The sequence below is a fragment of the Pelodiscus sinensis genome, chromosome 26, assembly GCF_052426305.1.
Source record: "Pelodiscus sinensis isolate ZL-2025 chromosome 26, ASM5242630v1, whole genome shotgun sequence".
NCBI classification, from domain to species: Eukaryota; Metazoa; Chordata; order Testudines; family Trionychidae; genus Pelodiscus; species Pelodiscus sinensis.
In genome coordinates, this window is record NC_143077.1 from 9,250,748 (window position 1) to 9,302,952 (window position 52,205).

Here is a 52,205-nt window from a genome sequence, read left to right on the forward strand (position 1 = left end):
CCTAGTGCATCACCCCCTGCACTGCATCCAACTTGTAAGCACCACAAAGGGACAGTCCTGGAACAAGAGACCCCACCAGCCCTTGCAGGAAGATGGAGGAGGGGTTATCAGGTGGGCTAGTCCTGCTCGCCCCTGCTCCTTGGGAGGCTGAGCGGTGTCACCGTTCTTCCCCACTGGCTACTCAGCATACGGCCTTGCCATGCTATGGCCACCCCACAGAAGACTCTGGACCACGCGACACCAGTTCTACATTATGAAATTTTATTGCTGACATGCAGGAAGAGTTTTCGATGTAGTACAAAAATATGTCTTTATACAAACTTTTTTTTTTCATTTTTTACAATAGGCTCCTTGTCTACAGCATGTCATATGTCTAATCCACTGAAACCAACCCAGCAGCTCTCAGACCCTCCCCGTGCACTGCCACCTTTTTCCAGTTTCTTTACTATCCACATGTGACCATTCACTGGTGATTAGCCATTTGCAGGAATACTCAGTATTATACAACTTCGCAGAGTCCCCAGAATATTGCTTTAACTTTGGGAAAACACACAACATGAATAGCAAGCTAGTCTGGGACAGGGTGGAGGTGGGGGTGGAGGGGATGTGTGACAATCCACACTGTGCTCCTGGGCTCCAGCCTGCTGAGAGACCTGTGGTAGGAAGGAGCTGGCAAGAATGGGACGGCAGGCGGGGTGCAATGCCCAGGACTTTCAAACCCCCTGCAGGGAGGCCTGCCCAGCAGAGGTGTGACAGGGCGGGCGGCCAATATTCTGGAGCAGCCAGGGGCAGGGGGCTCTGCCCGCCAGCTCTCATGCTGGCGGCACTGAGGGGTAGCGGTGCCAGACCCGTGCGTATCATCTCTGAACAAAATAAATAAGAGACTAGTACAACTTCAAGCTACTGGCTCATCCTGGCGAGCTTGGTGAGGCTGTTCTAGTCCCCGTTAGTGTTCCTAAGTCTAATTTCCTGCACACTGTGAATTTGCTGCAGGGCGTTTGGAGGCAGAACATAATGCCCACAGCTTACAATGGATATTCCTGCCAAGGAATTTCAGTTCAGCCCCCGAGTGCGTTACCAGGCAGAACCCACTGACAGAAGGCTGTAGATTTAAATACAACTGGGAGCAGTCTAAAGACAGCGCCAGCCTTTAGGCAAGAGACGGCAACAAGCTACAAATAAATCCTGCTACTTAGGCCACACTTGTGCTCACTAGAGTAACAGGGAGAACGAAAGAGCAGGTGCTGGTGACTGCACAGGCCTGGGCCCATCAGCAGGTCCCCTGACGCTGCTGCTACTTAGTACAAGCCCCTGTATCCAGTGAGGAGTATTTTGATTTGGCAACCCAGAGCCCAACCTGGGTCCAGCCGAATTCCCAGCCAGGGTCCAGGGACTGCTGGCATCTCACACTTGTTACTCCAGCATTTCCTAGCACCTGCCCAGACAGCTCCCCGCTATCCACGCTACTGCTTTTTATATAGCTCCACTGAAGTCGGGTGGTTTCTTTGGTTACCACAACTAGGAGAGAGAACGTTACATTAAAGCTTCTTCGCGCAAGTGCTGCGGGGCTCCAAGCTCCGGCTGGGAACAGTGTGTGGTCAGGTCTAGGGAAAAGACCGCGTTTGAAAAGAAACACAGGCTTCTGGGTTAATCAGAAGCCTGGATCGGACAGCGTGGGCCATGGGATCTCTCCCGTGAGAACAGTTCTCTGGCAAGACAGGCATCCAGTTCACAAAATGAGGCTCAGAAACGATCTATCCTGTTCTCAACCCGGCCCAACGCTTATGGAATGGCATTTGGTGGTGGAACCAGGGGACTCCCTGTCCACGTTAACTCCTAATGACCAGCCCAGAGGAGCAGCACCAGACTCGCGTGGCAAGATAAACTAAAGAGCACATACAATAGAGGCTTTCGCGAACCCCCTCCCTCTAAATCTACATAGATTATTCTGGGGAACTTTCACATTATAACTCATATATTATATCTGTACCACAATGAACGGTGAAAATGACGACTCAATTAATGCAAATTTACTGCACCTTAGATAAGCTACTAAGAAAAAAAACAGATTAAATCATATATTCTCAAAAAGCTAAAAGAATCCATGAAAGGTGAGAGGGGAGGCAAGGCCCAGATGGGCTAAATGGGGTTCTGCAAAACCTCTGAACAAGCCTGGAAAGACGTTCAGTGCTTGCAATGGACCGAAATGGTCATTCGCATCTCAGCCTGGTTTCACTGTTCAGAAAACAGGCTTCATTTCTTAGCTGCCTAAGGTGACTTGGATGGTAACATTCCTACACAGCTTATTAGAGGCCCAAAGTGCTGTTACTAAGATGCCAGAAACCAGCCAGCGTTAGACAAAATATATTCAACCCAGGTGTTGTGTTAAAATTAGAACGAAGGTTTCATGCAGATAAGGGGTGGGAGTGGGAGGTTTCAAGAAACAGTTACTTTCAAGAAACCCAGATAAAATGAAGCTTATTCAAACCATATGGAGCAAATGCTACCAGCCAACTCTCTGGACTGCACACTCAGCCACGGCACTTCTGCCAGCAAACCGATTCCCCCCTTAGCAACCTCTCTTCCCAGAGGCTTTGCTCGATCCACAGAACAGCACAGTTAAAAAGACAGAGGTAGATTAAAAAGTCATGATTAAAAGCAAACTAGTCATCCAGGCTTGGATTTAAAAAAAAAAAAAAAAAAATAAATCAGAGATTCCGGAAGATGCCAAAAGTTTGCTGCTTCCAAAACTAGCTTTTTTCAAAAGTCTTCTCCCTCCAACAGAGCGAGCACGAGTGCGTGTCCCTTAACAGAGCTTGACGGAGCTGCTACATTTTTCTCTATCACAGGGCACAGGTATTGCTGTCGAGCTGGAGTAGGCGACGTGAAAAGGCAGACTGCAAGATGGTGCATGTGCTGTTGGAGGCATGGCAAGCTATTTCCGAAGGTAGCGCTGGGCCAGGATGGCAGCATCCAAAGGGTTCATGGGCTGGGCATCATGCCCCAGGCGCCGCACGGGCGGGATGTTGCCAAACTGCCGCTTCTGCAGGAAGCTCTTCGCTTCATGCAGCGTGTTCTTCTCCTCGGCCAGGAGCAGCTGCTGTCTCATGTAGTTCTCAAACTCGTACTGGGAGCACTCTTCCGTCACCTTCGCCTGCAGACAAGACAAACCGAGTCAGAGCTGCCGGAGTGCCTGGCCCGTGGCAAAGCACACAGCCAGCTGGGGTGAACTCCCAGCTCTCGTCAGCCTCGCGCACCCAATTCCTGTCTTACATATTCCCGAGCTACCGAGAAGGAAGGAAAGAATCCACCTGTGACCGAAGCACGCCTGGCGCTAGGCAGGCCGTCTACTGATGGACACGCACAGGGCTCCCATGAAGTTACCACCAGGGAACAGTAGTAAGGGGCACTCATGGGCTGCCCCTTGGCCAACAACGATGCCCCTGCCCACTCTGACCGGGCCAAGTGTGTGCAATCCAGCCCAGATCTGCCGACACTTGATCGTGGTCAAACCAATGTCCTGGTTTGACCATTCCTCTGCCGCTCTCAGCCCAGTGAGGCGAGTGGACCAAGCAGCAGCCAGTGTCCCCCAGGCGAGGAACACAGCCCAGGTTGGCTAGTGGGGCTCTAAGGGGGGCGCTGGCACAGTGAGGTCACCGGCCATCGCTCCCCCCACAAATGTGCTGGCAACGAGAACAGGATGTTTGCCGAGGTGGTGCCGCTACCACTTCCTGGTTCTCCCCACAGCGAAGCTGCGACTCTGGGGAGCTCATTTACACAGGGAAAATTCAAGCCCAATTGTTAAACGGAAAAGCCAAGAGGCCAATCTCTCATGTACGAGCTCAGCTCGCTGGTGCTGCTGCCTGCTGCTTCCTCCACACAGCTCAGGAGGGGGAGTCAATTATTTGTTTCCAGAGCCCAGGGACACTAATAATATATAATGATGATGGCAAGTAAATGCATTTCAGGATCCATTCAAAAGCATCCGCGGATCCCGATTTGGCCGACTACCCTGAACTAGAGTCACTGCTACAGATAGAGACGGCCACCGTCTGCCCTGGGATTCTAGCCACACGCCCCTCCCTGTATTGTGGAGGGCAGGAGGTGCCCTGACAAGGGCTCAGTGAAGGGACAAGAGAGAGGGGGTGGAGGAAAAAGGCAACAGAAGGGGAAGCGCACTGAGGCCTGGGGGCAAAGGAGCTGGCTGTCAGAACAGCAACGAATTCTCAGCTGGGCATCCGGTTCTCCACCCACCACAACCAAATCCTTCCCATCTCAGCTGCAGCCTCACCTCTTGGGGAGTTTCTGGGTTAGTCACCTGGTCATCAATATCAGGCACCACTTGCAAAGGGCCACTTAGTGAGGACATGGACTGCCTGGGGTGTGGAGAACACAGTGTATTAGCAATGTATGGCACAGACACGCCAGAGGCACGGAAGACAGACCTGGTACAGCCCCCCTGCCACGCTGCGGCTCTAGTTAACTAGACGTCTCTAGAGCACCGAGACGCTACTTCACACTCTGGTTTTGCCAGTGCTCGAAACAGGATGCGTCTCTTGGCACCTTGTATAGGTAGAAATCAAAATAGCCTCTGCTCCAAAAATTGCCATGCCTGACAGCTGGCTCCCCAGGTGCCCTTCTAGCTCCAGGCTCGGGGCACACTGAGGAGCCATACGGGTAATTCGAATGAGCCATGGGGGGCAGGGGATGGAGGACTGCTGCAGCAGTGAGTTCCTGGTTAGGAGACAAAGGAGCTTCCCCCTGCTCAGTAAGCACACAGCTCTGGAGTCAGATTTATCCTTAAACAGCCTCCTTGTCCCACCCACGACTGGGGATGTAAAATCCCTTTTAAAATGTTAGCTGGTTAAACTATGTTTAATCGATTAACTAGCACGCCGCGGTGGAGTGGCCTGGCTGGGCTGGAGCAGTGCCCCACCTGCAGCATGCTGTGGACAGGAGGCTGCTCCAGCTGGGTCAGGCGCAGGTCAATGATATACCCTGGTAAGCATGCTGGTAAGGCAATGCTTACTGGTAACTGGTTACCCCTTTATGTCCCTACCCACAATTCAATGCTCTAGCATGAAACAGAAGCATCTGCCCAGTGCCCTTTTCCACCTCTCATGCTTGGTTTTACGTTAACTTCATATCACTAGTTACAACCCGTGGGCCACCAAAGTGCAATGAGGATCGGTTACCATTGACACAAGAGATGTGCACCTGACCCCCAGGGAGCACCAGCCGCCCTTTTCCCGTAGCTCAGAGCACTCACCACGATGCTATGATGGAGCTGAGGGATTCCAGTACTTCGGAGGCCGTGAGACGCTGCTGCGGATCCAACACCAGCAGTTTCCGGATCAAACACACAGTGTTTTCAGAAACCCGCCCATCTCTGGTGGAGAAAGGTACAGTCAGAACAAGACAAGGCTGTGATGGTTACATGGCCCAGGGAGTGCTAGAGGTGGGAGAAATAACCGGGGGCCGGTGTGAGGCAGGGGATGAGCGAGCAGGGCAGCACACGCAACACAAGGACTATTCTCTGATTCCCCAGAGCTCAACGTTTAGTACCGGGTTTTATTTCCTTTTATTGTATATCCATGAGTTTCCTCATTCTAGGTGGGTGCAGCCGTACTAGGGCCTTGCTCGCATTTAGAACGAGGGGCCAGAGCACAGCTCCTGCTCCCTTGTAGACCTCTGTATGCTGGGATACGTGCGTGGCGCAGCACTGCAAGCCCCCCAACACAGTTATGCATGCATCAAGCGCTGGGTGCGCCGGTGGCTGGGTCACTCACTCGGGGATGGTGTATTCGGCAGCCTTGATTTTGCGGAAGAGCTCCTGAGGTATGCTGTCATAGAAGGGAAACTGGCCGTACAGCATGGTGAAGAGCACCACGCCTAGCGCCCACATATCACTGGGTTTCCCACGATATGGCCGACCTGGGGAGAGGAAGGGACAAAGGCAGGTCACGCGATGCTGCGACCTTGGCCTCTCTCATTCACAACACCACAGCACAGGAACTGGTTCCCAACAAGTTCTTCTTTCGGTATTAGGATCCCGAGCAAGGCAGTGGCCTTTCAAAGGAGGCTCCATTAAGAGTGTGCCTAACACCACGGCTTTGCCGGATACCCAGCGGGGTGTAACGAGTCAAGCTGCTCTCTAGCTGAAGCTTCCCCTGGCTGGGGGGAAGAACTGTTTACCATAGGACCTTGAGATTATGTTCAATGTGCAAGTTCTCATGGCCAGACACCACACAGCAGTTCACAGGAGCTTGGGATGTGGCCTATCCTGCTCCCTGAAGCCGCAGGTTCAAATTCTGGTGACGTTCACGCAATCCTTCCTCTGTCTGGAAGCAGACAGGGGTACTCTGGGATTCTTCTAAAGTCCTATCGCCTCTGCAGCCACACTGAGGGATACCCTTGTCTTTTGTTCCCGACTCCACTGACCCGTGTCCCCCACCCCAGGTGCTGCAAGTGTTGAGTCAAGTACCCTTGGTTTGGGTGCCTACTGCTCCAACTCAGGTTTATACGGTACAGAGGAACATGACTGTTGGCTGTTTCCCCAGTCCCCTGTGCTTCTCACTGCAGGGATCTTTTTGCACTTGCCACCTCAGGTCAGCACCAATCTGGCTGCTATGACCATACAGCCCCGACTACGCAGCTGTACGTGACCCACCGCCATTCATGTGGCCACGCAGACTCCCTGGTTTGCCACATACGGCTCAGATGCACCCAAGTGAGCTGAGACAGCTCAGCCCTTCGGAGAGGTCTGAAGCAGATGGTTGCTGAAGTCTGGCCCAGCTCAGAGCAGCTCTCCCCCATGCCTCGGCATCCCGGGAACCCTCCACGGCAGCCCCCGTGACGCTGTGGAATACGTTAGAGGAACTGCTGCTTCAGGATCCCGGCAGCCGCGTCCTTGCCGAAGCGCAGCAGAGCTTGCACCGAGGCTGAACTTTAAGCACAGGACTGAGGGACCAACTTCCTCTGAGTCACCAGTGAGTCACCGCTACAGCACTTGGCACTGGCAGCAATTACGCTTTGCTGCGTGCAGCTCAGGAGGCACCTCGCCCTCCTCCTTGCCTGCCGCCTTCTCCCGCAGGGACATTGTCAGCCATCTCTTCCCAGGGGAGAGCTCCCTCAAGAGCCCTAAACAATGGGTGGTCAGTGATGCACCGAGCTCCCACCTGCCCGAGAATATTAGAGGAGCAGACAGAGGGAGGCTCCGTCACACTAAGAAGCATCTCTTAGAAACTAAACAATGATCTAGGTTGGAAGAAAAATCGGATGGCCTTGGGTATCACCTGCTGCCAGGTAGGGAGCACACTGCATGGTTCCCGCGCTGCATTCGTACAGCAGGTTCGAGGGTTCAACCTACGTCTCCGGGTGCGCAGACCCGGGCTTGGAAGGGTTACACACACTCTTCCCAGTCACAGGACTGGCTCAGAAGGTGCTCACACCAGAGAGGTGCACCCCAGAGTAACAGGCGGTCTGCCTTCATGCTGCAGCTATGGGCTCTCCCAATCCAAGGCTCCATCCCGCAAAGCCCTTAGCCTGGGCCTGCTGTGGGCCTCCCCTACCACCCCACCTGATGTGGTTGCCTCTGATAGAGGCAGAAGCCCGGGGGGAGGCAGTACCGCGGAGACAGTGCTGGGGGGTGGAGCTGACTTTTAAGCTGGGGGGTGGTGCTTCCCCCACTCCCCTTGCTACGGCTGATATGGGGTGGGAGGGGGAAGAGCAAGTAGTCGACTTGCTTACCTGATAAGCCTAGGCTTTTCTGGAAGTCGACTACTCACTTACATCCCTAGCCCAGGCTGAGGGAGGTTTCCTCGCAGAACCAGCAAAAGCCAAACACACAGAAGCCAAACTCCCCCAGGACAGTGGTCAAACACCAGCTTGGGCCAGGCTTGACTCTGAAGCAACATTGATCATCACAGCCCACTAAGCTCCGTTCTCTCCAGGTACAAAGAGCTCAGCTGCAGTTGCACAGACTTGGGATTCGGACTTTACACCCTGCTCTGAGCTAGGTGCCCTGAACACTTTAAAGCGGATAGTCAGTAGGAACTGGCAGTGCAGCCATTGCTTAGTCAAACAAAACCACCATCTAGTGTTGGCTATTGCGGATTCAGAGACCAGGACATTAACAGACATTGGCAGTGTCCCTTATTCAGCACCAAGTGCCATGGGATCTTTAATTTCCACCAGTGCACCTCCCCAGAGATTATGTAGAAGTGAGACAGCTGCCATCGAACAGCATGGTATGGGGCGAGTGCCACACTCCTAAAGCATCAGCACTGACTAAGCCCTGATTCTTGTACGGGATGTGCGCTCACCAACCAGCTAAGCTGCTCGGCTGCCTCGTGGGACGGAATTGAGAGCACAAGAGCGTGTCTATCCACGGAGCTCCCCAAGATTCCTGCCCAACCCCGTGTGTGGACATGCTGGTTTCACAGTAAGAGAGCACTATAATTCCTGGATTAAGTTACACTGGAACACTTTTCCTGCTCCCTTCCCCTCCCTGCTTGGAAAAGAGACTAGCTCTAATATTAGGCTGTAAGAGGATCTTCGAGGCATGTTACATCTGGGAACAAGCCTAGACATGCTTCTCTTCCAGGAACAAGAGCAGCACACAAATAAAACAAAGCTGACTCCCTGTGCATGGGCTGTGAACTCCCACTGAGGGAGGAAGGGGGATCACCTACCACTGAGGACGTCTGGGCTGATGTAGGCTGGGCTCCCACGCTGATCCTTCAGCAGATCCTCTTCACTCACGAGGTGCTTTCCAAGACAGAAGTTTGTTATGGTTATTCGGTGAGTCCTGGGGAGGGTTACAAGGCATTAGTGAGCAGGAGAGCCACGCCAGGAGCCAGTGTGAACAAGGGAATTTACACTATGGCAGAAACAGCTAGAATTCTTTGCAGGAAGCCTATAAAACACCAAGAAAAGGCCGGATTTGTGCTAGCAGCCATGGTCATAAACCCAGCCCATCACATGGGCAAGGGGTCCAGCTGCATCTCTGTGTTGGGCTTTAAAATCTTGACTTAAAAAAAATTAAAATAAAACAGCATGTCCCCTTTAAGAGTAAGTGCAGCGATAGTAACAGGGGAGTAGCTGAGCACTAAGACCCAGGGGAAGCATTGCTTCCCCTAGGTCTTTTGGCCAACAGCCATTTTGTGCCAGCAGCCTTGGGGAACCAGGTAAGCGTGGGGGCTGGGAGCTTCGGGGGGAGAGGGGAGGCCGGGCACTGAGTGTAGGGTTGCCAAGTGCCTGGCATTTTTGCCTCCTGGCCGGGGAAAAAAATTCAGAAAATACCAGACAGCTCAGGTGTCCAGTATTCTCTGAATTTTTTTTTTTAACTGGTGAAAATACCGGACTATCCGGGTGAATACAGGACACCTGGCAACCCTAATGGTTAATCAACCACTAGAGGGTTTCTTTATGGATAATGGTTCCTACATAAAGAGGATAAGGAATTTATAGGTATGCATTTTTCACATTAGAATACTCCTGTTTCAACAGGATTTCCTGATCAGATTAAAGAAATTCTTTCAGAGTGGCTCTTTATGAAATGAATTACCTCCACGTTACTTGCAACAGTCACTTGAACAGCCCAAGACTCTTAACATAAAACTCAAAGGACAGAGGCTAAAACCACTGTCTAGAAGACGACAATATTGTGCCCTCAAAAAGCATTCCTCATGTAGTGCTGGCAGGAATGGAAGACGTAAGTCAAAATTGTCCATGAAATATAAATAGTGTATCCAACAAAAGAGTCAAACAAAATCAAGTGCGGGTTGGCAGTGGCGAGTTTCCCCATTATTTTAATTTAAGGATCAAGATTTATGTTCAGGAGACTCTGATTAGATTTTATTGGAAAGAGATTAAAAGTGGAATACCAAGAGACATGCTGTGGAAGGACGGTAGACTCAAGCTCAGCATTTCGATTAAGAGATATCAGGAAATTCAGGATTGCTCGGCTTTCTTTAGGCACTGAAATATGATCTAATTTGTAAGTGAAGAACCAAGCAGCTGCACTGGCTACTTTCGGAGAGGCCTGATCTAGTCACCAGTGTTCATGCAAGGGATCCGTTTCCCAGGTGACAATGGCTGCGGTATTTTCATTATCTTAGGAACGTGATGTCTGTGGTTTGCATTTTATAAAGTGACAGGCAGCCAACAGAGAAAACACTGTGTTGCTATGACAGGCATATCTGGCAACGAAAACATTTCTGATCAGCCCAAATCATTTTGCCTCTTTCCAGCAACGACAAAAGTTAAGAAAGTTTATCCTGCACCTGTAGTCGTTAAACACAGGGAATGCAGCTCCTTGCACTGAAAACCACCAACTGATGCAGGTGAACCACAGAATTCGGTTGTTGACTTTTCTGTAGCTGTGAAGGTTAACTGATGAGCCCAGGCTTTTCGGTTAACCGTTTACATGTGTACGCTAACACATCCCACATCTGTCTATGCATGCTGGTGAGAGCAGAAGGCTGGTATCAGGGGAGTTGGGCATAAGACTTTAGATTCCCACAACTTCACTCCAGGCGCTGACCAGACACCCAGACAACCAAACAAGCTCATCTCCCTCTCGGGTGTTGCTAGCAGCCCCAGATACTGCAGGACACCACCACAGACCTACATTACAAAGGATTAGATTTGAAACCATGAGCCTAATGGTTCCTAAAAAAGGCCTTCACCCCAGAGAAGAGCAAGCAATACCAATTCAGTGGCTTTCCAGGGTCATCCTGAAATGCCCTTGCTCTCTACTATAAAGTGGATCCTAAGGGATACATCTGAATATCTTTGTGATGGGACCAGCTCTCAGTAGTTTAAATAGGCTTTTGCAGTTCTTTTCCTAGCAGAGTACGTGCTTATTACCACTTTGCCCCCACACTTCTCGCATGCTTTCCCACCCCTCCCATTTCTGTCTTTTGCTTTGTGAATTCTTCAGAAAAAGGATGGGGCCTTCCAATTTGTCCTCGCAGCAAATAGCATGGGCCAGACACTAGTATACTTGATCAATAATCAACCAACTAAAATTTATATTGAGTCAACTAATGGGAACAGGGAAAATATCTCTAGCTCAAATAAGCAAAACTTGATAGAAATGCTATTAGATTTGTAAATATATTTTCGTCAGCTACTATAGCAGTAATTTGAGGATCAAAAAGACATTTTACGTTGCTGTAGAGAGTTTGTGCTAAGAGTTTATTTAGGGTGAGGGGAGCTTAGTTACAAGAACAAGGCTGTTTTATAAAAAGGGGATAGAGAATAAGACAGAGAATATCTTATTGCCTGTATATAAAACCATGGGTACGCCCACATACTCCATACAGATGTGGTCGCCTCATCTCAAAAGAGATATATTAGTACTGGAAAAGGTTCAGAAAAGGACAACAAAAATGATTAGGGGTTTGAAACAGGTCCCATATGAAGAAAGATTAAAAAGACTAGGACTTTTCACTGAGAAAAGAGGAGACTATGATAGAGATCTATAAAATCATGACTGGTGTGGAGAAAGTGAATAAGGAAAAGTTATTTTCTTGTTCCCATAATATAAGAAGTAGGGGTCACCACATGAAAAATTAATAGGTGGCAGGTTTAAAACAAAAGGAAGTTTTTCTTCACGCACCACACAGTCAACCTGTGGGACTCCTTGCCAGTAGGGATGTTAAATATCAAGTAATTGACTAAATAAATAGTTGATGCAATTTGCATCGACTGTTCGATTAGTCGATAGGGTGCTTCCCCCTTTGAAGTGCAGCAAGATAGGGACAACAGTGTAGTAAGGAAACGCAAGATCGATCTACCAAAATGTTTTTAAACAGTCTTCACAAAGCTAAAGTCGTGCTCAATAAGTGCCCATTTCCCTGACAAAGTTTGGATACACGTGTGCATCGGAGATGCTCCCCAGCTCCTGTGCGCTCCACAACACAGACGAACTACTGTACCATATGGCGGTGCTGCCACTAGGTAACAAATGAAGAGAAGTAGAACAAAACAGCACGGCAATCTGAATCAAGTGGAAACACGCATGACCCTGGCACCTGGCCAATTTTGGTGAAAGTTGTGACTGTGATTAAGCAATTTTAACACTCTCACTAAAATCTTGAACTTTAAAGGTTACTGTGAAATTCATGTCTGCTTAGTAAAGTGGGAACTCAACTACTTAAGATAGCTTTGAACAGGGTTCAGAAGAGAGCTACATACATTCATGGAGGATAGGTCCATCAATGGCTATTAGCCAGGATGGGCAGGGATTGTGTCCTTAGTCTGTTTGTTGGAAGCTGGGAATGAGCAACAAAGAATGGATCACTTGATTCCCTGTGCTGTTAATTCCCTTGAGGCACCTGGCATTGGCCCATGTCAGAAGACAAGATACTGGGCTGGACTGACCTTTGGTCTAACCCAGTGTGGCTGTTCTTATGGCCACTTTACTTAAATATGAATTTTTAAAGCCTGAATGAACTAATCAGTCCAACACAGTATTTTAAGTAATGGAATTCAATGTTCTAGGTGGACATGCGTGGCTTCCAGGCTATGTCTAGACTGCAAGCCTCTTTCGAAAGAGGCTCTTTCGAAAGAGCGCGTCTAGACTACACGCGGAACTTTCGAAAAAGCGGTTTGCTTTTTCGAAAGAAAGCACCCAGCGAGTCTGGATGCTCTCTTTCGAGGAAGCCCTATTTACATTCAAGAACGCCTTCTTTCGAAAGAGGAACTTTCGAAAGAAGGCGTTCTTCCTCGTAGAATTAGGTTTACCGCCATCGAAAGAAAAGCCGTGTTCTTTCGATTTAATTTCGAAAGAACGCGGCTTGAGTCTGGACGCAGGTGAAGTTTTTTCGAAAAAAGGCTACTTTTTTCGAAAAAAACCCTGAGTCTGGACACAGCCCAAATGAAAAAGAGACAGAGTGGAAAGAACATGAATGTTTCTCCAAATCAATTTATATTTTGATAGGAAAAGCCTAACACTGATGCACAAAGAGAGGTCCTAGGATTTGCTGCACAATGTGTGATTCAGCTTCTCTGGGCCCAATGAGTGCACAGGAGCATGGCCAATTCTTCTTAAAGTGCAAACTTTATTTTCACTATGTTTAAAAGGGTTGAGAACCAGCTACATTTGCTTTGTAAGACAAGACTAGATTTTTGGGATAAACAAGTGAACTAAAGAAAGGCCCGCAAAACTGACTGCATGCCAGAATAAAGCCACACTCAGCATTAGATAATATAGGCAGGCCCCAACTTACGAACGGGTTACGTTCCGAACACCTGGTCATAACTCAATTTGGTTGTAAGTCAGAAATACCCTGAAATGCGCTACCTACGCTGTTCGAAAAACTTGACGCACCTGGTTCTCAACTCAAAAATATTATAATGGGGTTAATGGAAGGTTGGTCGTAAGTATGGATGGTCGTAAGTCGGTGTGTTCGTAAGTCGGGGAGTGGCTGTACTAACATGGAGTCACTAGTTACTCAGTTAAAATCCAGTTTTGAATGAGTGTCAGAAAACATGAATTCAAAAGATTCACCACTTTTTTGCGGGGGGAGGGGGGGGGGAGGGGGAAGGGGAGAGAAGAGAGAGAGAGAGGACAGAGCAGGATTTACTTGATTACTGAATCACTGGTGACCAGCTCTTACAGTTTAAGTTCAGAGAAATTATGGCTTTATTCCTTCCAGGCTGTCACAATCCCATTCCATCAGGACTAGGAGAGAACTGTAAATGGAGGTTTGCGTCAGCACCGTTTGCTATGAATGAGTCACATTTGTTATGAGCCTTTTGGCTGATGCTATGTTTTTTCCTTTTCTAGGAACTTGGTTTGCACCTCCCGCCCTTAAAGGAAAGAGCCTGTGCCAACCTCCTTGGAACATGAGAGTTCCCTTTCTGGGGACAAGGGGAGCGTACCTGGGTGTTCGGATACTTCAGCCTGGGCAGACCTGTTTTTATTTTCCAAACGCAATGACCAGATCCTGCCCTCTCAGGCATGCATACCATCCACACTAGAGTCAGTGGCGCTAGCTATGCATGCACATTAAGGGCACACAATGGCTCCGACACAGGAAATTCTGCTCTTTGACCAGAAGAGAAACTGAAAGCCTAACTTATTTCAATTATCAGATGTAATTAACTTGCAGCTCATTTCCACAAAAAAACAAGGCTCCATTCTGCCTTTACACCCAGCCAATCCCACTGTCTTTAATGAGACACCTCAGGAGCAACTAAGGACAGAATCAAGACCCAAAGTTTAAGCCAGTTGTGAAAAAAGCAGCAGCAAAATAAGCCTGAAGTTGGAAAGGGCGTCAGCAAGACAAGAGAATGGAAGCAGATCTTGTTACACAGCACCAGCAGAGAAGCACCCATCCTGAAGGGAAAGATGAGAAAGAGCAAAGAGGTGCCTGGTGCCAAATACAACTTGGGGAGTGACAGGAGGGTCAGCTTAGCTGGTCAGAACTGGATGAACACAGATTTCCAAAGGACAACTGCCTAATACAGAGGGTGGTGTTGGTCAGAAGTGTGACCATGTCAACATGGGTCAATGTATAGCATGTCTTGCTCCTATGTGTCTTGGGATCTGACTTCACTTTATTGACCACGCTTTTACTCGCATTAGCTTTGCAGAACCAACAAGGGTTCTCTTCTGCCTTGTACACCCAAACTGTCAGATAAACTCTAAGTACAGAAGCTGTATTAACTAGTGATGAGGTAAGAGTCAATAAAGGTGGATTTTCATACGGAAGTAGAATTTTGTGCAGGTTACCAAAAAGCCATCTGATCTGTCAACTGAGTAAATGTTTGCCCTAAAAGTCGGACAATGAAAATCTGCAAAGTAAAAGTAAAGCTGACTGCACGTTTTACTGCTCTTTAAAGAGATCTTGCATTAATGTGACCTGAGGCAGGGGACTGGGGCTCAGGAAGGGGTGCAGGCATTTGGGTTGTGACATAGGGCAGGAGGTTACGACCTAGGGCAGGGGACTGGGGTGGCAGGGTCTGGGAGGCAGTATAAATTGGGGGGGGAGGTGCAGAGGGTTTGGGTTACGTGGGTTACTGGCCAATGGGATTGTGCTGGGGGCAGGGACAGTGTGCGAAGCCTCTCCCTAATCCCCCAAACTCACAGCTGTTCAAAGACAAACAGGGCCCTACAGTTGCTTTTCTGAGTGGCATGCAGGGGGTGGGACAGGCAGGGAGCATGCCTGAGGGTCCCTGCTGCATGGGCCATATTTTGCCCAGCCCTGATTTAGTCTGACTGTCTTAACCTGGCCGCCTGTAATTCAAAGGTTTTACCCTGCCTTCTATAAAGCATTAAAATAACCCTTCATTGTTTGGCATTAAGGATGAGATTTTCCTTGACTTGCTCAGGAAGCCCCAGAATTAGTAGGACAGGAAGATTACCCATTTGAATTTAGCGGTCAGTTAAGCTTTGCTCAAATTGTGGCGCGTAGTAGGAATTAACATTCGGAGCTAAAAACTGATCTGCCATAATACCGCCACGTGTATTAATAGCCTCAAATGGTAACAGCTAAGAGTGGAAACTTCAGGTTCAAATCCATCTAGAATTAGGGCATGAAATTCAATCTGGACTAATGTTTACAAAGTCAATTTTTGTTCCCCAGCCTCTCACAATCCATACTCCAAAGGCACCACCATCAAGATGTAATTGATGGACACAGGGGCCTGCCATGAAATAATGCGACCTGATCAGAGAGATTAAGTTGCTGTGGATTGGTTACTCTGCTGTCTGAATGCATGGCTCTAGGTTGACAGGGGGCTGTGGGAGAAGGAAGCAGGGAAACTAGCTACAAATAATCAACCTCCTAGTAAGGGTGAAGGGGCAGTTACAGGACAATGGGCCTAGGAGACACAGCTCTTTCTGTCAACGCTGGGAATCTAAGAGCCTTGGTGAGGTCAATGCCAAGTGCTGGTAGGAATAGAGACAGGTGCTGTGAGAGCATCAGTGCTCTCGAAGGGCCCTTCCCAGCCTCCAGGGAAGGTGAAGCTCTGAGGCAGACAGGCAGGCATGCCTGGCAACTGTTTCCTGTTTTCAGAGGTTCTCTCCTACAGGCCTTTGTTCACTGGAAACACGGCTTTGCTTTAAGAAGGCTGTTGGACCTCTGCTCCCCGAGGGGGCAGACCTGCAGGCACTGGATCTGCTGAGGTCATCACAGGTGATCAGAGGACTGCGGTCCAAAGAGCTGGGTGGGAGTGAAAGAACATGGAGATTCCATGCAGAGAAGGAACAGCCCGAGACCCGAGAGGGGGTGCACTTGGAGTCCAGGAGAGGGCAAAACTGTGGTTTGCCTATCACAGTCACTGTCCAGGCTTGGACAGAACCTGGAGGCAAAGCAGCTTTGGCAGCAACTGCCACAAGCAAGATCTGGCCACAGGAGAAATGCTTCGTTCTTGCATGGAGACCTTCATCCACACATCTCAAAGCATATGACAAACATTAAATCTCAACACTGCCAATTGCCGTCATCCACGCTATATAGGTGGGTAAACTGAGGCACCTCTCAGTCGCAGAGCTGAGACTTGCACCCAGTGCCTGGCCTCTAGATCACAGGGTAACAGCATGGGGTGGGCAGTGGAAGTACAGTGGGGGAAAGATTGGTTAGGCTTTGAACACTTTTGCAGGACTTCAAACAGAATTTTGGAAGTAGGGGCAGGGGACAAAAGAAAAGATTAAAACTGTTTCTTTCCTCTCCCCATCTCTGGAATAGCAGCTCTGTGTACATGGGTGTCGGGTGTAATAGGCCAGGGGAGACTCTGCCTCCCCAGGTGCTGCCACTGCCACCGAGCTGCAGGTTGCTCGGGTGAAGGCTTTGCTTTATTATGCTCCATGCCAGTTCCAAGGCAGCTAGAGGCACGTGCTATTCAGCTTCCTAGGTACCTCAGTAATCTCCCAGCCCCCCAGAGAGACTACTGAGGAAGCCAGGAAGCGGAGTAGCAGATACCACCTCTGCAGCTGTCCCAGGACCTGCACGGGGCATAGAAAAAGCTCTGGTCCTTCTCCAGGAGGAGATGCTGTCAGACTGCAGCTTTTCCCTGGTGGCTTGGGGTCAGGGGAGGGAAGGCTGCAGCTCTTCTGGGGCTCCTTTGGTTCGGGGGGCGGGGGGGGAAGGGAGGGACTCAGGGCTCCTCTGGGCAGCAGGGTTCATTGCTTCAGCTGCAGGGGAGAGGAGAGAGAAGCAAGGGGTCTCAGGGATCCAGCTGCATGGACTGTGGGCAGAAGGGGCAGCTCTCTCCAACATAGATGGCGGGTACAGCCCCCCTTTTTGGTGTCAACTTAGAACTGCACAGCTAACCCATGAAGAAACAAACTCCTTAAGGAAGCACCACGAAACAGATGCAGAAAAGAGCCCTCAGAAAACTTACCTTTTGTTTAGCACCATGTTTCCTAACTTCAAGTCTCTGTGCACAATGTTTTTCTGTAAGACAGATTCCATGTTACATTCAGATATCACCACAAGCCTTCCTAGCTCAGTTCTGGCCCTAGCCCCCAGAACGCACAAAGCACTAATTCTATTTTTGAGATTTCCTCATCCTCATATTAGAGATAAATACCATGCTCCTTAGTCTGTCACCATGACATCCAATCCAAGGGCTATTCCTGCACACAGGCAGCACACGGAACGTGATGCCTACAACGCAGAGATATAGCTGGATCCGTCTACATTCAAAATGGCAATGTGAGTGTCTGCAAACACTGCTGAAATCCAGTTTGATTCTTTCTAGTTGTTTCAGGGCCTAAAGCTGTGAAGAAGATTGTACAAAGCCTCATGTACAGAGCCATCCCATCCATAGGACCGATTTGGGACAGCTGTGTCACGCTTTAGGGGACCGCCTCAACTGTCCTATGGAAACCCAGGGAATCATGGAGGCCTGGCACAGGGCAGCAGTTGAGGTTGGCTCCCCCCTCCCTGCACTCACCACAGCAGCGGGATCTGGAGCAGCAGGGCTCCAGATCTGCTCTGCCCTCTTGCAGACTGCTGGGCCCCTCTTCTCCAGGGTGGTGGGAAGCAGCGTGCCATGGCACTCTGCTTCCTGCTGTGGCAGTGAAGTGGAGCACAGCCGACTGGGAGAGGGCAGCGCGACGGAGCAGAGGGTGTTGCGGTGAGCATGGAGGAAGGCAGGGCGGTGACCCTATGCCACCCTGTGCAATCCCCCAACTTGCGTTGCTTGAGGGAGGGGGTAAGGAGGCAGAGCATGGGTGCAGCAGAGGCAGGGCCAGGCCTGCAGCTGGGGGGTTGCCCTGCGCCCTTCTAGGTAGGGCCTTGGTTATCTGTCAGATGTCTAATGAGCTTGGTGACACACCCAATGAAATTCAAAGTGCTAGTGTGGCACTGAGGGCGAATCCCCCACCCTTGTACTACCCCATTTGTGCCATTCTTATTACCAGGCCTCAAAACTATAGTATCAGAATCCTGCTACTTTAGCTCTGCTGCATGGCACATCCGACTGCAGCTGCTGGGTCAGAGCCGCAGGCTGCCAGCCCTGACCATGCCCCTTTAGTCTGAGAAATGTGTGTGTTTATTAGCTCACTGGCAAGGCTCTGCTAAGGGAGGCCGGATGCTGCTTTTTATAGCATCACTAGTCACAAACCTCACTGGAATCTATTTTTAATAGCACAGCAATTTCCAGTTCATTGATCTCAAACTAGCAGCACCGGGTTTTTATATCTGAATCCATTTTTATCTTACTCATGATTGATATTTCTTCCACAGGAAATGCTTTGGAGCGGTTTCTGAATTTGATTAGCCTCAACCGAACACAGAGTTGTGTGTAGAGTAGGGTTGTGAATGGTTAACTGGTAAGCATTAGAGTTAACTGGTGGAGGGTGGAGCAGCTCTCCCACAGCCCCACGGGACCCAGGCAGGGGTGCTATGGTCTGGCTGGAGCAGCCTCTGCCTGCAGCAGGGCCACTCCATCCCAGCTCCTGCCCACCCACGTTTAAACGGTTAACCGGTTCAATGTAATATTTAGCCCATTAACTAAACAGGATTTTACATCCCTAGTATAGAGCTTAATGTTTAAAAAAGATTGTATTATTGGAAGAGAGCAGAGATCCATCCTTTGCAATCCAGCTTGTAGGATGAAACATTACAAAGTCCAGGATGCTACCTTGGGACGAAACTCCCCCAAGACACATGCACAGGCTACATGGAGATGGTACCTTGTGTAATGCTTCCACCACTCGTACCACATCGTAGAATATAACTACAGTCTCCCGCTCACTGAGTCTCTTCTCTTTAATGACGTAATGCTGTAGGTTGATTAAATCCGCTGTCTTGTCACTGAAATCGTGAGCACAGAGACAGTCTAACACAAGGCAAATGCGCTTCCTCATCTTCTTGACCATTCTGTTGGTTTCCAGATCTTCCACGATTTCACAAGTTCGGTCCTGCAGTGGCAAGGAATGGAGTTTAAATAAATGATCTAGCTTCCACGTGCAGGGGGCATATGCATTAAACAATAAGATGCCTTTTAGATAGCTAGAATAAAATAAGCGAAGCACAGATAAGAGATTACATGAGACGTCCATTTGATTTAAGATTAGCAACTATAAGGCTTAGTCCACTTTTCTTAGCCTGAGTAGTGGAGAACTGAGACAGTGAGAATACACTCATCTAACAGAATGGGTACTCAACACAGCCAAAACCTAATCAAATACCAGCATGCTCAGAAACCAGACACAGGACTGTAACTAATGCAGCTGGACCCTCGGGCTACGTCTACACTGGCCCCTTTTCCGGAAGGGGCATGTAAATTTCACCAGTCGTAGTAGGGAAATGCGCGGGGGATTTAAATATCCCCCGCGGCATTTAAATAAAAATGTCCGCCGCTTTTTTCCGGCTTTTAAAAAAGCCGGAAAAGAGCGTCTACACTGGCCCCGATCCTCCGGAAAAAGCGCCCTTTTCCGGAGGCTCTTATTCCTACTTCAAAGTAGGAATAAGAGCCTCCGGAAAAGGGCGCTTTTTCCGGAGGATCGGGGCCAGTGTAGACGCTCTTTTCCGGCTTTTTTAAAAGCCGGAAAAAAGCGGCGGACATTTTTATTTAAATGCCGCGGGGGATATTTAAATCCCCCGCGCATTTCCCTACTACGACTGGTGAAATTTACATGCCCCTTCCGGAAAAGGGGCCAGTGTAGACGTAGCCTCGGTTTTTGTTAACAGTCATAGACAAAGCTTCAGTGGAAAATCAGGCTGTTGACATTTAGCCAGCAAGTGCATCACTGCTAAGATTATGTCTACACTGGAAAGGTTTGGCAATGAAAGTGCTGTCAATGTGTCAAAGTCACCAAAACAGAAAATTCATCAAACCTGTTTTTTCTGCCACCCAGTGTCGACATTTCATGGCCACATTGCTAGCTCCCCTGTCAACTGAAAGGGGAAAGCAAAATGGGTAAGCATCCCATTGTGCCTGACGTCAACTTCAGTTGCTAAGTGCTGTGGGAATGTGCAACGTATCACTTGGCATTTTGGGAACGGGAAAAACATCCCATCCGCCACCTCTTTGCTCTCATGCCACTTGAATGACAGTTTTCGCTGTAAAATCCAGCACCTGCTGTGAGAAGTTGAGGATCCCAGAATTCTCTCCCATGTTGTGTTCAATGTGCTTAGGACACTACACATTGCAGCAGAGCTACTTATGCAATAGCAGGGGACGAAGACTCGGGTGCAGGTGACAATGGGAATGACAGGGACCGCAGCGAATTGGCATCGCATTGGGCTGGCACAGAGCAGCTGTGCAGAGTAGAGTGTCACTTTTGGACTAGACAAACCAGCACCGATTGGTGGGATCGCTCTGTCATGCAGGTGAGGGATGAAGACCGGTGACTACAGAACTTGCAGATGCCTAAAGCAACTTTTCTGGAGCCGGGTGCTGAGCTGGCCCCCGAACTGTGACGCAAGGACCCCTGAAGGAGAGCTGCTCTCTTGGAAGAGAAGCGTGTGGCCACTGCTTTGTGGAAGCTGATGACTCCCAATCGCTGCAGTTCCGTTGCAAATCAGTTTGGAGTGGGAGAGAGGGCAGGGCAATAGGTCACGTTTTGCTGCATACGACTGACTCTGGGCAATGTGGGTGACATAGCGGCTGGCTTTGCTGACATGGGCTTTCCAAACTGGCAGGGCAATCGATGGCGCACACATTCCCAATACAGCACCACCCCACCTTGCCTCAAAGTACATCCATCAGCAGGGGGACTTCTCCAGGGTGCTTCAGGAACCTGTGGAAGTTTCACAGATAAAGGCGGGGTGGCCTGGATGATGCACGCATCTTTGGGAACAGCGGCCTGTTCAGAAAGCTGCAGCCTGGGACTTTCTTTCCAGACCAGAAAATTGCAGTGGGAGATGTGAAAATGCCCACAGTGATCTTAGAGCCTGACAGCCCTGGCTCATTGAAGCCTTAGACAGGTCACCTCAACAGCTGAAAGGAATAGTTCAACAACAGGCTAAGCCAATACCACATGGTTATTGAATATGCCTCTGGCAGACTGAAACGGAGATGGAGGCATCTCTATGGCAGACTGGACTTTTTGGAAGACCATATTCCCCAGGTGGTGGCCGCTTGTTGTTACTCTCACACAAATAACGTAAGCAAGGGTTTGCCCATGGGTGGAACAATGAGACAGCGCTGGGATGCACAGTTTGAACAGCCAGACACTCACGCTGTCAGAGAAGCCCATAGAGTAACCATCAATATAAGGCAGGCTCTGAGGAACCTCTCTGACAATGAGTGGCACAGACATTTCTGTGGGTTGGGGTTGCTTCCTTGCCTCATCCCACTGCTCATCCTGAGCAAGGCATTCCCATGCAACCCAAGGGTATTTCAGGTTACCAGGGGCCAGAGCCATTGGTCTGAGTCCTGTCACAAATTAAATTCATGGAAACCTGCATCATGTGTGTCTTTATTGTTGTCTTTCCATCAGGATAATCAAAAGTAAGGGATTGTAAGGGTTACTGGAAAACCTCACAATTGTGTTCATGTCCAGCTGTCAAAGTCATAGCTGCTTTCACAGGGAGTAGTGTGCGCTGTGACAATGAGTGTGTGGTTATAGAGGGAGGGTTGCTGGATAAAGAATTCTGCATGCAGTCAGGGTGGCTGAACGTATGGGCATGGAAGGATGGTTGCTGTGGAAAGAGTTCTGCATGTGTTGTCAGGGAGGCCTTTGATGCTGTTTGCTCTGCATCTTGACAAGACACTTCAACATCTCATTGTGATCTTCCATGAGCCTTAGCATACGCTCAGCGGTTTGTTCTGACTTGCATCTTCATAGCTGCTATTTGCTCCCTTTTCTCTGTTTGAAATTTGAACGATGCTACATATCCTTGATCAGATCCTCGTCTTCTGAGGTTTTTCTCTTAGTTGACAGAGTTTGTCTGCTGGTGAGTGTACCCGTCTTCTCAAGGTCTGATCTGGAAAAAGGAACCGTTAACAATGGAGTGACTGTTTTTTATGATAAAGATTATAACATTTCACTAACATGCACATCTCTGAACAAAATTTGACACTTTTATTGTTACCTTAGAGCAGTGGTTCTCAAACTTTTTGGCCCATGGCCCGCCTGGCTCAATGCAAACCTTCCTGAGGGCCACCAGTTGCTAATGGAAACTCACCATTAATTACATAATTACACCTGAGCCATTTTGTTAGTGCTACAGCTAGGGAGAATGGTTTAATTTAAATTATTAAACAGATTAAGCATTTTACCTCTCTTGTTAGTTTATCAAACTTCATTTTAAATTAAGTAAAATATTAATTTATGTCCAACACAAAAGGTTTCAATATTTTCTTTATTTATGGCAGGGGTGGAAAACTCTTTTTGGGTCGGAGGCCACTGACCCATAGAAAACAATCAGTTGGGGACCACACAAGTAAGAAGCAAAAAACTCCTCCCAAACCCCCCAACCCTCAATGATGCGGCCCCCAACTGAGACACCTCACTTCTCTGGTGCTCCAGCTCCAAGGGACAGGGAGGACTGAGATTCAGGGCTTCCCATAGCCCAGATTCACTTTTCTGGGGTTCTGGAGTTAGTGGATTTTGTGGACCCCCCCCCCCTTAGGCTCTGGGGTGGGGACAAAAATAAGGGGGTTCAGTTTGCGGAACAGGGCTGCCAGCAGGTACAATAGGGATGGGGATGCAGGATCTGGGCAAGAGGTGGGGTGCAGGAGGGGGTGAGGGTATGGGTGGAAGGTAGGGTGCAGAAGCAGGCTGGGAGTTGGGTGTCTGGCTGGGGGGAAGGGAGCAAGAGCAAGGGAGGGTGCAATGTATGGCCAAAGGGGAGGGGGGAATGCAAGAGCAATGGTGGATGCAGGAGTAGGGTGGGGGATAGGATGTTTGGCCAGGAGGGAGGGTGCAATGTGGACAAAAGGGAGAGTGTAGGAGCAAGATGGGGGTGCAGGGTCTTGGTGGGGGGAGGGTGAGTAGGAGTGGGGTGTGGGAGTGCTTACCCGGCTTCATGCCCCCGTTGCTCCCGGCCAATGGGAGCAGCAGGGAAACCCCCCGGTCAGTGAGTCACTGCGCTGTCATTCTCCCAGCAGGGTGAGGAGTGGGGGAAACTCAGCTCCTTCTCCTCCCTCACACCGCATGGAGCCTGTGCTGCTGCTCCAGCCTTGACCTTGCCACACAGCCATGAGGCTGGCACACCAGCTCCAGCTTCCTGCTCAGAGGACAGGCGGGAAGGGGCAGGGAGGGTGAAAAAAGCCCCAACTTTCCCCCGCCAGACCTGGCTTGTAGAGAGGGGCTAAGCAAGCAGCTCCACATGCTGCTGTTCCCCCAGTGGGGCAAGGGGGGGGGGCACACACAGGGTGGCAGCACACAGAGCTGCTTGCTCTGCCTCTCTCTGCGAGCCAGGTGTGGCAGGGAAGGTCGGGGCTATTTTCACTTCCCACCCTGCGCACCCTCCGAGTGGGAACCCGGAGATGGTGCTCCAGCCTCGCGGCTGTGTGGGGACCATGAGGCTGGAACAGCAGTGCAGGCTGCCCGCTGCATGGGGGAAGAGGGAGCTGGACTTGAGCCGTGGGCCACCGGTAAGGTAGTGGTCTGTGGACTGCACTTTGAGAACCACTGCCCTAGAGGCAAACAGATCTCACGAGATACACTGATCCTGATAAGTCTTAAAGGTGGGGCGGGGGGGCGGGGGGGGAAGAGAGGAAGGTTGGGCATGGGGTCCCCAAGAAAGTACAGTCTGTGCTTGGGCAGCAGGTGTACATGGAAACAATTTGTAATAATCCTACACTTGTCGACAGGCTGCCATTACCCTGCTGATGGTTAACAGGCAAACCTGGGCTCAGCTTCTGGATGCAAGTGGGGGACACCTGGCAGCCAAATTCTGTGACACCTTGGTTCCAGCAGCACAGTACGAAGGATGGTTTGGGAGAGCACTGTAGTATGGCGGTGGGGAAATGGCAGCCCCAGGAAATCAGGACAAGCTTTGACACCCTCTCCCAACAAAATTCTATTGATAGCTCTGTGTACATCCATGCTCTGTTTGGACAGAACGCAGACCCAGGCAGGGCGTAGCCAGCTCACAGAAATACAGCCTCCGGTCATCCTGTCCCCACACCTCCGGGTCTGCAAGAGCAACTTCCCATGCCATGCCCCTCCCACACAGCAACTTACTGCCCCGGGTGGCTGCCATTCCCCCCCTCCAGCTGCACTATAGCAACTCACCACCCCACATGGCCATCAACCCCACCGCCCCTCTCCCCCGCCTGCACAGCAACTTACCCTGTTCCCTTCCTTCATGCTCCACATACAGTTGCTGAGAGTCCTCACAAACATCAGAACTTGAGAACAATTCCTTGCTGCCTGGAGCACTGGATTGAGCCTAAGCGCCTCATCTGCTTTCATCTGTTCATCAATAACTTCTGCCTCTGACTCTGTGCATTCTCCTCAGGTGTGGACCTAGGGTTCCTATCCCGGATTACATCCAATTCTTTATAAAAATGACAGCTTGTGGGTGCAGCACCAGACCAGCGGTTTGCTGCCTTTGCCGTCTTGTGTGCCTGCTGGAATTCCTTTACCTTGGCTTTGCATTGTAGAGTCTCGCGGTGATACCTCTTCTCACACAGGGCTCAAGAAATGTGACTGTACATGTCCCCATTCCTGTGGGTCACTTGCAGTTGTGAATACACAGATTCTTCGCCCCCCACACTGATAAGATTCAAAAGCTCTGCAGTGCTCCAAGTTGAAGAGTATTTTGAGCGAGAGCCACCTGTTTCCCTGAGAAGACGCGGTAAGGACCACTACACAATGAGCCAGACTCTAGGAAGTGGAATTTAAATTTCCTGGGTATTGCAGCGTGGAGGGGTGCCCCTGATTACATGGCTGCAAAGCAGCAGAGTTCAAAGTGGTCACCAGAGTTGCTAACTGGGCATTGTGGGAAATAGGCTGGAACCTGGAGGTCAATCAACTGGACAAAAACCCTACTATAATAGAGATAGAAATGTAGCCATGTTAGTCTGGTGTAGCTGAAACAAAATACAGGACTATGTAGCACTTTAAAGACTAACAAGATGGTTTATTAGATGATGAGCTTTCGTGGGCCAGACCCACTACAAAGATCGCTTCCCCAATTATCACCTCTAATACCATTAGCTCACAGACATTTACCGCTCTCCCCCTCCTCCCCCCCTCCCCCTTCTGTTCTGTAATGTGATTTGTCCTTTTCATATGTGTTCATTTTTTTAATTGTATCCTTTGGTATATATGGTTGTGACTATTTTCTTCCACTATTTAATCTGAGGAAGTGGGTCTGGCCCACGAAAGCTCATCACCTAAGAAACCATCTTGTTAGTCTTTAAAGTGCTACATAGTCCTGTATTTTGTTTCACCTACTATAATACACACTACAACTACATGACTGTCGACAATAAAAGGAGGGGAGAAGAGACAAAAGTCCCACGTGGAGGTGAAAAATTTTTGGACCCAAAACTGGGTGTTTGTGTCCCATCGCAACATGAATGGTCTCCGGGTTTTATTGCAAGACAGATCTTGACAGTGTAGACAAGGCCTAACATCTCTTATCAGTGGGTCACAGACTCAATAGATGGCTTGTTTCAGAGGTGTTAACAGCCCTGCAATTGGTTCACTCACGGATAGTTAATTGCTAATTAGCACATTTAGCAACTTATTGTAACATGTTGAAACTGCCTCTTGGAAACTTGTCTGTTGCTGAATTGGGAGAAGCTGACTCAGGAACTAGAAAGCAGAGATCACATTCTAAATAAGATACTTTGCCAATTAGCACATGCTGGCTCTCCAATGTGAAGCAAGGGGCATGGGGCAATTCCATTTTCCTGGAGTGGACCCAATTCTAGGTACTAGCTCTACTGGAAGAGCCTCTTCAGACTGACACTCGTGTTTCTTGTACTTCACGCTACTTTTCAATGTTAAGCAGCAGAATGCTCACAAAGCTGGCTCAAGTGCACATATTAAAACCCATATCCTTTCATAATCTAATACATCACGTCTTATTTCATCAGCATTTAGCACACAATAGTTTCTGCAATACACTTGTTTGCGTTAAGAGGCACTGATTAATCATGGCTTGCATGCTGGTAATTCTCTATGCACAATAAAGTCACAGTGAGTAGTGCATTGCACAGAGAAGTGGTCCAGTGGAGGACCAGTGTCCTCAGAGAGCCTGGGAGGTGGCTAGCTGTACCTGAAAGAGCCCATGATGGTGAACCACTCCATCCTGATTGTGCAGAAGGGAAAGGAGAGAGTATTCTGTATGCAGCAGCATCTTGCCCTGTCGCTCCTCTTGGGTTTCTATTCCTTTGTCACCTCTTTCCTCTAAAGTAAGGATCTTTGGGAAAAGAGAAAAGAAGCCTTATTCCTTGAGGGGAAACTGAAGTCCCCCACTCCCAAATCTTCAGCACCAGCTGTACAATTTAAACATTCACATGTGCATTGAAATGCTGAATGGAATTACACCAGTGGTTGATTTATGTACTTGCCACAGCGTCTGAACTAACACATGTGCAGCGTGACAAAGCATGAATCTGATGAGCTCACAGGAAACACGCTGCCATTTGCAAGTACCCCTGATTTTTTCCTCCTTTGTTGCCAGTACACCAGGCTTAGTTCCCCAGCCTAGTGGAAACTGTTTAATGCTGTTCAGAGCGGTGGCCACTGAGGCTTTGCTGAAAAGCTAATTCTTGCACCAATGTTGCTGCCTGTGGAGCTGAACTGTTGGCATGAAGATTCAGCTGCCATTCCCCAGTACAGTGTTTCTCAACCTTTTTTTTTAAAATAAAATACCCCTTAAAAAAAAAAGTACCCCCAGTACCAACAGTTTTCAGACAATTTTTTTCTACCTTTGCAATACATTTGTTTAAACAATTGAATCATAGCTGGGCAGGTGATGACATTTTTGAGTGTAAAAAGTACAAAAATAATAAAATGCTGTAAAATTTAACACACAAATTCTGTTTTCTCCACATTCCAGTTGCGTTGAGGTACCCCCCAGACTTCTCTCCAGTACCCCTAAGGGTACTCTTACCATTGCTTGAAAAACAGTGCGCTAGTATATACAAGGGCTTTAGACTTGCATTCCCCCAAGAGTCAGGCAGCTCATCTGCTGAAGCAAAAGTTAAAAAGTCTCAGAGGATCCGCCCATAGTAGATTTTGCTCACCTTCAGTTGATAGAAGTCATCTGTCCCATCCTTTCTTGCCAAACACTGAACAATGCTTGGCACTGGAGAGTTACCTAACCGGGGACCTACCGGCACAAAGCAGAACAGATTTGTTTTTCTTCAAGAAACTCTGACTAATTCAATGTTATGTCAATACTCAGCAGTCATACAGTTTGCATAAGTCTAAATCAAGTTCCTTTTTCAGCAAGGTATGAATGCCCGCACTGTGCGGCTTCTTCCCATAAAGTATATTGCTCTTAAGAAACCAAAGGATTCTGAATCTCCTTGGACAATGCTCTATTGGTTCCCAGAAGAGACCTTACCACAGTATACAACTGCCTCTTATAGGGATACAGATTTCTGCATGCCTCAGCCATATAACTTTTACATTTGCTATTAGCAGCTGTGGCAAGGAATGCTTACTACTGAACTTCAACCTAATTGCCATTCCTTAAGGGGCTGCTCAGTTTAATAGTTTACTGAATGCACCAGAATAACCCTCCGTAATGATTCCCCATCTTGACTAATCAATTTTTAACAACAAATGGTCTGGTAGCACTACATAGACTAATAAAACATGTAGATGGTGGTATGAGCTTTTATGGCCATGAAAGCTCATGATACCATCTACATGTTTTATTAGTCTATGAAGTGCTACCAGACCATTTGGGTTTTTTTTCCCCTTGTAATGACTAACTCGGGTACCCCCTGAAGCTTCCATTTTTAACCGACTGGTAGGTTTTATACAGGGGACTTCACAGGGATCTTGGCATTATGTAAAATAACTTAAAAACGATAGTATTCAAGTGACAGCCAAAACCTACAGAGGGGGTCAGCTTAGAGGACACCTGCCAAGGAAAGAGCAGCCACTGTGTTATTTCAACAAACAGTGTGTGCACTAATTTAGCAGCATATTCCGAGAGAAGTGGGGCTAAGCTCCTTAAGGAAACCTGTCCTACACCAGCAAGATGACAGCTTGCCTTTTGATACAATTCAAATATTCAGTTCCAAAACCAATAAAAGCAGGGACTCACAGTTGTTCCCCTAAAGTCCATGTGTCTATCCTGCTAAACACATATATGCTGACCATACGTCCTGATTTTTCCAGGACAGTTCCAAATTTAAATACGCTGTCCTGGTGCCCCATCAAGTAGGGAAATGTCCCAGAAAGCCCCACTGGACATTTCACTACTTGATGGGGACACTGGTTTGCGGGAAGAAGTACCGCGGCATGCCATTGCTCCTTGCATGGCGCAGTACCCTCTTCCCCCTCCCTCCAGCAGGGCGAGTAGGGCAGCCGGGCTGACTTCCAGTGGCGTGCGGCCCCTCCCTCTCATGGGACTACCTCTGCCATGCAAGGTCCTGGTTTATGCTGAGGGAAGGGGGGGCCAAGGCAGGAGAAGGAAGGGGAAGGCACCAAGGGGCAGAGTGGAGGAGAGACAAATGCCAGGGGCCAAGAGGAGACAATGAGGAAAGAAGGGGGGACAGGAGGAAAGGTGTCAGTAGGGTGGGAGAAGGGAGGGGACAGGGTGACACTGGGAGAGAGGAGGGACAACAGGGGCAAGAGGGAGGAAGAGGAGAGGGGAGGAGTAGGTGCTGGGAGAAGATGGGTTGAAAGGAGGTGTAGGCATGCGGAAAGCAGGCGATGGAGCAAGTCATGTGTGAGGGCACAGGGGCATAAGGAGAACTGGGGCAAAGGGTGGTGAGGGGGTGGGCACCAGGGAGAAAAAGGGCAAGGAGGGAATGAGGAGGCACCAGGAAGGTGCAGGGATAAGGGAAGATGCAGGTGCCAGGGGATTGTGGGGGTGAAGCAGAAGGGCAGACACACGGAGGGGAGGGACGGACACCAGAGGACAGAGGAGAGAGGCAGGGCAGGTGGGCAGAGGGAGGTGTTAGGAGAGGGGATGGGGAGGGGTAGCTACAGATGATCAGAGTGGGGCTAGAGGAGGAGTGGACACAGGGGAAAGAGACGGGCTGGTGCAGGTCCCCAAATGGCTGAGGGGAGAAGGGCAGAAGTCAGGACAGCAAGGGGGGTGGGGGAGGGCAGCAGGCACCAGGGGAGCAGATGGGGTAAGGGAAGAGTGGGAGACATGTAAGCAGAGGGAAAAGGGAGAGGTTGGTAAGATATTTATTAGTAACTTGGGTGCCACACATCCAAACAAGCGCACATGAACTCAATACTGGTGCACAAGACAAAATTCACTCCGCTCATGGGAGGAAAATCTTAGAGGGAACACTTCCCCCGTCTCTCCCCCGAGTTAATGCAATGCAATTTGGGTTAATGCAATTGCAGGATAGTTGCATGAGGGTTCGGGGGGGGGGGGGGGGGAAATCCCTATTGGTAGAAGGGCGGTGGGAGGAGTTCTTAGAGGGGTCACACAACACCCTTTACCTCTGGTCATGTGTCCCTCTTGACCTCGGGAGTACTATCTCCTGGGGTGCGACTTCTTGTGGCAGGGGCCTGGCTAATGGGTGTCAGGGAGCATGGTTAACAGGGTCAGGGGGCATGGCTAACATGTCCCTAATTTTGGTTCCAAAATAAGGTCACCATACACACGTTACGATCACCCTCAACTTTACAGTTGCAAGAACTTCAGGGGTTGCTGCTTTGTCAACATCAGATGAAGTGGATTTTGGCAGACACAAGAACCTAGATTACAATTCCGCTTTGTCTCATTTTATTGACTATTTTCCTTAAGGTTTGCAACCATTAACTTTCTACCTCATACAGCACAGGGGATGAAAAAACCCTCTTTGCTTACCTAGGATGAAAGGGCCTGCTCTTTTGGCATTATTTCCAGAAATCCCTGTACAAAGTGCCTTGGCCTTAGCAGATGTCTCCCCAGCTCCTCTGTCTGAGGCTCGCCGCTTCATCCTCAGCTCTTGAAAGACAGGGAGTATTACACATCAGTGAGTAACTAAGCTCTGCTTCTTATGCTAAATCCTACCTTGTGCTGCAAACCTTTTACTTGATGATGCATGGCACCTCCACCTATTTGTATAGCAGAAGGCAGTTTCTGCTAACAAAAAGCAGTGGCTTGCTTACTAGTGGATTACATTGGGAGCTACTGGCTTCATGCATTTCAGGAAGGTACAAGAAACAAGTTAGCTTCATAATAGTGCAACGTTCCTAGATGATCAGTTATCTGACCCATGTAGAGGGGTGCGGGGGGAGGAGAATTAGGGGAGAGAGATACAAATAATTAAGACTTTAATGACAGGATGAAGTACATGAATGAACACATTCGAAAAAGCTTCAGAACAAACTGCCTCTGTTCCTCCCAAAACCCCCGAAAACAATTCATGAGACCCTAGGATTTTATTCACACACTTACGCTTTAATTACGATGGCCAGCCATTGAGAAGCACAAGAGACTTTACAGTTCTCCGCACTCAGAGGAATAAAACTGATCATATGGTTGAACTGATTCAGAGGATTGGGGAGAGAGTGCGCATGAAAGATCCACAAATCTCTGTTAGCTAATTCATCCTTAATTTACAATTTATTTGTAAATATGAGAGAGAGAGAGAGATTGAGATTATATATAAACTAAAATTATCCTCTTTGTCCCTGAGTGCCTTTTGATTAGGCCATAGGGTGAACAAACTTCATTGCACAGTGAGCCCCCTCCTGACAACACAAAATACCACATGACCTTAGAGGAGGGGGGACCAAAACCTGAGCCTGCTTGAGCTCCGGGAGTGGAAGCGTAAGGGGTCCACGCACATGTAAATCAGCCCTGATGAGCCCATTAAACTGAGGTTGCAACCCATTTAGGAGTCCCGACCCACGGTTTGAGAATCGCTGGCCTAATCTATACTCTTTAATCCCTTCAGGATGTTCATCCAGATGCACTGAGTAAAATGCAGGCACTTTCAGTCTACGGTGTAAAACCACTGTCTCGCATTTCCGTGGTAAGAAACACACCACCCTTCTCCCCCAATCTCAAAAGATATTTGGCAGTGGACAAATTCCTCATGAAAATCCTTGATGTGAGCTCCCCCACCCAACTGCTATGCAGGAAAACACTTGGCCATGACAGGAATGTCTTGCATGCATCCAAATGTGCAGCTAACATCATTGTACATAGACAGACCATCGGCATGGATCACTCTACACGTCCCTGGAGTAGGCTCTGAAGCGTGTTATCGTCTCCTTATTCACTTAATGCAGAGATATTCTAGACTATGAAACTATTGTCATTGTTGTGTTCTGCACTTAGTGGTAATGTTCCCTCTAATCTTTTCCATTTATGTGCAGATTTTTTCCATTCATGTGTGGAATAAATTTTGTTATGTGCACCAAGGCATGTATAAATATGCACCATCAGAAGAAGTGCAACATGAGCTGTGGGCGCACTGCTCATCAGCTGGGGCTGGGCATTAGAATATTTCCTGAGTAGCTGCACAAGTGCACAGCTTACAGCAGTCACTGGACCAAGCACCAATCTCCAGAGTTCCTCTTCCCACCCACATCTCCTCCCTGGCTGAGGAGCTATTTTAAAGAAAATCCCTCAACTCCAAACTGGTCAACTGTATTCATTCTAACTTTTTTAAAGCAGTTCAAAAAAGGAAGGACACACCCACACCCACCCACCCACCCACAGCATGGCCTGGAGAAGTCCCTATCTCCCCTAGCCAAAACAAATTCCCTTGCAAAGATTCAATGAAGGGTGCTTTCAGTACTTGTTTAACAACTCTCTCACCTTTTAAAACAGACATTCTCCCCAATCTCCAGCCCCAACTGGTTAGAGTGGGAAGTTCACACCTCTGAGGGCATGAACTTTTCACTGACTGCTGACTCATCATCCACCGCATCAATTTATAAAAAAGCACTTACCACTGTGCCCAGCAGAGCAAGTAGTTTTATAGGAGGAAGTGGAATGTGTATATGAAATCAATCTGCAGGTTTAGATTAATTCTCTCTCACACACACACAAAATATTTGTCTACTGCCCCATTATGGACACACACGCTATATATGTATATATAGTTTTCCCTTCAAATTAAGTATTAACTGAAATGAATGGAATTAAGTTATTATGCCTGTGCACTTCAGTGGTTAAGGTCTGGGTCTTAGTCCTGTTCAAGCTGTATCACTGACTTTCACCAAGTCGATGGAAATACGCACAAACAAAATTTCACTGAGGAAAGCCTCAACTAATACATATGCTGCAACAACTGGTGCTGCTGAGTGTGTATTCATTAGGTCTCAGTGGTACACGACATTATCGTAAACAAAGCAATCTGAGGACTCACGTTGTAGTTCAGCATCAACCATATCTTGATTCTTCTTCCAAACTAGGTTTTCCAATGCCTCAGGAAACAACAGGCATCACCCTGGAGAAAGCTGGATAGTCGAAAGGTCAGGGACTCTGTAAATGTAAAAGGAGATGATTCGAAAACCACAACATCAGGTGTATGAGTGATTACGTGGTAGATACAAGAGACACTTCTGTAATTTGCAACATCTATGTTTTGTTTGTCTTAGAATAGCCTCCAGATCCTCCTCTAAGCTTCTGCTTGTGGACAAGAGCTAGAAGGGCAACTGAGGCTCTGTTACTCGAGGGTTACCTGTGTGCATGGCACTGTACAAACAGAAGACAAGTACTTGCCTCAAGGATCTTTTTAATGATATTTTGTGGTGAAAGTTGGAACATTTACAACTCAGTAAAATCTATCATAATTTTATGTAGAATAAACCTTCCTGGACGGTTTTTAAAATGATGCCTGACTTGCACTTTTACTTAAATAAAAATTAATAAGACTTCATGGATGTAAAGAAAGAAAGGAATTCATCGCTGGCAACTAATTTTTGTATTGCTATGAAAGGGTTAAGATGCACCAAGTCTGCAGAAACTGAAATGCAAAGGACAAAGTTTGATACACTAAGGTCTTATTGAATCCTGGATGCACAAGGACTTTTCTTTGAAAGAGCAAAGCAAATCAGTGACAAAAATAATTTCACTAAAATTAAAGATTGCTTACAGTTAATCTGATCATACCTCAAAGTCATGCTCAAATAAGGATTGCAATTAGGATTTAGTCAGGCAGCTAGTGTATTAAAAACAATCATTACAAATATTTGAGGTTTAAATATTGTATAATACAATTTGTACTGTTTTACTAAGCTCTAAAAGTATTTTAATAATAAACTGCAGTTGAACCTAAATGAATGTGTATGCAACCATATTTGACACAACAATAGTCAAATCTTCTTTGAGGTCAGGTAAGATGCAATGTTACAATACTCTCTGTTACTGGAACTTGTTTAAAAGGCTATACAGCACTGTACTTTGTCATCTTTCGTTTTTAATATTTTCTTACAATGCCAAAGGACTTAGCACTAGGAGCCAAGACTCCAAAGAACATTTGTTTAAGGCTCGTCTACACTTAATTTAGGCTGACCTAGTTAGGTCATGCAGGGGTATGGAAAATGTACATCCCCGAGAGTGGTAGTTCAACTGATCTAATCCCAGTGCATAGGTACCATCAGAGGTCAATGGAAGAATTCTTCTTTCAATTTCACTGCTACCTTTCAGGGAGGTGAGGGTGGGGAATTTACTAGAGTGATGGAAAAACCCCTTCCCTTGCTGAAGCATCTACATTACTGCAGCATATCTGCAGACATAGCCTGAGTTGCACAGATCAGTGACAGATGGGCTGTAACAGTGCAAAGGAGGCAAACTTATAAACACGTTCTACACAGCATTTTCACTATGAGTTTAGCACAAAGAGTGGGCGTTCTCATTCCTGCCCTGTTAAAGGGACACTGACTTAAATATCATACTCCTGTCAGAAAACTTACCAACTATTGTTATAAGCAAAGTCTGAAATGCCTAAGAGTGAACAATTTTAATCTGCACATCTGACAGCACTTGCTGTCTAGCCTGTTTCACTGCTTCTCCCACTATAGGGCATTTCTCCTGTTTAGTGTGAGAGCCCAAACAACAACAAGAAAGAAAGTAACTTAAAACAGGAAAATGCCATTGTAAAGCCACAAAAATGGACAGGAAGACTCAGCTGCAAGCACAGCACCTGAAATTACTTCTAGTTCATGTTTTGAAAGTTCATGTTTTGAAACAGAGGATTTCATGTTGAAGCTTCTTTAAGCAAGGAAACATGAATTAAACCCAAGATAGAGAAAGTCCCAGAAGCAAAGGGAAGAAAGTCAAAGGCAGCTGCTCTCAAACACCAGGAAGTTTGTTCCCTTTTCTGCCTTTACGGACATTGCATAACCCAGATTAAACCAAGGAAAGTGGTCAAAAGGCCACAGGATTTACTGTGCAACTTCTCTCTCAATAACTGGGGAATTCCAATGGAAACACAGGTTTATTTTGCCTACAACAGCATATTACTTTGAAAAACAGGCTCTGGGAGGTGAATCTATTTTGAGGCCTTTTAAACAGAAAGGCAGCAGTGCTGTTTTTAGTTGACACTGTCCTATACACCACAGAATGCATTAACTTCACAGCCCTGGGAAACTGCAATGCAGGAGATGCCCCTCCCTCTACCAAGCCAGCAGGTGTACAGAATATGCAGATCTGCTAGTGCGTCTATTGTTTTGTCCTAGCCAGAGCACTGCTATTATAAAGCTCATCTTGAGGGTGGGGGAAGGGAGGGCTCTCCACGGGAAGATCACATAAAAAATATTTGATATTGGGTTCTTCGATCTAGCAGACACAGGTGTGACAATCTCACGCTAGAAGTTGAAGAAAGAGAAATTCAAAATGGAAATAAGATAGAATCATAAAATCCTAGAACTGGAAGAGACCTTGAGAAATCATCAAGTCCAGTCCCTTGCCCTCATGGCAGGACCAAGCACCATCTAGATCATCCCTGACAGACATCTATCCAACCTGCTCTTAAATATATCTGGTGATGGAGATTCCACAACCTCCCTAGGCAATTTAATTCCAGTGTTTAACCACCCTGATAATTAGGAATTTTTTCCTAATGTCCAACCTAAACCTTCCATTGCTTCTTGTCCTATAATCAGAAGCCAAGGAGAACAATTTTTCTCCCTCCTCCTTGTAGCACCCTTTCAGATACTTGAAAACTGCTATCATGTCCCCCTCTGTCTTTTCTTTTTTAAACTAAACAAACCCAATTCTTTCAGTCTTTCCTCAGAGCTCATGTACTTCTTTCAGCGAGTGTGGAACAATTTACCGATGGTCATGACTAGCAATTTTAAAATAGAGATTGGAAGTTTTTCCTAAAAGAGCCACTCTGGCAATGAATTTGGGAAGATCTCTGGCCTATATCATACAAGAGGTAAGACTATTTCACAATAGTTCCTTCTGGCCTTCGAGTCTATGAATCCCACTGAAACCTGGTCTACAGGCTGCCAGCTCAGATGCAAACTACAGGTGGTACCTCCCTGGTCCAACACCCTTGGGACCTGAGCAGTCCTAAACCACAGAGTTTGCCAGACCAGGGGAGGTTAAGACTCCCCTTCTGGCTGTTGACCCTGCTCCCGCCATAGGCCTGCTGCTCCCAGCCCTGCCCGCCCTGCTACCTCCGGGGCTGCATTCCCTACCACCAGCTCAGCCCCTGAACCTACAATATCCGTGGCCTGTTGCCAGTCCAGAGAGTCATGGATTTTAGACCTTCAACCTGTATTTAGTTATATTCTGAAAAGATCTTAAGTGTTCAGTCATACTTAAAGGGACACCATCAAAACCAGTAGTCATCACTAGACCCAGCCGCTGCGTCTGGAAGCATGGATGCTAACCCTGCACTTTGCCTGTATGCTCCATTTTTTGCGAGCATGGAGGGCAATGAAAGAGATGAGAACCTGGTTCTGCAAGCATTGCAGAAAGCAAGATAATTTGCAGGCCCCTACACTTCCCAAAGGCCCTCACAGGACCCCCAGCCTCCCTTAAAACAATCAGAGCTTCCTCCCAGACTAAGAAGGATGGTAGGCACCAGTGGATCCCATCAACACTACCCCTACATCCGCTGTAGGGAATGCCAGAGAGCAACAGGAAGTGTCATAGTTCCTGCAAAGGCCAAGTTCAAGTCCCAAACTCCAATTTGTTTGGTAGAATGTTTTACCACCACTGATCAGCCAAAGCAGCAGGAGGCTTTCCCTTCCCCCTGTTTGCTCACAAGAATAAGAGACATGAATCTGAGGAGTTCTGCATCATGCAAGGATTTCCTGCCTGGACAGGAACCAAAGAGCTTATGAATAGTAATAATCAGAGCCCCGTATATAATGCAAACATGCAAATTGCAGCATAATTGTTCATTTTAAGACTGCTACACAATCATGCTCTAAAATCTACAACTTGCTTCAAAAGAAAATCGAAGTCTTTAGCCCAATGGTGAAGCAACAATCACACAAACTGCAATGACAACTGTACTCAGCATCAAATAGTGCGGTATAGCTGGGTTTCATTCCTATTCAAGAGCCTGAAGAAATCCATTTTCATGGTACAGGATTCGATTCTGGTTTACTAACCCGAGAGCCAAAATGAAACATGAACACCTCAGAATTCTGCAAAGGCTGCTTGGAAATATTTTGCTTTAGGGCTTTCCCTTGCCCCATACAAGAATGGAGACCAGCACGTCACCATTCTAGGAAACCCCTGCATGGTCATAGCTTCTAAATGCCAGAAGGAAGCTGACAAAAGCAGAAAAGATCAAAGGAGACCTGCCTTTGCAACCTAACACCTATCAGAAGCTGCACAGGCCGTTTTTGAAAGAGTCCTCGAGCTTTACTTGCAGCAAAGAGCAGCCTTCAAAAACCAGGATACCTCCAGAAACAGTTCTAACGCTGAACGAGTGAGTATTCTCACACTTGCATGGTTTTGCTTTGCTGAAGTGATTACTGAAATGCCTGAAACTTGTGTTGTTTCTAAGATGGAAACACTGCAGGCAAAACAAGATAGGCAGAGTTACCAGTGCAGTTCCCAGACTGCTAATTGAAACATGCACACAGGACAAATGAATCATTTCCCCCCGGAGACTCCCAGTGGCTATAATTTGTCATCGAACCTGAAGCGTCAGCTAAAGGAATAGAAAGGAAGAGATGGCAATGGAAACAGCCAAAATAATTTGCTCAACATCACTGCTCTGGCTGCTATGCAGTTAGTAGAGGTTCACAGCTTTCCTCCCCATATCCATGGATTATTAAGCTCTTCCTCTTTTGCCACAAGGGACCCTCCATCTAGGCACAGAACAATGGACAGAGACCCTTCCCAGTAAGGTTGTTAAATTTAGATCAATTAATTAATCGAACAGTCGATGTAATTTGCATCCATTAGTCAATAAGGACATCTCCACCTTTGAAATGTAGCAAGAACCTTGCTGGCTCTTGCTACATTTCAAAGGCAGAAGTGCTGCAGGGAGCACCGCCAGCCAAGGACTCAAGCAGTCCCCTGCTGGCCCTGCTTTTGAAGCGTACAAGGGTCTCTTCCCTCCTCTACCCTCCTGGCTCTTGTACATTTCAAAAGCAGGGAGCATAGAGGCCAGCAGGAGGCTGAGTCGCCAGCTCCCCCCAGGGACTCCCCAGCGCTTCTTCTTTTGAAATATAGCAAGAGCAGGGAGGCAGAAGTGCTGCCAGTTCCCCACTGCGATCCTGCTCCTTCTCCCCACGGAGATGGTGCTGGGGGAAACTGGCTTTTAAGCCGGCTGCCCCCACCACCGGACCCTGCTTCCCCCACCTTGCTGCCTCTCACTGATAGCATTTGCTTATCAGATAATCGACTAGTCGCTTACATCCCTAGTTCCCAGTGGAGCTGGTCAGGCCGTCATGACTGACGTTTCTGTAGCCATAAAACTGCTTCTCCCTGCAGACTCCAGTCTGCTTTCTAAAAGAAATGCTAGAACTGCATTACAGGTTGAACCTCTCTAGTCCAGAAACTTCCATCATCTGGAATGATTTTAGTTAGCTGGATGTCCACTTATGGGTGGGGCCAAGTGTCCTGCAGTCCCATAAAGTTTGTTTACAGCCACCAGCCCTGGCTCTCAGTGTTCTGTGCCATTATTTAGCTCTAGTTTACCCCTAAATGTCCACTAATAGCCCAGTAAACAGTGGAAGTGTTGGCAATGCTGCTAGACAATACTGACCTTCCGTGGTCCAGAAAACAGTCTGGTTCAGAATAGGTCAGGTCCCGAGGGTGCCCGACTATAGAGGTTCAACCTGTATGGGTTTTGCTTTCTTTGTACCAAGGGAGAGAACAAAGGCCCTCAGACTTGTTTACTGATAGGAAGGGGAAGCCACATTAGCAGCTCCTTGTAGATCTCAGCAGCTTTAGAGGTGAACTGCACAAGACCCAGTCATTAGCAATGCATCTTACATCTTAACTTGCTGGCTTCTCTGGGCAGCATTTTGGGCACTTGTTAATGTGCAGCAATGTATATACTCAGGCTCTCTTGAGAATAAGACCAAAACCAACTGGCTATTTCCAACACAAGTTAAAAGAGTTAACACAAAGATTACTGTGCAGTTTGACTATCAGGCAGCGGATCAGACCGGTCTCAGGTTTTAGCTTTTACGGAAATTTAAACAGCAAAAGATGACATGTTAGTCAACCAAGCAGGACGAAATATACCTGTTTGCCTCTAAACCTTTACCAGATAAAATTCATTACCACTTAACCAAGGTTGTCAGATATCTTTTAAACTTGAGAAGTTACAATGTACATGACCTTCAATCCAAATGAATAATTAAAGCATTTCTGAAGTTTAACAGTAAATCCTCAAGTGGGACTTGGCTTATAATTGGGAGATGTATAATGGGTTAAGATTATGGTGAAAAATGTTTCCAGAAAAGCATTTTCATGTGTCTTCATGAGATACTTTCCACTTGAAAAGAACTGTAGAACATCTGAGATCAAGCTTCCTAACTCTCCTTTATGTAGGACTAAGTTGTCTAAACAACCTCCTAGAAGTCTGGTTGTTCAAAATTGACTGGACCTCAGATAAGCAAGAGGCCCTGGCTTTTGGATTAAGGGAAGCTTCATAGGACAGACTCAAAAATGAATGACGCATAATAAAAAGCAAGGAGGTTATGACTTGACATGGGGATGCCAGAGATCAGTGCAGCAGCTTACTTTACAAATCAGGACTTTTCCTTTCTCCCCTGACCATGGCTGCCTCTAAAGAGTGAATGCATATATCAGACTATTCTTTGGGTGTAAAGCAAGGGCTCTCCAATGGAGACAATCCCCTTCACTAGACAGTGAAGGAGAGATCTTTCTAAAAAAATAAACTACAAATCAAGTTATCTCCTCTGCCTTATGGAGATGTCAGTTGTTTGGAGGTGATTCAGTTGATACCAACACTAACTTTTAGTCAACTGCAATACTAATAAACCTTCGGAAATTTAACAACTCTGTACAGAAAATGAAATGACATGAAATGAAAACCCATCGCTACAGATTCAAAGAGCCCAGTCTAAGATTGAGTTCACTTATTCAGAAGTCCCACTGACACACACAAAGAACCTGTGTATTGATTTGAAAGCCCTTCTGGAGGAACAAAGGCTTCTATAGAAACATGGTTTGTGGAGGGAGTCTAGACTCAGGAAGTTTTGCCTAATGCCCTTGGAAATCCACAAGCTGATTTTGGCTCCTCCCCTAACTGAACGATTAAAAGAAAACTTTAGTTTAGAACTGAAAAATAAAACAGTTCTGATCAGTTTTTCTGATTTAAAGCCTAAAGAAGAATGTGAAACAGAAGAAAATGGTAAGGACTGTCAGCAGCAGGGAAACATTTTATTATTGGGTATAAGGTTAGAGACTGCTTAACTTTTTAGTGCTAAACTTATTTTAGTATCCATGTTTCCAATCCATTCAAAACAAAACAAAAAACATGCTTACTGCCAATGGCCTATAAGCTAAATGCAAAACCTATTAGGATGTGGTACAATGTGGAGGGATCACTTAAAAATGAAATGCTGCTGCATCCTGCAGATTCCTGGAAAGGAAAGCCACTGCTGTTTGCATAGGAACTCCATGCCCACCACATCCCTAACTCAGTGGCTGGAATTCAGACAGAACTTGCATAAAACTATTTAGGTATGTGTTAAAAAAATACATACCCATCACATAAGATGTTTATTACACTGGATTTTCTTTTACACAAGTTACTCTGGAATTTAGCATGCCACAAATTAGTTGCAGGAAAGCTTCTTTTGCATGCACAGAATATTATTATGTGACTCACGCCCATACTGATAGGTTATATTGTATCTCCTATTAAAAACAGCAACAGCGCCTCACTGCAAAGAAAACTATCTCCCTGTGATCAGAAAGAAAACACTCAAAAGGCTGCATTTTAGATTGCCTGCATGTTCCTTTTCCTCATGTGGTACTACGAGACTAATGCAAAGTAGGGATGTTAAAATGCATGTATTTTTGTAAATATGTAACTGTTCACACACGCGGAGGGAGGGCGGAGGCAGGAGAAAGCCAGCTCCGCAGTGAGCACTGGCTCCTGCCTCTGCCCCCTTCCCCTCCCCTCCCCTCTGTGGAAGGCAGCTAGGCAGGGGGGAGTTGGCTCAGCAGGAGCTGGTACACGCAGGGACCATCTCCCCTCCTTCCTCCACTGCTGCTTCTGGTACAGCATGATATAATATTTAGAAAGCCCAGAGCATTCCCGAGTCTCCTCTGCCAACACAGATAGCACAAGACTTATTTAGACTAAAAGCAAAGCGCTGTGCAGCTGAAATCAATAGGATCATCCTTAATCAAACAGCAGCTAATAACCTATAAGGCTTTCCTTTGTGTGGTCTTTGAAAGGAGATGATACCATAACATCCTAAGGATAAAAAGCAGCTGAAGATTACAGCGCTTTGAAGCAATATGATTATGTGACCAAATCATTAGTGAGGATGCCACAGAGAAACAATGAAAGGATGTAGTGTTAACACTACAAAATGAGGGAAATACTTCCTGCATCCTAATGACTGCCATTGCTCAGGGCCTGTTGACGAAACAGGAATTAATATAGGCTCTTCTTCAAAAGAAGAATGTGCTAGAAGCGGCCCCTAGTCCTCTTTATGCAGACACACAAGTCTGGGCTTCCTGACCGCACCCAAAGACCACTGATTTCTCAGATCAAATAGTTACTGGACTGGTTTTATAATTAGCCATAGGAGAAAGAATCCCTCTGCTCTTTGCTCCCATTATACTTGATTTTGCTGTTTTCCAATGGTGGATGAAACCTTCCTCCCATTGTTTAACATAATTTGTTACTTTCATTGGCAAGATAGCTTTCAGAGAGGTAGCTGTGTTAATCTGTTTCAGCAAAAACAAGGAGGCTGAAGGCACCTCAAAGATTAACAATTTTATTATGGTGCAAACTTTCATGAGTTGCAACTCACTTCATCAGATGCACGAAGTGAAAGAAAAAGAAACAGATGGTAGGAATACAGAGATGGGAGTGTTACGTAGAGCTAACTCAAACACTGGTGGATAGGGCCGACTAAGTCAGTGGTTTTCACACATTTTTTCTCGTGACCCACTTGAAGAAAATTGTTGATGACCATGACCCAACATGCATCTTTTGACTAGAGCACGGGCTCCAGAGTAGGGCAGAGCATGAGGGATCTTGGGTTCAGGAGGGGGCTCAGGGCTGGGGCACTAGGTTGAGCATGGGCTTACTTCCAGTGACTCTCACGCAGCAGAACAGTGGAGATTCTAAGGCTGCCTGCCTTCCTTCCTGTTCTGGCACCCCAGACCATACAGCCAGTAGTAGTCAATGGGGGTGTGAAGCTGGTGCTCAGGAGGAGTGCAGTGTGTGGAGCCCCATGGCAACCCACCCAGGAGCTGGACCTGCTGCTGGCCATTTCTGGGGTACACTGTGGTCTGAGGACCTCCATTAGTCACTTGATCACCCTACAGCAAAGCAGTTCAGTGCCTGGCATTCCACCACCCAGTACTGGGTTGCGACCCATACTTTGAAAACCACTGCACCAAGTGATGGTCACAAACACCACCCTATACCAGAAACCGACTGACCGCTATACTTACCTACATGCCTCCAGCTTTTCATTACACAATCCAATTAACTGTCTACAGCCAAGCCCTAAAATACATTTCTTCCAATCCCTCAGACAAATACCTACAGAATATCTGTCAAGCTTTCTTAAAACTACAATACCCACCTGGGAAAGTGAAGAGAAAGAGAGACAGAACTGGGCGGGTCTCCAGACGTCACCTATTACAGGACATGGGCAACAAAGAAAGCAACAGAATGCTACTGGCCATGATCTATAGCCTCCAGCTAAAACCTCTCCAACACATCATGAAGAATCTGCAGCCTATCCTAGATGACTTTTCCTTGCTCTCACAGACCTTGGGAGGCAGGCCAGTCCTTGCTTACAGACAGCCCCCAACCTGAAACAAATACTCACCAACCACACACCCCACAACAGAAACACTGACCCAGAAACCAATCCCGGTTGCTAACTCCATCCACACATCTACTATAGTGCTAGTATACATCTACTAGGCCACACATCGTAAGACCTGACCACATTAGCCATACTATCAAAGGCTCGTTCACCTAATTATCTACTAATGTGATATATGCCCTCGTGTGTCAGCAATGCCCCTCTACCACATATAGTGGATAAACTGGACTGTCTCTGAGCAACAGAATAAACGGATGCAAGTCAGATATCACGAATGGTAACATACAAAGACCAGTGGGATAACACTTGAACCTCCATGGGCACATAACAGACTTGAAAGTTGCCATTCTCTTGTAAAAAAAAAAAAAAAGTCAAGACCAGACTAGGGATGTAAAAACCCCGTTAATCAGTTGACCTAATGCTTAACCAATTAACTGACTAAAGCTGGAGCCTGGTTGGGGCCTCCCCCAGTCACACACTAGGGATGGGGCTGCTGCTGCTAGCTCCCAGCCCCCGCCAGAGCAGCCCCTACCTGTGGGGTACCCGGGCCTGCTGTGGACAGGCTCCTGTCCGCAGCCGGTCCCCTGCGGGCCTGGAGCAATCCCCTGCGTGCAACAGGCAGGGAGTTGCTTCAGCTCCTACCATTTACTGGTTAACCAGAACCGATAATCATTACCCGTTTAGGAGGATGCTTACCCATTAACCTTTCACATTCCTAGAACAAACTGTAAAACTGGGGAGTAAGAATTCATATGCAAATTTGATGCCATTAGAATGGGTCTGAAAAGAGACTGGGAAAGGCTCATTCCAGTAATTTTCTCCTTTAGGTACTCACTAGGGATGTCAATGTGCAGTCGAATACACGATTAACCGATAAGCCTGGGATTATTGGTTAATCTTATCGGCTACATGCATCCTCCCCCTTGCTGCCTCTGGCAGAGAGGTAGTAGCACAGGGGATTAAGGGGGCAGGCAGGAGCCAGTACACATGGGAAGCCAGCTCCGTGCACGTACGGGCTCCTGAGGAGCTGCTTCCCCGCCCCCGCACCGCTGCCTGTAAGAGTAGCATCAGTATAGAGTGGCACGGAGTTCCCAGGGAGTGGGGCTGGGAGTCCACTGGCTGCTGGCCCCACCTTCTACAAGGACTACTGAAATAGTCAGGGAACTGCTAAAATTTAAGGCAGTTACATGACCATTCAATTAATTACTGTAAAGTCCCTCTCACCTTCTTATCACTGTTGAAAGTGAGCCACATCAACTGGATTGAATTAGCTCTTGATGTAACACTCCCATCTCTGTATCCCTACCACCTGTTTCTTTTTCCTTTCACTTCATGTATCTGACGAAGTCACAAAAGCTTATAATAAAATTGTTGGCCTTTAAGCTGCCATCTGACACCTTGTTGTCTTGGCAAGATCATCTCAGATGCACTGAAGCAGGGCAGGATCAAACTTTATTACCAACTAGCTACCTTTCTATTATTTTTTCCAGGAAAAAAACATTTTCTAACTGGAGAGTTCTAACAGGAACACATGCTCAAGGACTTAGTCAAATAACTCAGTAAAAATTACAGGTTTTGCACAACATCTGCGAGAGCAAGTCCCACAGCAAGGCCTAAGCAAAGTTATGGCTCCTACTACTGAGCACAGTCTATCACGAGCCATTGATGTAACTGTCAGTGTCTAGTTGGAAGGGAAGGGGCTTGGCAACAGAGAGCCAGAAGACTCATATTCTGTGTCATGGTCTATGAAGAATTAGAGAGAAAAGAGAATCAAACTGAACTGCGGTAATTTTAAATCTTTATACATTGATCAGGCTGACAAACGTCTCCCCAATTAAAGGACCATTTAGACTAGTTTGAGCCAGTCCATTTTCACCACCCTATCTTGAACAAAACACAACAGAACCATGCAGCATCTGGCATGTCAGACACCTGCCAGAATAGAGACTATTTTCTGAGAAATAGCCCGCCAGATGCTGGCAGCTAGAGATTATGCTATAGTGAAAAGCCACTCAACATAAATTTCATGCAGACAAAGAATTGGGCATGTTGCACATCTGGGTGCAGCTGCTCTACCTGCCTACAGTGGAATAATGCAGACCTCTAATTCTCCACTAGTTGCAATGGTGGATGCTGTAGTGCAGCCGGGCCTCACCCGCAGGGTGAGTTGAGTTGATGGGTAGAAGAGAGCCCTGTGCCCTTTCTTCATTATAACTACCACTGACAGAACTGCACCAGTAACTGCATCTGATTTCTCCTGGGATAGACAAGGGCTAGACATCCCACGGTTCTGGCTTCTGAAGTCTGGCCAGGCTTGCCCACTGCCCCTTGCACACAGGCTATGTCTACACTGTAGCCTTTTGTCAGCAGAGACTATGCAAATGAAACACTCATTAACATTTGTTATGCTGTTCTTTGCATATCTCTGCTGATGCTTTTTGCGCAAAAGCAAGCAGCGTAGACAGATCCGTTTTGCGCAAAAAACCCCTTTTGTGCAAGATCCCATATGCCTCAAAAAAGGAGGTATACAGGATCTTGAGCAAAAGGTTTTTTTGCACAAAATGGCCCCGTCTACACTGCTTGTTTTTGTGCAAAAACCTCTTCCGCAAAAAGCATCCGCAGAGATATGCAAAGGCCAGCGCAACAAATGCTAATGAGTGCTTCATTTGCATGGTCTCTGCTGACAAAAGACTGCAGTGTAGACATAGCCACAGAAATACCTTTACTGCACTGGCATGCCCAGCCTAGGGATGTTAAAAAAGTGAGTAATTAGGTAAATGTGTAACCACTTAAAAAAAATCTTAGCAGTTACCCGCACCTGATACAAAGGCAGCAGTGTGGGGTAGCAGCCAGCTCCCCAGGAGCAGAGCAGGAGCTTGCATGTAACCATACCAGTTATGTTTAAGTCCAGGCTGATAACCCTAGCCCAGGCACCCTCTACTTTTTAAAATCCCTTTGCAAGATCTACTGGTACTGTGATACTGACAAGAAAGGAGACAAAGCCACAGAATTTATTCATACCATGAAAAGGGGTTTGGCTCCACCTGTTACTGAGTTCTTTTGTCCTCTTCCCCACTGACTTGATGCCCACAATATTTGAAATTAGAAAGTTCTCTCTCCTGGGTAGGAGCTGTGTGTCATTTGTCCTGTGGGGCTAGAATACTTCTAGGCACTGTCACATACATAGTAATATAGATTGAGTCTAATTCTTAAACCTCAGCCATGCACGGTGTTAAAGAGTTACTCAAAACAGCTTAATGACATGCCAAATAAATGCTTTTAAAAAGTAAATAGAAAATTTACTTTGCTTTTTTGTGCTGCCAAGTCCTGAGTTCAGGATTCTGTACTTGCTCTGCAAAGGAGTATCAATCACAGCACCAAGAAATGCAACTTCCTAACCTGAGCACTCAAGGAATCATTTTCTACCCTGACAGAAGAGTCTCATTCACATTCAAGATCAGAACCACTGAGCAAACAATACACAAGATGGCGTAGGAGGGAAGCAGCAGTAAGGCAGCCAAAATAAAAGCAAGAGTTATACTTTTGCCATGGCTGAAGATGTAAGCAGGGAAGAGGATCCTGGGGGTTCTCCCGATGAAAAATTTAAGACGAGATTGACATTTTATATACTGCAGCAGTGAAACATCTTGACCTAAGTTTCATTGTTAAGAGACAAGTAAATTACAGAGCAAAATAACAGGGTCCTGGGTAGATCAAAGTCAAATGGGTTCTCCATTTTCTTATTAAGTTGAATGAAGGGAACAATAGTATAGCCACAGAAACTCATCTTCTATGAGCCTATACCCCCATCTTTAAAGTTTTTTTTTTTTTATTGTCTAAAGAGTTCTTATCCAACATGGACAATCTCAATTAAAACAAGTGCTCAGAGTATGCAATTTTTTCTTCTTCATTGCTGGGGCCTGAAAAGGACAGAAATTGCTAAATTTTGACTGAAAAAAAATAGTGCCGAACGTGAACTGTTTGTTCCCTCAGCATGTTCACAACCTGCTACTCTGCTGCATGAATGAGTAGGTTGTGTCTAGCAATTTAAAGCAACATTCGTGTTATTAATGAAATGCTTGAAAAGACCAAAAATGAAGAACTTGGGAATGTCATTAGTCTCATTTCAGTCAGTTATATCTCATGGAGAGACTCATCAGAATAAGAAATCTAATGGTGCGTAGGTACATAGATAAAGTGCACACTCCTTTTGCCTGGTAACTATACTGTACATCAGCATAGTACAGCTATATCTAAGACGCAGTTAGTTATGACTGAATGGTGCTGGACTGTTCTCTTCTGGGGCAACTCAGGAAGCACCAGGATCAGTTAGCAGAGGGCTGTTCAGACTTGCAAATAAGATACAGGTTGTTCTAACTAATCTCAACAGTCTGGAAAAGAGTGGACATTGTGTGTATGTGTACGCACATACACTTACTTCAGTAATTGTGTACATATAAATGTACACAATGCACACCTAGAATCAGTCCTGCAAAGTATTTCAGATGTTACTCAAGACAGAAAAAGCTGCTTTTCCAAGTGCCTTCCAAGCACACGGGCCTGTTACTGAACAAGGCTATTTTAGAGCTGTTAGCTGTGGAAGGTATGTGAGCTATGCAGAGTTGGCAAGTTTCTCTCCATGAAAATCAGGAAGCTTACCTCTCTGACCAAATGCGGGCAAGGCAATGTGGCAAATGGTTGAAGGCTGATGAGCATGTACTTGCACTTCTGTAGTTTCATGACCCAGTCCAATAACTAAATCTAACTGCTGCTACCTTTGAACACACCCCTAAGAGATGAGTCAATAAGACACTGGCTTCCACACCACAAGAAACTGTGCAAGACCAGGAAAGTCTCAGATTCAGTGGCCTGGTGAGTGAGAGAGAGAAATTTAGATTCTGTATTTTTGAACAGGTGTATCAGGCCACTCTTCCTAACTAGCAAGTCAGTAGGGAGTCTTGAGAGTCAGGGTGTTACAACTCCATTGTTGGGTTTAATGGAAACCTTTACTCAGACGTTATCAATGTTCTCAAAATTATTTCCGTTAAAAGCATAACTTCCTTTTAAGGTTTTAGCACCCAGTAAGAGTCACCCACATTTTCCCTAAAAGTCTTTACTGTAAATTCCCACCTACTTTGAGAAGAAAAAAAAAGTCAGACTATGTTTATTCTAATGCCAAAGGAAGTATCAAAGCAGTTACACAGGTGAGTAAAACTTTCATGTGATTCTTTCCTAAGAGTACAGAGATAAAGCCATCTTCACAGGAATCTATGTTTTTTTCTGTGCAGCAACTTCAGAAAGGAATCCTTAGCACTGGGCTAGTACTTCACATAGAAGAAATGCTAAATTTTAATACCAAACTTAAAGAACATTTAGACAAAGACATGGAACTTCTAAAGTTATTTCTATGAATATTTTTGAGAGTCAGTGGATTAATTTGGTGCTTATGAAAGTAAGGCTAACACTGGCTAGCAGGGAAGCTAATGTGTAAGCTTCTCTGGTTAGCTGGACAACCACAACTCAACCTAGTCTCAGGCGCTTTCCTGAACAGTTTGGCTCTTAACAGATCAGAACCACCAACCACTAAGGACTAGAGCAGCAGAAAAACAAGTACCAGTAGGACCTGTATCAGCATTTAAATCTAAAGCCTAGATGTGAACAGCCCCCCCCCACGTATCCTTGCGAGACTCCACATGCAAGCTTATGTTTCCAACTCTCACATAGGACAGAAATACTGACAAGTTCAGCACTTTGAACAACTGCAGTTTCAGTCCCTGAATAATTTCATGATCAAGACATCAATCTCTCTAAGCTATTTAATACTTAAACATCCCAAGTACAATAAGATTTGCATACCAGACAGCTTCATTATGTGCATAAATTAACTATTTTCTCCTATAGCTTTCCAAGATTTCCGTGTGGCTGCTTTCTAAGCTTGTGTGAAAGCCACTGTGAATCCTAGAAAACCTTCAGGCTCTCTCAGACACTTTAATCAGTTATTGCAGGTTTTAGAGACAACCAGTTATTTACTCAGTGTCTGCAGTTAAAAAAGCAAGATAGTGGGACAGTCTCCTTGACCCTAGAGCAATACGGCACTTAAAAGGGTAAACCAGAGGCCCATACATCATGCTCCTTTTCTTTCAAATCGGAGTTTTCCACTAAGTATTCTGGGTACAGCGACCACCCCTAATGTGTTCACACATCTCTAGCATCTGTCATCCAGAGCTCAAAGCAGAATGGAAATATTCATTAAGACTTGCAAGCTCCCTGCCAGACGGAAAGACACTATGACCACCATTTTATAGATTAAAATAAAGATGCATGAAAAGGTGATTTTCCTAATGGCACAGTGAATCAGCTGCAGAACTAAGATCAGAGCCTAGGGCTTATCTATACTAGGAGAATTAGGACCTAGTGTCCCAGCAGTGCAGTTCCACCAGCTGCAAGAAAGGTATAAGATGTGGTGTAGATTAAATGAGATGACAGTACAAATATCTGACCCCAGTCTACACTACAGCAGCCAGTGGGGAAATTATAGATGCCAATTTTCTCAGAGTACGTGCAGCCAAGAAAGCTTCACTCTCAGTGACCCTCAAACCACTAGATAATACCCTTCCTGGTGGTAATTATGCATTGCATGGTACCCATTCATGCATTCAGACTTAGCCTCTTCAGGGCTAGGACTCCATTCTCAGCATGTTTATACTCATCATAAAACAGTTTGCACATCTGCAATACTATATGACTAATCACAGGTCTTTGCTGACTCTTGTTTCTATCATCTATGTAGTTAAATATTTCAGGACACAGCAAGATAAATAAACTAATGCTGTCAGTCACCGTGCAGGCACTAGTTGAAGTAGGTAATGACGTGGTGAGAACAACTTAAACCATATTACATATTAAACCTGAAACTGACAAGGCAATTCATCAGAACCTGAGAAAGGCTGCATTTAGCCCAGCAGTCTATAAATAACGATAAACCTGTCACCTCGGAAACAAAGCAGCCAGGCTGAAGGTGTGACAGTGGCATGCCTGGATCTCCCTCTGCAAAGTGCCTGGGGGAGACTCCTTGTGAAAGAACCTACCTTAAACAGCCACAAAGCGTGTGAGCAAATGTATTTTATTGGGCCAACTTCTGCTGGTGAGAGAGAGCAGCTTTCCAGCTTCCACAGAACTCCTTTTAGGTGTAAGCCTGAAAACTTGTGTCTTACCAACAGAAGTTGGCCCAATAAAAGATTATCGCCCCCTCCTGTCTCTCTAATATCCTGGGACCAAGATAGCTACACCACCACCACATACTGCAATAGACCTAGCCTTTCCCATCACCATCTGTACCCGGCTTCACCACCCAGTTTGCTGGGCAGCATCCCCAGCATGACAGCAGCAGGAGCACTTTCTAGATGCTGTCACTCTCATCATTGGGTTGATCAGCCAAAGGCAAGAGAGTCCACGCCAAGGCCCATCAGGAAAACTTACAGGACTCTTGTGAGAACTTGGACAACACCTTTTCACCCATCATTTGCTGCTGGACACAAGCAGAAGCTTTCAAAAGGTGATACTAACTAAACACCAGGAGTTCCTGGGAGGGGGTTCTAAGCCTCTATCCCTACAGGGCAAGGGGCATTGCCATGGCTCCTGTTGGCATGGACCCGATCCTCTGCTAGAGTCCAACCAGACACTCCTCACCTTCCCCCGAACACCCAGCCCCCACAAAAAGGGAGACGCTGGGGTGGGGGGGTGGGGGGGAGAGAAGGTTCACCCCTAGCGTCCCTCAAGGAGAGGGCACTAACCACAGGGGGGGGCCTCACCCCCAGCCTCCCACAAGGAAGGGGCAATACCCGCGGGGGGGGCTCACCCCCAGCCTCCCACAAGGAGGGGGGCACTACCCGCGGGGGGGGGGCTCACCCCCAGCCTCCCACAAGGAGGGGGGCACTACCCGCGGGGGGGGGGCTCACCCCCAGCCTCCCACAAGGAGGGGGGCACTACCCGCGGGGGGGGAGGGGCTCACCCCCAGCCTCCCCCAAGGAGGGGGGGCACTACCCGCGGGGGGGGAGGGGCTCACCCCCAGCCTCCCCCAAGGAGGGGGGGCACTACCCGCGGGGGGGGAGGGGCTCACCCCCAGCCTCCCCCAAGGAGGGGGGGCACTACCCGCGGGGGGGGAGGGGCTCACCCCCAGCCTCCCCCAAGGAGGGGGGGCACTACCCGCGGGGGGAGGGGCTCACCCCCAGCCTCCCCCAAGGAGGGGGGGCACTACCCGCGGGGGGGGGCTCACCCCCAGCCTCCCCCAAGGAGGGGGGGCACTACCCACGGGGGGGGCTCCACCCGCCGGGGACTCACCCCCACGCCCGCGCCGGGTGACCCGCGCCCCCCTCACCGGTCCCGGCGGCCGCTCAGCGCGCCTCACCCATGGCCCCGGGCCCGGCCGGAGGGCTCCCCTGCCGCAGCCCAGGCCCGCTTCGGCCGCCGTCCTCCCCGGCTCGCTCCGCTCCCGGCGGCGGCCACCTGACAACGGAAGTGACGCACCCCGTCGAGCCCCGCCTCCGCCCAGGACCGCCCCCAGGCCTGCCCTCCATCTTTCTTCCTGGCGCCTCTGGCCAGAACAAAGATGGAGGATGCCGCTGCCTGGGAACGTCACTTGGTCTCCCTCGAGCCGCTCCTGATTGGAAGGCTTGGGCCCAGCGCCTCCAGCTTTGATTGGCTGAAACCTTAGCTAGGCGGGAAGGGGGCGGAGGAGCTTGGAGGATGTTAGTTGCTGATTGGCTGATCACGGTGGGGGACGTGATTGGACAGCGCTGGTCAATCTCCTGTGCTGATTGGCTGCGCCCCAGGCGGGCTGATAGGGAGACTGGGGATTGGTGGGTAACTGGGGAGATTACAAAACTGCCTGGCTGTGATTGGAGGAGAGCTGGGTAGATACTTGCCCATTCCCCTAGAGCTCAGTGTGGGGTTCTCCCAGCAGCTGGAGGTGGCTCATAGGAGTTCTGTCCTGCAGAGACCACTCTCAGGGCTTTGCACAGTACAGCCCCCACAGGATACAACCATCAGCCCCTGTCACATGTCACTTGTGGGACCTGCACACGCCTAGCACACGTGGTGTCACGCACACAGAGCCCTGGTTGCTCCAAGAGCAATTGGAAGCATAAAAGAGACAACCAATTGCTGCACCCGCGAAAGGAAAATGCCCTGGCACCTGTGGGCAAACACATCTCACGCA

At 47.5% G+C, this 52,205-nt stretch overlaps 1 protein-coding gene across 4 annotated transcripts; it reads right to left on the minus strand.

The window, feature by feature from the left end:
• Positions 1–239: 239 nt before the first annotated feature.
• Positions 240–51,546, minus strand: STK40 (serine/threonine kinase 40). Of its 4 annotated transcripts, none has more exons than XM_075908955.2 (12): positions 51,396–51,546; positions 32,884–32,999; positions 30,387–30,506; positions 27,625–27,710; positions 26,652–26,795; positions 19,157–19,384; positions 17,359–17,411; positions 8,694–8,809; positions 5,790–5,934; positions 5,270–5,389; positions 4,292–4,376; positions 240–3,154 (listed from the first exon to the last, which is right to left on the minus strand). In XM_075908955.2, the coding sequence occupies exons 2-12, from the start codon at positions 32,903–32,905 to the stop codon at positions 2,936–2,938; spliced, it is 1,338 nt and encodes a 445-aa protein (XP_075765070.1). In that variant the 5' UTR covers positions 32,906–32,999; positions 51,396–51,546; the 3' UTR covers positions 240–2,935. The 4 variants fall into 4 exon arrangements, with proteins under 4 accessions (XP_075765070.1, XP_075765071.1, XP_075765072.1 ...); XM_075908956.2 differs by having other exon boundaries at positions 51,366–51,518; XM_075908957.2 differs by lacking the exon at positions 30,387–30,506.
• Between the last annotated feature and the right edge of the window lie 659 nt (positions 51,547–52,205).

Bases quoted from the DNA above. Each gene is read 5' to 3' on its own strand.
- STK40 (XM_075908955.2), bottom strand. From the start codon at position 32,905: ATGGTTGATGCTGAACTACAAC. The intron at 19,385-26,651 runs GTACAGCTAGCC...TTGCCACTGCAG, and splicing joins ACCATCATGGGCTCTTTCAG to GACCGAACTTGTGAAATCGT. The intron at 3,155-4,291 runs GTGAGGCTGCAG...TCTTGTCTGCAG, and splicing joins ACCCAGAAACTCCCCAAGAG to GCGAAGGTGACGGAAGAGTG.